The 58,411-nt window shown below is 50.3% G+C and overlaps 1 protein-coding gene across 3 annotated transcripts; it reads left to right on the top strand.

The window, feature by feature from the left end:
- Positions 1–3,250: 3,250 nt before the first annotated feature.
- USH1C (USH1 protein network component harmonin) lies at positions 3,251–55,749 on the top strand (the record flags this gene model as incomplete). Of its 3 annotated transcripts, XM_082476642.1 has the most annotated exons (26): positions 3,251–3,380; positions 14,423–14,490; positions 15,911–16,054; positions 16,192–16,330; positions 20,057–20,165; positions 20,292–20,316; positions 20,510–20,567; positions 20,866–20,960; positions 22,708–22,792; positions 23,741–23,800; positions 23,961–24,017; positions 24,323–24,465; positions 25,526–25,591; positions 25,967–26,091; positions 30,377–30,426; positions 33,421–33,573; positions 34,912–35,028; positions 35,591–36,073; positions 39,351–39,470; positions 40,490–40,540; positions 47,669–47,710; positions 48,247–48,300; positions 48,632–48,731; positions 51,533–51,639; positions 52,998–53,053; positions 54,161–55,393. In XM_082476642.1, the coding sequence occupies exons 1-26, from the start codon at positions 3,345–3,347 to the stop codon at positions 54,285–54,287; spliced, it is 2,670 nt and encodes an 889-aa protein (XP_082332768.1). In that variant the 5' UTR covers positions 3,251–3,344. The 3 variants fall into 3 exon arrangements, with proteins under 3 accessions (XP_082332768.1, XP_082332766.1, XP_082332767.1); XM_082476640.1 differs by lacking the exons at positions 30,377–30,426; positions 33,421–33,573; positions 34,912–35,028; ... (2 more) ...; positions 40,490–40,540; positions 54,161–55,393 and adding exons at positions 29,202–29,275; positions 55,407–55,749; XM_082476641.1 differs by lacking the exons at positions 30,377–30,426; positions 33,421–33,573; positions 34,912–35,028; ... (2 more) ...; positions 40,490–40,540; positions 54,161–55,393 and adding an exon at positions 29,202–29,275 and having other exon boundaries at positions 52,998–53,057.
- Between the last annotated feature and the right edge of the window lie 2,662 nt (positions 55,750–58,411).

Below are 58,411 nucleotides of genomic sequence, written 5' to 3'. Positions count from 1 at the left end.
AAAGGCCCGGGGACATGCTACTCTGTGGTCAGTGGCAGACCAGGGCTCAGGCCTGTGGAGTCGTAGCCTGTGCTCCCACCACTCTCCACTACAGCCTCCTGAGTCCCCAAGTCCCCACCCTACCCCCGGTTTTGAACACCTCTAGAGAATGCATCATGCCTTAATCCTCTGTATGTCCAGCACTAGCTCAGGCCCCAGCTTGGGGAATGTTGACTGAGTGACAGAAGTGCCTCACACTCCCATATCATTGCTCCCATCAAGGCCATACCTTGACAAAACAACTTTAATTTTGTGAACAAGATACCCTCTCTGTCCAGGGGGAATTTTAAAATAGTAGAAATGTGGGCCTCTGAGAGCCTTGGGAAACTTTGTATCATTCACTTGGCCAACTAAGTGTTAGAACACCAACTAGATGCCAGGTCTTACAGATAATGATGATGATGATGATAATGACGATAGTGTTGGCCCTCATAGGCCCCTGGGCAGGGGTATACATTTGGGATGTATTCATTCATTCATTCATTCAATCAATTTGTTGAGCATCTACTCCTCGCCACACATTGTTCTGGGAATAAAGTGGTAAATAAAGCACACATAGCTATCCCTGTTGTGGTCCATGCACAGGTTGGAAGAAGAATTTCCAGACACCAAGTATTTTAGAAAACAGTGAGTTTATGGAGAACAAAGAGCAGAGTTAGTGAGGGGCGCTGCAAGTACAGCCGGCCGACTTCCTGATGGACCAGGGAGAGGTGACCCCATTTGTGGGCTAGTAGCCTAAATTTGTAGCCTGAAGACAAAGAAAATTCCTGCTGGCAGGATGGCATTAGTTGATTGGTCAGGGTGCTACAAGGTTGCTACCTGATGAATATTTTACCTAATATGGAGTTGGGCGGGGGGTGGGGGTGAGGCTGTCCGGTTTAGGAGAGCCCATGTCAACAGTTGCTATGGGGGCTTGGTTAATTCCGGAGTTTTTAATCCTATGTCCTTGATGTAGGGCTCCACAAGCCCCACACGGGGTATTTGAAGCCATGGGGTTAGATGGGAAGATGAAGAGGAAAGAGCAAAGGATGGAGCCTTAAAGAACACTGGTTAAGGAATGGCTGAAGGCAGGGCTGTCTTAGTGGAAGCTTGAAAAGGAACATTCATGATGTAATAGGGAAGGACAAATCTGACTCCATATTGAAGCTGTTTCTTTTACTTTAACCTTTGTATTCTATTGCTTTTGCTACAAGTTAAGAATGTTGCCAATTGCCTGAAATATACAGGATAGCCCATTCTCAAGGCTCTGACCTTTAAAGGTATAACACTTTCCCATTCATAAAGAAATAAAAAGTTTCAGAACAGAGAATAACATTTGTCTTGTTGGACCTTTATAGGAACATTGTGACCCAGACCTACCTGGACAGCTATATGAACAAAGAATTCCGGCACCAAGAAGTTTGCAACCTCACCCCTTCCCCTTTCAGTATAAAAGAAGCCTGAATTCTAACTCAGGGAAGATGGTTCTTTGGGACACTAGTGCACCATGTTCTTGGTCTGCTGGCTTTAAAAATAAAGTTGCTGGGGAGGGGGAAGGGTAAGCTGGGAGGAAGTGAGAGAGCAGCATGGACATATATACACTACCAAATGTAAAATAAATAGCTAGTGGGAAGCAGCTGCATAGCCCAGGGAGATCAGCTCGGTGCTTTGTGTCCACCTAGAGGGGTGGGATAGGGAGGGTGGGAGGGAGGCGCAAGAGGGAGGGGATATGGGGATATATGTATGCATATAGCTTATTCACTTTGTTATACAGCAGAAACTAACACAACACTGTAAAGCAATTATACTCCAATAAAGATGTTAAAAAAAATAAAAAATAAAAATAAAAAATAAAGTTGCTGTTCCTTGCCCCAACAACTCGCCTCTCAATTTATTGGTCTGTTGTGCAGTGAGCAGTTCAAACTTGGACTCAGTAACAATGAGAAAGGAGAACCAGGACTCAGTTTTGTCCCTAAAACCAAGAGGGAAGCATTTAAAGAAGAGTCTGCAGGGGGCAGTGGTCATGTAAAAGAAGGATTGGGGTGCCAGTGGATGGCATTCCCCTCACAAGGGCATTTGCTGCTCTGCCTGGATTCTATATACGAAATAAACAGCCATATGACATAGTTACGAAATGCAGAAAATCAACAAAGTAAATTGGAGGGGAATATATTTTGTGTGTCTTTCCTGGGCCTCTGAAAATCTCACAATTCTTTTATCTCTGACTTAACTAGTTAATACGAAGGGGAGAACATGGATGATATTTTAAGGTTCTTCTCCAGGAAGGATTTATATCTTAAACTAGGCAATAATTTAGCCCAAATAAAAATAGTCTGCTGACAACACTTCAGCTATTGGTGGTGGGCTGCAAAGGAGGGGGTCTTTAGGTGCCTCTGAAGTTACAGTTGTTCACTGATTTGGGCTGCTGTACACCTCCTGTCCCCTGTCCCTTGACATGGTGCAAACAGGGCAGGCCCTCACCCTGAGTTAAATCCAAGAACAAGCCCCATAATTAAAAGTGCCCACTCTTTCCATTCACGTCTGTTTTTATCACCCCTCTCCTGGCCCCCTCTTTCCTCTCAGTCTGTCCCAGGCTTGGTTCATCATTATCTTTGCACCCCAGCACTAGACCTAGGAGTCAAGCAAACTTTGGTTGAATTGAATCAAATGAATCAGATGGGGCCTGGGCCCTGGGTAAAGGTCAGCTGTAAATCAGGATGTCATTGCCAGGGCCTTCTATGCTTCAGTGTGTGTGTGTGTGTGTGTGTGTGTGTTTGTGTGTGTGTGTGTGATTGGAGGGGAGCTAGGGAACGTGGGAGGGGAAATCAGTTAAGAAGGGGCACTCCCACCCACTGGTTCAGGCTCCTGTGGGCCACAATAAGACCCAGCCCCAAGGAATTCACAAAGAGAAGATTTCTTCCAAGTGGGAAAAACCCACGGAGGCATGCACACTGAAGGTGAGATGCCTGGCAAAGGGTGACAGACAGCTTCCTGAGATCCTTTCCCTCAACTGCGTGTGTCTGGGAGCCATTCCAAGAGCAGCGCCAGCCTCAAGTCCAACCACCGCTGCCACCATCACTGACACACACTCCAGCCCATTTGCTCCAGGGCGTCAGTGAGAGGCGACGCGATTCAGGACTTGGGCCTCCCGCCTCCCCGCGGCCCCGCCCCGCCCATCCCAGGCCCCGCCCCGCCCATCCCAGGCCCCGCCCCCTCCCTCCCAGGCCCCGCCTGTCAGGGTCGCCGCCTCTGCTGGCTCGGGGCAACCAAGCACTCCGCACCCGAAGGAGCTAGTTGTGTAGCAAGCGGTTCGATCTGGCCCAGCCATGGACCGGAAGGTGGCCCGAGAATTCCGGCACAAGGTCAGAGCTGCTAGGGGCCCCTCAAGCGCCCCGGACCTCGGAGTCGGGGGCGGAGTGGGTGGGAAGTGGACACCCTCGGCACCACCCTCGCTTTCCCAGCAGGGCCTGGGGCTTTGGGCGGGCTGGGACCCCGAGGGTCATTTGGTGGCCAGCAGGGATCCCCAGTAAAATGAGGGAGGTGCAGTGGGACTCTAGGTATAGGAACCACTAAACTGATCTCCTTAAAGTGTCCTTTCTCTTTCTGCGCTCCAGGTTTGGGACTTCTCTGGGGTTAGAATTCCTTCCAGGCTTGGTCTGAGACAGGCTATTTCTCTGAGATAGCCCATAGCGGGCAAACCCCCTCCCTGCTGATGCTCCCAGCTCTGGGCTGTTGGAACGTGTGGAGAGGGTTTGGGGTAGTGTCTGAGAGGTGACGACTGGTAGAGAGGGGAAGTGGATGCTTCCTTCCGTCTTTTGACCTCAAAATTCCAGTTCGAAGCACTCCAGGCAGCCCCCTCCCCACTTAAGGGCATTTCTGACGGCCTGAGAAGTAGCTGCGGAACTGGGGCTGGCCAGGGGGCAGTGGGAGGAAGGGAGGAGGCCCAGGCAGTCAGCCAGAGCCTTCGGGCTCTCCCCTGGTGTGTCCCAGTGAGGGGCCTCATTGGTGGCCCGGAATCCTCAGAGACCATCACGGAAAGCTATTAGATTTCACCCAGGCTTTCCAGAACTGTTTCCAGAGCTGTGCAGGAGTCACTGAGACCCTAAGGTCAAAGAGGACCATTTGAAGAGACCCAGTGGACCACCCCACCAGGCCTGAGGATGCCTCAGAGCCCAAGGATAAAGGCAGGGGTGTCTGGAGCTACCCACAGGCCCTGCCTGAGGGACGGGTGACAGTACCTTGAAGCCTGCCCAGAGGGGCAGTGTCTTTAGACCAAGCCAACCCCCTTCCCAGGCCTGAGGGGGCAGAGGTCAGGTAGGCAAGGTCAGGATGCTTAGCCCCTCTCTTGCCACACAGAGGCCCAGGGGAGCCCAAGAAGCCAGCCAGTGCGGAGGCCACAGGGGCTAAAAGCCAGGGACTTGGGGCTAGGGGCCGACGGTCAGTTGTCCATTTAAGAAACATGTTTTGAGCACCCACCCTGTGCCAGACCCAGCCTGTGCCCTCAAATTGCTGGTCATGTGGGTGGGAGGCAGACCCTACACTAATAACTACCCACAACTGGGTGCTGAGTGTTGGAATCAAGGTTTGGTGGGGGGACAGAGAGAGCAGCTCATACTGGTGGAAGTCTTCTGAAAATGAGGCCTTGGGATCCCAGGGGTGAGAGATAACCGGAAGTTCACGCAGGAGTTTGGGGGCTGGCAGATAGCAAGGGGAGTGTGAGACAGTGTTCACCAGCTCATCCTGTTGCAAAGGGACCTGAGGGGAGAAATTTCAGCCGCTGAGGCCGTTTGGTGAGTGTAGATTTCAGGCAACCCACGTTGAAAGAGCACAACTGCCCGTCCCCCACCCCAAGATGACTCAGGCTTAAATTTCAGTTTCCTGCCCCTGGGCTGAAAATAATGTCGGGTCCTCTTTTGTCTTCTCCTCATGGGGTACTTTTCTCTGCCTCTTTGAGGGAATTATATCTGGGGTCCCTGGTGTCTGACTCAGCCCCTGGGTTAGCCCCTATTCCTCTTCCACAGGCCCCATGGGCTCCAAAGGGCCTCAAGCCTCTGTGTTTCCACTGCCCTCCTCTTCCGCATCACAAAAGTCATTACCTATTAATGCCCCTGTGCGAGCAGGCAGGGCATGCTGGGCAAGGCTGGGGCTGGACTTTGTGCCCTGTTGCTTCGGAGGCAGCAGCAACCTTCCCCTCCCAGGGTGGAGATCATCTAGGAACTGTGGAGAGAAGATGAAGCAGCAGAGGAGAGACCTTGCCTGTTGATTGCTTTCTAAGATGTCCCTTCCCTAGCGTTTCAGAGCAAATTTACCCCTTGGGAATGGTTTGTAATCTAAATAAATTCTTAGTCATTGGAGGTAACATTTTAAAGGTAGTGTGTTGTCATGGAAAGTGCTGTGTGACCTGGAGCAAGTTATTAACCTCTCTGTGCCTCAGTTCTCCAATTTGTTAAATAGGGATAACAATAATATTTAACTAGTAAGTTTGTTGTGAGTACTAGATGAGATCTACACATGTGTAGGAAGCTTAAATAGACCCTTTTACTTAGTGAAGCCTCAACAAATGTCCACTGTTGTCTATTGTCTGGAGTTAGGTAGAACTGGGGTCAAATCTCAATCCTGTCACTCACTGCCACTGAGACCTTGGGCAAGCCACTTAATCTTGCCGAGCTTTAGTTTCCTTAGCTTTGCGATGAGGTTCGTAGTGCTTACCCCACAGGACAGTTAGGATTAAATAGGAATTCAAATACTGGCTGCTCTGGTCATTTGGTAACCATTTGGTAAATGACCACACTGTTCCCAGCTGATACCTGCAGAGCATCCTGTTGGATGAGCCAACAGTCTCCAGGCCATTGAGCAGGGACTGTTGGGCTTGTGCAGTTTCCCCAAGGCCACCAGCAGACCAGCAGTACTTGCATGCCCTTCCCGGTCACAGCCTTGGAGTCAGGATACCAAGGTGAGGGGAGGGGGTATCAGAGACTAAGACTTCTACCCCAGAGAACCAGCTTTTCAAAAGAAGGCTGCCCCTATGCTCACTGCATCTGCATGTTGCAGGAACTCGGTTACTCATTTGCTCAAAAAGTATTTATTGACTGTTCAGCAATCATGCATTTATGGGCATCTATACTGTGACCTGCCCAAAGCTAGGCATCTGGCAGAAGAGGTTGGGGGGATAAATAAGAAGGTCAGAAAAAGCCTCTACATTCTAGGGATTTGCTAATCATTCATTCAGTCATTCATTCATGCATGCAATAAATATTGACTGAGCTACTAATATATGCTGGGCAGTACTCTAACCATTGAATAACAAAACAAAGTCTCTGCCCTCTTAGAGAGCACTTTCTAGTGGGGAAGACAGACAGTTAACAAGTAAACCAAAGTATCATATATGAAAGTATCATATAATGCCAAGTAGTAATGAATGCTATGAAAAAAATAAACTGAGGTGAGGGGATAAAGAGTGACGAGATAGTACTTTTTATAGGATAGTCAGGAAAACCTCTCTGAAGAAGTGATATTTGAGCAAAGACATAAAAGAAATGAGGGAAGGAGCCATGGGGATATATGTAGAAGAGCATTCCAGGAAGAGGGAACAGCAAGTCCAAAGGCCCTGAGGCAAGCATTTGCTTGCCTTCTTTAGAAACAGCAAGTAGGATGGTGTTTCTGAGAATTACGGAATGAAGAGTGGTAGGGGGTGGATCAGAGGGGTGGTGGAGCCCTGATAGGCCATACTCAGGATTTTGGGTTTTGTTCTAAGTGAGAGAAGCCAGCTGGGGAGTGACATGACTGAATTACAGTTTAAAAGAATTGCTCTGACTGCTGGTAGAGAACAGACTGAGAGGGCCAAGGATAGAAAAGGGACCCTCACTTAGGAGGCTTCTGAAGTAGCCCAGGGCACAGGGAGGGGAGCGGGGGTTGGACCAGGTGGAGTGGCCAGACAGAGGATACATGTTCAAGGTAGACCTGACAGCCTTTGCTGATGGGATTGGCTGTGGGTGTGGAGAAAAAGGTAACAAGGGTGAGACTATGTGTTGGGAGGAGGAGCAGGTTGGTGGGGACAGAGCGGGAGGTGGTGGAAACCAAGAGTTCCATTTTGAATGTTTTATGTTTGAGATGTCTTTTAGATCTCCAAGTACAGAGGTGACTAAGAATGCCCTCTTGCACTGTTGGTGGGAATGTAAATTGATACAGCCACTATGGAGAACAGTATGGAGGTTCCTTAAAAAACTAAAAATAGAACTTCCATACGACCCAGCAATCCCACTCCTGGGCATATACCCTGAGAAAACCATAATTCAAAAAGAGTCATGTACCACAATGTTCATTGCAGCTCTATTTACAATAGCCAGGACATGGAAGCAACCTAAGTGTCCATCGACAGATGAATGGATAAAGATGAGTGGCACATATATACAATGGAATATTACTCAGCCATAGAAAGAAACGAAATTGAGTTATTTGTAGTGAGGTGGATGGACCTAGAGTCTGTCATACAGAGTGAAGTAAGTCAGAAAGAGAAAAATAAATACCATATGCTAACACATATATACGGAATCTAAAAAAAAAAAAAGATGGTTCTGAAGAACCTAAGGGCAGGACATGAATAAAGACGCAGATGTAGAGAATGGACTTGAGGACATGGGGAGGGGGAAGGGTAAGCTGGGACGAAGTGAGAGTGGCATGGACTTATATATACTACCAAATGTAAAATAGATAGCTAGTGGGAAGCAGCCGCATAGCACAGGGAGATCAGCTCGGTGCTTTGTGACCACCTCTATAGAGGGGTGGGATAGGGAGGGTGGGAGGGAGACGCAAGAGGGAGGAGATATGGGGATATATGTATATGTATAGCTGATTCACTTTGTTATAAAGCAGAAACTAACACACCATTGTGAAGCAATTATACTCTAATAAAGATGTTTAAAAATATATATATATTAAAAAAAAAGAAGGCCAGTAGCTGTAGGAGTGTGAAAATCAGGGGAGAGGTCTGTGCTAGGATAAGCCTCAGTGAATCCTTGGGGAATAGATGGTATTTAAACCCCAGAGACTGATGAGGTCACTTAGGGACACAGGGCAGATGGAAAGAAGACCCAGAACAGAGCCCGGAGCACCGCAATCTGTAGAGGAGAGGAAGAGGAGAAGAAACAGCAAGGAAGGCAGGAGAACCAGCAGAAGAAGGGCGTGATCGTCTGTGCCCAGCACTGGGTCAAATGCTACCAACTAGGTAGCATGACACGAGTCTCTTGAAAAGATGAAGGACAATAAAACATGAGCCAGATAAATCCAGTACTATCTGGGATGCACAACGTGAAGGCCTGGGCAGAAGTGGAGCTAGATCCATTCATCCCAGCGACATTTATGGAGGGTCCTCTCTCTGCCAGCTGCTGAGAACATGGAATTTGTATTCATTTATTCTTACTCAGTTTAATTAACAAACACTTAGAACTTGCTACTTTCCAGGCACTGTTCTAAGTATTTAACAACTATTAACTCAATGAATAATTAAAAAAACAATTTTTAATCTCTCATAGAAGGATGAAGTCCTATGAGATACTTTTATCCCCATTTTACAGATGAGGAAACTGAAGCACAGAGACGTGCAAACTCAGATGGGGAAGGGGCTTGTGGCCTCACTCCCCACCTTCCCCTAGATCTGTGTCGGGACTAGATACAGATTAGTGAGAGACAGGCAGGTGAAGAAAGAAAGTCCGACACAGCTTGGTGAGTCCCATGGCAGAGGTGGGGACAAAGTGCCATCCCGTGCACAGAGAATGACAGGACAGGCTTTGTGGGGGAGCCTGAGGAAAGACTTGACCAAGGAGAGCTGGTATTTGAGGAGACTTGCAGGTGGAGGAAAAGCTCCAGAGAAGAAGTACTGCTGGTACCACCAGTACTAATAGCTAAGGTTGCACACCAGCCAGGGTCGCAGCAGGAAGCAGGTGGCTCATCCAAATGGGAAACTGAAGAGTTTTATGAAGGGACTGCATAAAGGGAAGGGCAGGGATGGCTGAGCTGACAAGGCGTGGTAACACAGTCTGGGAGGAGCAGCAGCTGGAGGCCAGGGGCTCCTGAAGGGGCAACGGAAGGGGGTTCCAGAACAAGGGAGAGCATGGCTGCAAGAGAGACGCCCAGTCAGACGCTGCAGCCTCAGCTGGGGGCACCTGCCTCGTGGTGGTCCAGCATGGAGGGAGCCGGGGAATCAGAACCCCACTCCCTTTCTCCCCAGGCCCTCTCACCACCCCCTGGCTGAACACAGCAGGGAGCAGAGGGCAAGGGGCCCATGCAAAGCTTCCTGGGACATAAAACCAGGTGGAGGAGGCTGGGTTGTGGGTCTGGAGGCAAAAAGGAAGAGATCCAGCACACATTTTAGAGCCCTTGAAATTTTGGAGCCCTGGGCACTGTCCTAAGTACTTTATATACATTCATTCATTTAATCCCCAGCACAGCCCCAGGAGGGCAAATGTCACCCAGTGGAACAACATGCATTATTTAATTTGCTTCTTGCTCTCTTTCTCCATCTTTGGCTGGGTGCATGCCTGGAGTTGAATTTGCATAAGCTGAAGGTTGTGTGCTTCCCCTGTGCGGCTGTTCTGAAAGGCCAGTCCATATGCAGGAAGGCGGGGAGATGAGGCTGGAGAGGGCTCAAGGCCAAAGCCAGAATTTGCCTCCACTGCCCCAGACACGGGGCCTGAACCTTATGAGGGGGGAGATGCACCTCCCCCGCTCACCATGCAGGCCAATAACACTGAGCCAGCTGAGCATCTGTCAGAGAATGCCCATGCTGGATGAAGCGGACCAGACACAAGGTGGGTGGGAATGGGGGATTGATGTGATAAAGAGACCCCCACACAGTTTTTTGTAGATGGTGGCCTCCTTAGGGCTTCTGTGCCCATCATAAAGGGGGATCCAAGAAAAGGAAAAGCTTTCTAAATCTAGCTGTAGAAAGAAGACACGGTCTTGCACACAGTAGGTGCTCAGTAAACGTGTATTGGACAAATGCAAACAAGAAAGTTCTATCTGTAAGTGGATATCATGTGGTAGTTAGAAAACAAACAGGGGTTTTGGAGCCAGCAGGCATCTCATCTCTCCCACTTCTCTGAGCCTCGATTTCCTCATCTGTCTAATGGGGATAATAATATCCATCCACTTACAGGGTTGTTGGGAGGTTAAAGATAATGCAAGTAAAGTTTTTCAGACTTGGTGGCCAGTCTGTAAGCAGAGTCTGTACTGAATGAGGGAGCCGGGCAAGAAGGGCCTCGGGCTGGGAGGCCCGTGAGGAGGCTCTGGGCTGGACACGGTCAGGAAAGACTCTAGAAGAGGGGGCTTGGACTCCCCTTATATGAAGGCAGGGGTCAGGTGGGAGGAGGGAGGGCAATCCCTCTTGCTTGGTCTGGGACCTACTCATTGTGAGCAGTGGGAACTGAGCTGAGAGGAGACAGATCCAGGAGGCTGTGTACTGAGGAGCGATGGGAAGGTGACTCGACTGGGCGGAGAGGAAGGAAGGAAGGCTCCAGTCTAAGGCAGAAGGAGTTCATTCGTCATTCAGCAGACACACTGAGCACTGTGCACCTGTGTGCATGGCACGGTGCTGTTGAAGACCTACTTTGTGCCAGGTGGGTTACAGGTACCTGAGCTCAAGGTTTCGGGAGAATGGTACAAAGGGCCCAAGGGCAGGGCTCCCTGAAGCTGATTCTTGGACTGGTGCTGGGCAGACCCTCCTGGGGAGTTTGCTTGAACCCAGATTACAGGAGGAGGGGATACCATATACGTTTTTTAAATATTTGAAAAGTGAAATTTGAATTACAGTGGTGAGGTTACAGCACGTTTGGGCTTCTAGAGAAAGTTCCATGCTTCTCAGTTGTCTTTCTCGGTGCCTTTTAAAGCCCAGAGACTGAGGTGTGACTGTGTGTTTTCACTCGGGTGTGGTCAGAGAACAAAGCAGTGCTGTTATCCCTGAGCCTCTCTGGAGACATTCCCAGGTGGAGACTGGTCAGGGTCACGAGCGTACCACCATTTTGATTTATCACTTACATTGTACTTAAAGAGCATTCTACGTAAACCGGATATGTTTTCCCAGATATAATGGTATGTGGATAATTTTTTAAATGGACGAGTTGAATTTCTGGGGGTCGATGAAACATTCTGAGTGAGGATGGGAAGGTTCCAATATGTTGGGGGAAGGGTCTGTTCAGCTGCAGCCTGAGTCCCACTTGGGGAATGATGGAGATGACCCTGGACGAGCAGGTAAGGGCAGAACTGAAGGTCAGGACTGGAGTGACCTAAGCGGTGAGAGTGGATGGACATCAGGCTAAAGAGCTGAACTTTGCGGGCTGCCTCAGAAGGAGACTGGTAGGATGTGGTTTCTCAGTGGGGCCTCTGGATGCAGTGATCAGCATTGGAGGGCTGCCCACAAGGACCGGGAGCCTGGGACCCCCGGGAATAGGCTGTTTCCACAAAGAGCATCTCCAGGCGTTCTATGCTTGGCCCAGGAGGGCAGAAAAGCAGAACTCTAGACTCTAACATTGGAAATTGCCCTTGTCTTCCATTCCCACTCTCCACCCAGTGCCTAAACGCTGTCTACCGAGGACAGTGCCTCACTTCTTACATTTAATGATGCAGCAGGAGGCATTTCTGCAAGGAGGGGTGGGAGAGAGCTTCAGTCTTAAGGCCTCAGTCAATAAGAGATTTCCCTCTCCTCTACTTTGTCTTATGTCACCACCCATGGCTGGAATTGAGCTAGAAGCCCTTTGGTTGGGCTCTCCTCACTGCAATCAGAGCAGATGGGATTTTTATGCTTCCTTAGAGAACAGAACATCTGCGGTTCCAAGAGTCATCCAAAAGATGTTGTGTTTTCTTTCTTGTTATGAACCAAACCCAAAGGGTTTTCTTAATAGTACAGAGGAGAGTGGTGGGGATTAGAGATAAGGGAGATCTTCTTGAGAGCAAAACGTTTCAAATTTTGGCCTAAAGAGGCCCTGGAGTTTTTTTCTCTGGAAGGTCTGACTCACCCACGCAGTGGTGCCAGCGGGAAGAGCATAGGCTTTGGAATCAGATAGACCAAGGTTCAAATCTTAGTTCTGTCTCTTATTAGCTGTGGGACCTTGAGTGAGATGGCTTAACCTCTCTGGTCTTCAGTTTCCTCACCTGCAAAATGGTGTGAGAACATTGGCCTTGTAGGGCTGGTGAGATAAACAAATGGAATAAAGCCCAGAAAAGCTCCTGGTGCCATCCCATGATGCAAATATTATTTCCCTTCCCCTTCTGTTCCAATGATTCCCTTTTTCCCATCTGATTGTGGATGTACCAAGAGGCAGGGGGATGGACAAATCCATTTGATGCTTGTTTATTGACCACTTACTATGCATTAGGTACAAGAGATTTGGAACAAACAGACCTCATCTCTCCCTCATGGGGTTTTCTGTCTGATGAAGGAAACAGACCAATTCACAAAAAAGCAAGCCTTTAATTACAAATTGTGACTCTTACGGAGAAGGAATTGAAGCATCTCTAGGGTGTGGGAGTGGGTTCTGTTTAGGTAGGTGAGCAGGGAGACCTCCCTGGGGAGGAGGCCAGCCATGCAGGGAAGAGGGGAAGCAGTCCAGGCAGAGAGAACAGCACATGCGATGGCCCTGAGGCTAGAGCGAGTGGGGCCTTTGGGAAGCACTGAAAGGAGGCCCATGCAGCCAGTCAGGAGCTGAAGTTGGGCTTTGATAAGTTAAGGTAAGGAATTTGGATTTGAATTTTGTTTTGAGTACAATGAGAAGCTATTAAGTACTCAAGTGATATGATCCAATTTATTTAAATATTTCTGGCCCCTGATCCTAGGGAAATTCAGAATTTTTCTCTGCTCAGACTCCTTTTCCACAGCCACATGTGGGCAGCCCAGGCCTATCTTGGTGCTGTTCCCCACCCCTCTCTTGCAGGCCCAGGCAGAGTAGGGAGAGAGAGTCCAGGCTGGGCCCTCATAGAGATGAGCTTTTGGAGGTACCCACTTCTGTGGTGTGTGTAAAAGCCTGGGCTACCACCTAAGATTCAGTACCACCCACTGTAGCTGATGCTTCTGTCCCCCATCTTCTGGCTAGCTGGGAGCCCCTGGCCTGGAGGAGAGGGGCAGTGAAGTAGGAGAAAGCAGCAGTGCCCTTCTTGGAGCAGGTGGGATAGACTTCTGTAGCTGCTGAAGCCCAGCTGTGAGTCAGTGAGTGCAGGGCAAGCCTCCTAGGTTATTCTCATCTTTAATGAAATGCTCAGCCTAATTCTAGAGGGAAGGGGGTACAGCTAGGTGGAGACAAGAAATCTGTATTCTGTACCCCTCCTGTTCAGCCCAGAAATCCCAAGGGCTGGGCCCAGTACATCCTCTCTGTGTTGGGACAGACAGATTTCCCCCAACCTTCCAGAATCCTTAAGATACCCATAGAAAAAGGCAAAGATGCCCTGGCCCTCCTCTGAGGACCAGTCAGGTGGGAGCTTGCAGCTTCCAGCAGCAGCTTCTCCCTCTGTGGGCTGAGGCCCTGGACCATGCTGTTGGGCCTGGAGGCTGGAGGAGGGAGGGACCCAAGGACCCCTCGAGCCTCCACCCTGCCCTCTTACTCAGTCCTGGGCTGAAGAGAGAGCTAAGGATATAGTGCACAGAGATTCACACTGAGCTGTCCCAGGGAGTGGAATCTGGGGCTCCTGGCCCACCAGCTCCCCAGGGATTGAGGTGCTAATGAAACAGCTCTTGACCCTGACCTTGGACTCCCAGCCATTGACGTCAGTGAAGTTGAAATAATGTAACCCGATTCTCCCCTTGGGGTGGCGGGGGAGGCATACAGGGGCCTGGGAAGGGGAAGGAGTGACCAGAAGTCAGGGCCGACCCAGCTTAGGCCAGGACTGGACAAGGAGGAATTCAGTGGTCGGGTGCTCCCGGCGGGTGGGATGTGCTATCTGAGCGAGTGGCCTAAATCCTTTCTGAAAGCAGTTATCCGGCACTACAGCCACCATCAGGTAAGACAGTGGGCTTCTTCCAGAGCGGGGAGCTGACGTTGGTGTTGCCACACTGGACACAGGTGACACAGCCATGGACGTGATCGGCAGCACGGCTGCCATGGGGGTGCATCGCTGTCACATGGGGGTTCACGTGTATGATATCCGTGTGCATGCCCGTGTGCACACACATCACTCCACCTGGGGACAAGGCTCAGCCTGACCACATCGGATGTTTAGAGGTACTCCTGGGACCACATCGGGGGGGTCTGCACAGTCTGATGTGTTGGAGTCAGGGGGCCACCCTGGCTCTGGCTTCCTTCCTCTTCTCACAGCCCTGAGGAGATGTGGAGGAGGTCCCCCAGCAGGGGCCTCCCCTTCCCTGGGATCTGCTATCAGGGTGCTGGGCCTGGAGCTGTAATTCTGCCTTTGGGTTTTCCAGGTGGATTTTCTGATTGAAAATGATGCAGAAAAGGACTATCTCTACGATGTGTTGCGGATGTACCACCAGTAAGTGTACTGGGTCCAGCTCCTGTGGGCCACCCCGGGTACCTCTGTCTTCAGGGAATCCTGGGATGGATTGTTCTGAGACAGGAGGACCTCCCCCTCCTATCCTGGGGGGCTCAGGGAGGCTGATGCTCGGTGTTCGTGGGAATCAAATAGACACGCCATTCACTTGTCTCAGCAAATATTCACACAAATACACTGTGCATGCCTCTGTGCTAGGGGATAGGGGTACACGGATAAGCAAGACAGGCTGGTTGCTGCCATCGAGTTGCTTACAGTCTGATGGGGGAGGCTGTCAAGTAGCCAGATGGGTTCAACAGAGTGTGATTGCTGGGATAGGACAGGAAATGCCAGCTGGTCCCAGTGCCAGCGTCAGATGTCTGTTATCGCTCACCCGCTTTTTGATTCATTCAGCAACATTTATAAGCTCCTGCCACTGGCCGGGCACCATGCAGAGTCTGGAAATGAATATCTACTTCCTTTCCTCAACTAACTTGTGGCTTAGTTGGGGGAGATGGACAGACACTAGCAACTAATACAAGTTCCAGTAAAATAACTGCTGAGTAGAGGTAAAAGCAGGAATGTAAAGAAAGGAGTTCTCAGTTCTCACTGTGGAGGGAGGATCAAGAAGGCTTGAGCTAGGTTTTTGAAGGGTAAGAAGGATTTTGCTGGGTGGAAATATCAGGGAAGGACATTCCAGGATGAGAGATCAACATTAGCAACGGTTTAGAGATGTGAAAGCACAGGTTGTGACTGGGAGGTGATGAGTGATCTGGGGGAGTAGAACTGGGACACACAGAGACCATAAGAGCCACCAGCCTGGGCAGTTCCACAGAAACAGGTCATGGAGGCCCTGAGTCTACTAGGAAGGATGGACTGTGTCCTCTGGGCAGTGGGGAGCCATCGAAGGGTTTTGAGAAGGGGAGCAATTTACATTTTAAAAAAAGATGGGCTGAGAGTGAGCCAGTCAGCTGGCAGCTGGAGAAGTGCTGGCCCCAGACGTTGAGGGTCTGAACGGTCTGAGGTGGAGGCTTGTGAGAGATAGTATGAGGCTGCAGCTCAGAGCAGGAAACAAGGGGATGAGAGGGCTCACCGCCATCTCAGAGAGGTTTCCTGTCTGGAAGGATGCTGGGCTTCAGAACTAGGCAGAGCTGACTTTGAATCCTGGCTTGATTTCATCCGCAGGATGGGTTAACAACCCCTACTTCGATGGTTTCCTTGAGGTACTTACATGGGAGAACAAACTCTTCTGAGGCACCCGACCCATCGTTAGGGGCTCTGGGCTTTTCAGGAGCGTTCTCCTCAATTCCAAGGCCTGGGCCCAGTGGGTGGGGACCCAGCCCAGGGCTGCTTCCTCTGGGAATCCTTGGGTCTCAGAGGTCATGGCTAAGGGGGAGGCTTCAGGGTCCCTGTGTCTCTGCAGAACCATGGACGTGGCCGTGCTTGTGGGAGACCTGAAGCTGGTCATCAACGAGCCCAGCCGCCTGCCCCTGTTTGACGCCATCAGGCCTCTGATCCCACTGAAGCACCAGGTGGAGTACGACCAACTAACCCCCCGGCGCTCCAGGTGCGGAGGGAGCCACAGGCTGGAGGCAGGGGTGGGAGAGGTCACCCTGGGATGGACAGGGTCGCTCACGAGTGGATGGGGCAGCGCTGGCCATCAGGCCAGAGCTGGGCCGTCACCGGCCCCTCCTCCCATGGCAGGAAGCTGAAGGAGGTGCGTCTGGACCGGCTGCACCCCGAAGGCCTCGGCCTTAGCGTGCGTGGCGGCCTCGAGTTCGGCTGCGGGCTCTTCATCTCCCACCTCATCAAAGGCGGCCAGGCAGACAGCGTCGGGCTCCAGGTGAGTGAGCAGAGCTTGGGGGATGTGGGGACCAAGCCCTCAGGCGTCCTGCCTCTCCCTCATTCACTCACTAGGCTGTGTGGTGTAACGTGGTCACCTCGCCCTTCTGAGCCTTTGGGAGAGGAAAAGGTGACATATCCTGACAGATTGTCCTCGGGCCTATAGAAGTCTGGCTGCAGGCACTTGCCTGTTTTCTTTTTTCAATTTTTATTGGAGTATAGTTGATTTACAATGTTATCTTAGTTTCAGGTGTACAGCAAAGTGAATCAGTTACACATATACATATATCCACTCTTTTTTAGGTTCTTTTCCCATATAGGCCATTATAGAGTATTGGGTAGAGTTCCCTGTGCTGTACAGTATGTCCTTATCTATTTTGTATATAGTAGTGTGTTGCCTGTTTTCTTGAGTGGAGCTGAGAACCTGGCTCCCAGCTGCTGCTGCCCCTGCTGCACTGCACCCCACCTCCCTTATGTCTGAAGGAAGAGCATAATTATGTCCTGACACCTGAAGTTCTGGACACATAGCCTTCTCCCTGGAAGGGAAAAGGAAATACTGGCATAGTGCAGTGCTTCAGAGCATAGACTCTGGAGCTGGAATGTCCTGGCTTTGCTATTCATTAGCTGTGTGACTTTGGTGAAATTACTTAACCCCCTGCCTCAGTTTCCTCATCTGTAAAATGGGATGATGATAATACTACTTACCTCATCAGGTTGTTACACCGGAATAAATGAATTCATATTACAAAGTACTTGTATCAGTATCTGGCACATAAATGCTGTGTGTTAGTTTGCAGAAAACAACATGTATTTTACACTCCCAGAATATATATGATTTCTGTTTGTGTTTGCTTAAGGAAACACACACACACACACACACACAATGAAAAGCAGTTACTTGTTGGAGGGGGAACTAGAGTGGATGGGGGATAAGGTGAGATTGAGTCTTTTAAGGCTACGTCTTTTAATATTATTTGGCTTTTGAATCATATGAATGTATTATTTTTTTCTAAATGTATTCTTTTTATTGAAGTATAGTTGATTTACAATGTTGTGTTAATTACTGCTGTACAGCAGAGTGACTCAGTTATAAACATATATACATTCTTTTTCATATTCTTTTCCATTATGGTTTATCACTGGATACTGAATATAGTTCCCTGTGCTATACCATAGGACCTTGTTGTTTATCCATTCTATATATACCAGTTATAGAATGCTGTGTGTTTGTTAAGCAAGCAGAGAGGGAGATTTAATAAACACCTATAATGTGCCAGGTAACATGCTGACAACCAGTTCTCACTGTATGCCTTGGCTTTATCATCCCCATTTTACAGAGTTGATAGAAGATCAGAGACTTGACTAGAGTCACACAACCAGTAAGTGACAAAGCCAGGATTTGAACCTGGGTCTCCTGACTGCCAAGTCCAGGGATCTCTCTTCAGCACCCCAGGGGCCCCTCCCTTGGGGTCGCCACACCTCAGTGTCTGGGCAGAGATGGGCAGACCTCCAGGTCTCGCTCCTGCCAGAGCCCAGAGCTGTGTTTTTATACGTCCAGACAGAAGAGGCCCTCCCACCCCCGCCCAGAGCTTCTAGCGTGTTTGTTACCAGCATCCCAATCTGGGCTGCCAAGCCAGGGGCTTCAGGGCCCCTGAAGGCTAATGGTACAAGACACTGTGGAGTGGGAGGTGGAAACTGGGAGCTGACAGACATTGCTTTGTTCTAAATCCCTGTCTCACGGCTCACTGGTAGCGTCTGAAATTTCAGCCCCTTCATTATTCCTCTCCTGTGCCGCACATTTTCCAGCCCAGAAACACAGCCAGAGAAAAAACATAATGAGCTCTTCTCTTGGCGTCAGCTGAGCCCTCTTTTTTTTCCAGGGTGAGGTCTCCTCCTAGGACGAGCATTTCTCAACGATTCCTCCATGATTGGGGGCATCAGGGCATTTTAATGAAACTTAGACTTTTACCTTCCTGCCTGTTTCTCAGGCTTATGAATTATCAACCCTTTCTCGGGTTAACGGTCTCATCTCTCCTTTGTGCCGCTGTCCCTCAGATCGTCATTTCACTGTGGCCCTTGCACAAAGGGCCTTTTGCAGGGCTCCACGCGGGAGCAAGAGGGAGAGGAAAGCCAATCCTGCAAGCTGAGCTGGGGGTTGTGTGGGAATCATTCCACTGGGGCCCCGGGCAGGTTCCCTTTAGGAACAACACAGGGAGCTTCACTCAGAGCAGCTTGGGGAAAACATCTGCATCCATTCACCTGTCGGGGGGTGGTTCATGTTTCTGGGGAGATCGCATGTCTGAGGGCGGGGGAGGGGCACGTTCAGATACAGCCTGGCTCAACTGAAGGCCCTGCTGATTTGACCTGTGAGGCTGGGCCCCGAGTGGGGGGCTTGGACCCAGCCCTGGGACTCCTCCATCTCTGCACTTGTCCCCCTACTGGAGTTATTTTAGATTTTTGTCCAAGTGTATCCTGTCTGAACCTACATCCTCTGCCCTGCACAACTTGCTGTATAGTCCAGGGCTAGAGAATAATTCTGTGTGCCTTGGTTGTCCCAGCTGTAAAATGGACAGAGTTATCCCTGCCTTTCGTATGGGACTTGAGGGCTCTGTCAGGTGGCAAGGATCCAGAGAGGACAGGACACAGGGAACTGCAGCCAAGCTTGGCCAGATTCCCTTCTTTTCTGCTTCCAGACACCCAAGAGACAACACTTGTCTGTCAGGGAGCCCTGATGTCAAATCTCAGCAACACTGTTTACTAGCTGGATGACCTTGAGCAAGTCACCTCACCTCTCTGAGCCTCAGTTTCCTCATCTGATTAACAGACACACAGAGTTGTTGTGAAGAACTGATGCAAGGAGGCAGTCCAGCCATTCTCCTTCCATGAGAAGTCCCCAGAAACCTAGAGGGGTCTTTAGTGACCACCCCCCGCCCACCCCCATGTCACCTCTTTGAGCCCCTTGCCAGACCGCTGAGAAGACTGGGGTCTGGGTCCAGGTGTGGAAGGGAAGTGTTCGGGTGACAATAGGGAGAAGGTGACTCTGGGGGGTGTTGTAAAGGGTAGGTCTGGTGAGGACCCCTCAGAGGCTATGTGCCCACCCAGCCCCCAGACCTCGCTGAGAGTCAAGATGCGTCCCCTACACAGAGACCAACAAGTCTCTTTAGAGACCAACAAGTTGGTCTTTAGAGACCAACAAATCTCTAAAGGGTCAGCATGTGTGGTGTGAGGTAGGCCGCCAGCTGACCTGCACTGGCCTCAGGCTGGAGAAGGTCGTCCACGGTCCAGTCCCTGCTCTGTAGCTAATGACTGTGACTGTGGACAAAACATCACCTCCTGGGCCTCAGTTTCAACTGATGCCTGAGGATCCTTCCAGCCCTGTAGTTATTTAATGGGGAGCTTCAGGACTGATCCCCAGGGCCAAGGTGCTCAGAGGACAAAGGCCAGGGAAGAGCTGCTTGAATCTTGTTGGAGGGTCGCCCTTCGCCTGAATTCCAGAACCTGATGGTGCCCCAGTGGGTGGAAGGGACAGAGTGAGGGTACAGAATCCTGACTTCTCCTCCCAGCTCTGCTACTCACTCTCTGTGCCCCTCGCCCCCATCTTGGTTCCCCCATCTGTAAAATGGGCAGAAAGACTCCTGGAGAGCAGGCCAGGAGTATCTGGCCACGAGCCTGCCCAGCTGCCCAATCTTCCTCACCCTGGTGCGTCTCCTCTCTGTCTGTGGTTAAGGTAGGGGACGAGATCGTCCGGATCAATGGGTATTCCATCTCCTCCTGCACCCATGAGGAGGTCATCAACCTCATCCGCACCAAGAAGACTGTGTCCATCAAAGTGAGACGTGAGTGAGGCCAGAGCACGGGGGTGCTGACGGTGGGGCAGGGTGGGGCCCCTGGTGGTACCCAGCTCCTAGGGGAGGAAGGGAGGGCAGAGGAGCCATCCTAACCCCCATGCCTTTCTCCCGCAGACATCGGCCTGATCCCTGTGAAGAGGTGAGCAAGACCCTCCTCTGCAGGCAGACTCCTCCCTATGGGCTCAGGGTCCTGGGATCAGCCTGGGGTCTGGCCAGCACTGCCCCTGGGCCAGTGATGGTGGAGGCTTCACATGGGGAAGATTTGGATTTGGGGCCTGGTGCCTCAAATATCTCTCCCTAATGACCCCCCTTCTACTTTCCCCTCCCATCAGCTCTCCCGATGAGCCCCTCAAATGGCAGTATGTGGATCAGTTTGTGTCGGAATCTGGGGTAAGGGTCAGGACCGCCGGTGATGGGGGCTGGATGGGGTGGTCTTCAAGGAGGGGTAGCTGGTCCTGAAGGAAGGCCTGCTCTAGGGATGTGTTCTCAGGGGCTTCATATAGGCCCCCAGCACATCCAGAATGCCCCTGTGGGTGGTGGCCCAGCTGGTATAGACACACACTCCCAGGGACAAAACGGCAGTCGGGCTCATGTGGGGACAGCAATGCTCGCCCTGAAGGCCTTATGAGCACAAGAGGCCCCTTGCACAGTGCGGACACCCGGTGACCTTATCTTCTCCCTCCCTCAGGGTGGGCGGACCAGCCTGGGCTCCCCCAGCAGTCAGGAAAACAAGGAGAAGAAGGTCTTCATCAGCCTGGTGGGCTCCCGGGGCCTTGGCTGCAGGTGGGTGGCAGGTACGCCCTGGGGCTCACTTATGACCAGCAGACCCCAGTAGGTCCCTCACACCACTCCCCTTTCTCACTGCTGCTTCTGAGGAGACTTTTGTCCACTAGTGATGACACTTCTTGGTGCTTGATTTCCCCTCTGAGCTTCACAACAGCCCTGTAGGGCCAGAGGGACAGCTCTAACAGGCCCATTTTACAGAGGAGGAAACTGAGGCCCAAAGGCAGAGCCATGTTCCTTTGGTGGGCCCTCGAGTCATGCAAAAGGAGCCGGTCAAGCTGGTCATCTCTGTCACAGTTCCCTTCTCACTAATTACCTTGTGGCTTCCTTAGGAGGCAGCCAGGGAGTTGCAAACAGGCATTGGGTCTTATGGGGCATTCTTGTTAAGCACACAGGTACTGCAGTTAGAGATCTAGGTTCCAGGCCCTGCTGTGCCACCTATGAGCTCTAGAACCTTGGACTAGTTACTTAACCACCCTGACCCTCAGTTTCTTTTATTTATTTATTTGTTTGTTGGTTTTGGTTGCATCAGGTCTTAGTTGCGGCAGGTGGGCTCCTTAGTTGCAGCTCGCCAGCTCCTTAGTTGCGGCACGTGGGCTCCTTAGTTGTGGCATGCGAATTCTTAGTTGCGGCATGCATGTGGGATCTAGTTCCCTGACCAGGGATCAAACCCGCGCTCCCTGCGTTGGGAGCACAGAGTCTTAACCACTGTGCCACCAGGGAAGTCCCCTCAGTTTCTTTCTCTATAAATCAGCAGTAATAGTCCCCATATCACAAGGCTGTTGTGAGGAAGAGTGAGATGACAGAATGAAGTACCAAGCTTAGTGCCTGGCAGGTAGTAAGCAGTTCGTAAATATTAGCTATTATTATTTGTCTTTTTTTTTTTTTTTTGACCGCACCACGAGGCTTATGCGATCCTAGTTCCCCGACCAGAGATTGAATCTGGGCCCTCGGCAGTGAAAGCGCAGAGTCCTAACCACTGGACCTCCAGGGAATTCCCTAAGTTATTCTTCTTATTTCCATTCCATCACATTTATTCAACACTTTTCTGACAAGCATAAGTGATAAAAAAAAAAAAGTCCCTCCTTTCTAAGACATTATAGCTTAATATAGAAGCCAACCACATAAATAGTTACAGTATTGAGGGACTCTGTCATGGAGCTGCATTCTGGGTCAGGCATGGCAAATAAGTTTTCTATCCTGTGCTGTCTCTGATCAATTAGTGGTGGCTGCCCTGGAGTACTATTTTGAAAAGAGCTTTAATGCTGTATCTAGGCGCAGGTGGGAAAGAGTGTTGTGATTGATTAGCGATATCTGCCACAGATCTGAGAGGGGAGATTAACAAACAGTACAAGTGCCGTCTTTGCTGTAGGTGTTTTAGGAGCACTGGGAAGGGAGCAACCAGCTTAGTCAGGGGATAGAATAAGGAGTTTGGTTAAAACCTTGTAGAGGAGATAACATTTGAGTGTTGAGGAATGCATAGGAAAATGCTAGAAAGAGAGAAGAAACAGCATATGCAATATGTTGGATGAGAGGTTGGGTAGGAGGAATTAGAAGTAGCTTTCTGTGGTTATTGCCACAGGGAAATGAGGCTGGACAGGTAGACAGAGGCTGAACAGGTAGATGACAGAGGGCTTGGGTACGGAGCTCATGCATGACCTGGACACACAGGCATAGGGGGCCGGTCATTGAAAATGAGCAAGCACTGAAGAGCAGAGGCTCACCTGATCTCCCGTCTCTCCCACAGCATTTCCAGCGGCCCCATCCAGAAACCCGGCATCTTCATCAGCCACGTGAAGCCTGGCTCCCTGTCTGCTGAGGTGGGGTTGGAGGTGAGTGACCCTGGGCCTGCCCCAGTGGGGCCCCTGTGGGGTGCAGGGTCAGACTGTGATCACACAGGGATGGAGCACGTGCTTTCCCACACAGCCCTCTCTCAACACTCACTGGCTGATGATTCCTACTAACCCCCAAAGGGAAGGCTTCACAGAGGGGGTGACATTTGAGCCTTTCTACAGCCCTTCTCCAGCTCTGAGAGCCTTTGGTCCTGAGCTTGGGATGTAGTAATAATAATCAGAATTGACATTCATTGAACGTTAACTGGATTGGACACTGTTCTAAGCCCTTTAAAATGTATGAGAACTCTGAAAATTAGGTACTATCGTTAGCCTCATTTTACAGATGAGGAAACTGAGAGCCAGAGAAAGATCTTTCCAAGATCATGTACCTAGTATGGCAGGGCTGGGATTCAAACCTAGGTGGTCTGATTCCAGAGCTAGAACTCTTAACCTCTTCTTTGGACAAGTTATTTCCTCTTTCTGTGCTTCAGTTTCCTATCCTGTAAAACGGGGGTACTAGCCTTCCTTCTGGGGTCATTGTGTAGATTAAATGTATTAATACATATGCTTAGAACTGTGTCTGGTACAAACTGAGGGATCGATTAATGTTAGCTACTATACTAATTATTATTATGCCTCCACACAGAATCTACTATATGAGAAGCTTAAAGGCTCCTCTGTCTACAAACTGAGTTTTTAAAGCAAATGTCATAAATTCAGCCCAAGTAATGAACTTCTAAAGGTGTAATATTTGACAACTGATAAAAGAGATATGGGGTGGAGAAGCCCTGGGAGGACCCCACTGGAACTCTGCTCTTTCGGAAGAGTTGAGGTACGGCTACTTGAAGACCCAACTTCTGATGCTGGCCTCCAGGGGGAGCTCTTCCAACAGACTGAGTGTACAGATAATACAAACATGCCGATCCCTCTCCATTTCTCCACCAGACAGGGGACCAGATTGTCGAAGTCAATGGCATCGACTTCTCCAACCTGGACCACAAGGAGGTGAGATGTGGGTTTTTCACCTTCTGGCTGTGATCCTCTCTGCTGTCCTCGTCTCACCTACCTCCCCCTTGCCGCAGTGTCTGAAACCTTCTGTGCTCTCCAGAGGCCTCAACTACTCTGATCTGTCAGGTCTCAGCTGACTATCTGCCTGTCCCCACAGGCCGTGAACGTGCTGAAGAGTAGCCGCAGCCTGACCATCTCCATCGTAGCTGGAGCGGTAAGTCCAGAACGAGCTGGTGGGGGCCCCATGACCCCTGACCTGCAGCCCAGCTGCTCAGACCCCTGATCTCTGCCACACACTCCTGGGAAAGGCCAAGGGCTCTCCTTCCCTGAAGCTCTGATAGCAGCTGGGGAGGATTTCTGCCCAGCCAGAAGCTTGGGTCAGACAGAGCAGGAGGCACAATGCCTGACATGGGGGGCCACGGAGATGAGAAGGCAACCCAAATCTTGGCCCTCAAACTCTGGCAGTGGACTCCTAGGTTCCCAGGGGACTGAGCAAGCCGCCCATTTTCTCCCCATGAGGGCCGGGAGCTGTTCATGACAGACCGGGAGCGGCTGGCAGAGGTCCGGCAGCGCGAGCTGCAGCGACAGGAGCTTCTGATGCAGAAGCGGCTGGCGATGGAATCCAACAAGATCCTCCAGGAGCAGCAGGAGATGGAGCGGCAGTGAGTGTGGCCAGCCAGGATGCCCCTGCCCTGCCCCCCCAGACCACTGTACCATCCCACCCGCCTTTCTTCCTGCCCACTGCATCCTGAGCTGACTTAATGCTCTCCCCCGAGGCCTGTCTTCAGACCAGATGGGCTCAGTGATGCTCAGTGGAAGCATCCCCTGCCTCCAGACCACGAGGCTCCTCCCTCCTTGCCAAGGAAAGCCCTTGATTTCCAAGACCCAGGAATATGGAAAATGAGGGTGCTACTAGCAATAACTAACATTTGTCAAGTACCAACCACGTGGCTGGCATTGTATTAGGGCCTTGTTTATGTTCCTCAACTGAATTCCCATAAGAGCCCTGGGAGATAGATGGTATTAACCCATTTTATAGGTGAGGAGACTGAGACTCAGAGAGGTTACACCACTTGTGTACAAAGTCAGACACGGCTAAGCTGTGGAATTCATACCCGGGCAGTTTGGCTGCCCCATCTATGGTAATAAGAACTACCCCCCCACCAACCCCAGAGTGGCTGGGATGATGACTGAGAGAATTCACAAGTCAAAAACTATTGTCAAAATCCCAATCCAGATACATTCTATGAGCATAATAAGAATTTGGGAAAGGAAAGTGGACAGGATCTTTCCATCTCTCGCATCACAGAATTTGCCTGAAGAACCACCCTAGGTGGTACCTCTGCCCATTACCCTGGCCTTGCTTAGCAGCCCCGGCTTTGCCCCTGGGGTCTGGGGCCCTCCTCTGGGAGGACCTCACTCAGTCAGTCACTTTATGCTGGTGTTTAGAGGTGGCTGCATGGCATGTGGGCTGCACTGAACTGCCTCCAGTCTCCTGCAGTGCAGAATCTCTGCTCAGCAGTGCCAGACGAAACCACACAAGAGCACAAGATCCAGACTTTTTTGGACCCTCTTTCCCAGCATCCAAATTTGGTCCAGGCGTCCTTGGAAAGGAGCCTGGAAGAAATATTTAAAACTTTTCTCAAATCAGAGATTAGCTGCAAGGAAGAGTTAACTTCTCTTACATAGACTCCAACATGCCAACTTGCATTTGTGTTTCAGAAGGAAAAAGGAAATTGCCCAGAAGGCAGCAGAGGAAAATGAAAGATACCGGAAGGAGATGGAACAGTGAGTGCCTTGGCCCCATGTGTCTGCACACACATGTCTGTGCGTGGACGTGAGTGTACTCGCAGGAGTGCGGCCCCAGAGGCCACCTCCAGGCCCAGTTTACCTGGCCCTCTTGTCCCCTGGTGGACCGTCCTTTATTTGTAGTCATTCCATAATCCTAGTAAAACCCATCCTGTTAGGGTAACTGGAACACAGTCTTGTAACTGCCAGGGTGGCATTCACACCTGATTTAGAATACAAGTACCAGGGACTCGTTTTCCTCACAGCTAGAACCACGTGGCTTCTCCCCAGGCTGGTTGGCATTCCCCAATAGGCAGAAGGCAGGCCTGTGAAGGTTCTGACTCCAGTCACAGGCGTGGGGGGGTCTTATTTCAGGATCGTGGAGGAGGAAGAGAAGTTTAAGAAGCAGTGGGAAGAAGACTGGGGCTCAAAGGAACAGCTCCTGTCGCCTAAAACCATCACCGCCGAGGTGCACCCAGTAACCCTTCGCAAGCCAAAGTGTATGTATCATGTGTCGGGGGGGAGGGGGCTTCCTTCTGGGGCCTGGGGGTGTCTAGACAAAGACAGAGGTCTCCCTCCACTCACCACCACCTGCCCAGGTGAATAGGCCATGGCTCTGTCTTCATGGAGGGGCAACCAAGTGCCAGGTGCTGTCTGCCAGGGCATTGGGATGGGTGGGATCTGCCTGCCCTCCTTGTCCTGGGGGCCTGCTGCCAGGCTCTCCCCCATGACACAGACTCAGGCATGTGCCCTTGGACTTCTGAAGAGGGACTGGAGAGCTGTGGCAAAAGCGAACTGCTGATGGGATTATCATCCTAGTATGTCAGGTGTTGTGTCCTCCTCTTGCCCGGTTCTGAATTGAGGCTGGGGTAAAACAGCAGCAAGAAAGAGGGGAAGGGGCTCACGTGAGAGAAGGACTCTGGTGGTCCAAGGCTGATGAGCAACTGTGGGAGGAGCTTACCGAAGTGCCCCTACCACCTGCATCCCTGACTGTGGACTGCAGTCACGCCACTCCGAGGATGGAGTCGGGGAGAGAACTGTGTGACCCTCCCAGGCACCAAACTGCGGCCATCCTTGGGCCTCAGCAACCTCTGCCCTTCCCATCTCCTTTCTTCCTCTGTCCTGCGTTCCCACGTCCACTTGCAGTCCAGACCCCCACCACCTGCTCCCCCGTCCACCTGCTCTCCATGCCAACTCCCAGGATGTCATGTCTCTTCAAGGGGCAGCTCACACCACCAGGGCAGAGTGGGGGGCTCAGTCTCAGTGCTTCTTCAGTGGGGTAGTGGTGGGGAGCCAGGAGCCAGGCAGCCTGGGGGCCGTGGCAATCACAGGTCCAGGATGCCTGGTTGGGCCTTTACTCTGACTTTACAGCTGTTTCGATTTGTACTTGACACAAGGCAGATTCTACTCCAGCTGACTGTGCTCAGCCGACCTGGGACCCTCCAGATATGAGGCAAATCTGCACCCAAGAACCAAGGTTCCCCCACTTCCCCTGTGCAGCAGCCATTTGGGATCCTGTGATGGGGTCTGGACAGCTTTGGCCCCAACTTTGAATCATACTCGAGCCCTAGAGGGACATCAACTTGCCAACCCAGGCCACTTGGGTCAACAAGAGGCGCAGGGCATCTGGATGGTTCCATGTCACCCCTCCCTGGTGCAGGGCAAGCATCTCCCAGCACATTTCTTGCTGGCACCGGGGCAGTGTCATCTCGGGTCCTCTCCCAAGGACAAAGCACTCTCTCATCAGCTGCCCCCATGACATTCGGTATGAGTTGAGGATGTGGCCAGAGCTAAATTCCCGGCGAATAATCTGTGCTTTAGACAGGTAGCTAATTTGCTCTTTGGAGTGAAATAGGAGCTTCCAAAGGAGAGAAATCGATTTTAATTGCTTCTCATGAAAGTAATCCTAGTCAATTTAGTACCTTCCTAGAAATTCGGTCTTGGCTTCAAAGCAAACACACCCTCTCAGGAACTGTAAAAAATAAAAACCCGTTCTCTAGCTATTTATTCAGTGCTTTTAGACCAAATCAAGCTTCTTGAATAAAAGGAGCAAAAACTTTCCCTTTGCTCGAGATATAAAAGTTTTCTAAGGGAACAGGAGGAAGCAAGTGATTGAGGACCAGGCTCTGCCGGCCTGAGCTGAGGCAGCCAGGCCACCTCCATCCATTTCCATTTGCATCGGCAGTTTAATTTTACTTTGGAGATTAGTCAGGAAGTGCAGGAAGGCCTCTGAGCCAGCTCAATTCCCACCTTTTCCCCGTTCCTGGGAGGCTGGAATGGTCTCTGCCCTTTAGGACCGACAGGACCAGGCTGCAGCCAGCCCCTCCCTGACCACTCTTCAATTTGGGGGTCCAGTCAGCTGACAGGGTCTACCCGACTCAGGTGTCTGTGCCTGTGTGGAGCCAGCATTTTTGAACAGACAGGAAAAGAATGTGAAGCATCTCTTGCCTGGAAAATGAAGCCACTCATCCTAATGATCAGGGTGGGACTGACTGCTCCTCTCCCCACCCACTTCCCAGGGGCTCCGCCTGCCTACCCATGACCGACCTAGCAGAACCCCAACATTGCACTGAGCCCTCAAAGCCAGGACGTACGTCACAGGGGCCCCAGAATAGCTTTCCTTAGCAAAAGCAAAAGGGGGCAGAGGGGTAATTAATGTTCCCAGAGCTGGAAGGAGGCTTGAAAGATAAGAGGTTTAAATAAGAGCTTTCCAGCCTTCTCATCAAGGACCCCATCTATTAGCCCCCAATCCCATTAGACCCCATGGTTTGGAAGTTGAGTTTTTTCCTACCACACTATTAAGTAATCATTTGTATTCACTGTTTGATTAAGTAGTCCCTCTTGTTAGCAAGAAAGCATCAGTGTTCCATTGTTGAGTAAATATAAACTGAGCCAAAAGCAAAGGAACTTACGTATAGCCTTTTCATAGGTTAATAGGCCAGCTCTTCTAATTAATATTTTGAAATATTGATAAGCAGCTTGTAGGAGACTCAAACACTACTTTCCAGGGCCCCAGGGAGGCCAGAGTCCAGGTTAGAAATCACTGGAAAGGACAGTTTGCTATTCTCCACATTAGGTCAGAATTCATGTCTTTCTAAGCACACGTGTCCCTTTTACCCCTTGGGATCTCCTCATCTCCTCAGGATCCCAAACTTCCATCTGCTACCCACACACACAGTTCTGACATCCCCTGGGGACCCAGAGCTCCAAGGGTGATGAGAAGAAGCTAGGAGGATCTGTTTCCCATTGCAAGCCCTTGGCATCAAACGTGTATAATACTCAGATATTCCCGTCATCAGTACTGCACCTCCTGTTTCAATCAAACACCCTGCAAAATGGTTCTCATGCTGCTGTCAGATCAGAGGCCCCTGTTGTGAGCCCATTTTACAGATGGAGAAATGAGAACTACCAAGGTTGAAAGCACTGCAGGCACCATCCTAGAGCAAGAAACCTTTGCTCTGGGTTCCTGAGCCCTGTTCTTGCCCCTGACCTCCCAGCTCTCCCATGGAGTAAGCTGGTCACAGGCCCCCAGGCACCCCCAAGCACCTCTGGCCTCTTGATCTCCCAAGTCTTTCTTGGTTCACCAGCTTCCTCCTCTTTTCCCGGGTAGATGATCTGGGAGTGGACCCCGAGTTTGACCCGGCAGATGACCTGGACGGAGGCACGGAAAAGCAGGGAGAGCAGGTTTGCGGCCCCCGCTTCGCTCCCTGGCCTTGCTGCTCTGTTTGCCCTGCCCGCCTCCTCCTGCCAGCCCTGCAGATACCCAGCTCTGAGGGGCCAATATGTGGTAGGGACTCCTGGAGTCCGGGAAGCTCCTCCAAGCCCCGGCTTGGTCCAAGCACTGCCTACAATACCTTAAGGACGAGACTCACGGCCAGGCTGCAATGTCAGCTGGAACTGCTGGCTCAAATATTTAATACTACCCATGCCTAAGTTCTTCCTCTGCTGCTCTGGCCTCTCCCCCAAGACTCCCTAGACCTCCCCATCATCCAGCAACTAAGAGGGTAGTGCCGGGTCTAGCAGGGGGCTTTCTAGATCCTGTTCCAGAGCTCAGGCTGGTCAAGGGTGGGTAATTAAGCCATCACTTCTGGCCAGGGAGCTTCAACCTTGAGGTATTAGCCCATCCGTCATGCTGTTGCCTGGGAAAGGCAGGGGGCTGGTGATCTGGCCTGGGTGGGGATATGCTTTTCTGTGGGCAGATCTCCTGCCCACTGCTGCCTGAGTGTCCTTCCCTGAGCTGACCCTGCCAGGGCCTTCTCTTTCGACGTTGAAAGCAGAGGACGTGGCCTGCTCTGTGAGACAAGGCAGTTTTGTTCTGTCTGACAGTCGTTCTAGGCAGAGACCCAGGCTCCCTTTTGTTTCGGGTTGTTTCTTGGATGGAGGAACCTGACGCCAGTCAGGAGAGGCCTTGTTCAATGGGGCTTTGTGTTTGCAGACTGTGGCTGTGATGGGGAAAAGCTCATCCTTCTACAAGGGGCTTTCTCTTTGACTTTCTGGCACTGACTTCTGAAGCCAGTGTCCTGGGGGAGGCAGCTGACAGTGGCCCGGGGCCTGGGAATCGGGCCCTTTCTCAGGTGGTCTTGGGCCTGCTTTACAACCCAGGTGAGGCCAGGTAAGTGGAGAGTCAGACAGAGGGTGCGGTTCTGCTGTTGAATTTGCTGAGGCTGCTCTTCATCTCACAAAGCCGCAAGTTCCTTGGGAACCCAACTCCTCCTGGCTGCTGCCCATGGACGCTCTGGCTGAGCTGAACTGCATCTCATCGCTTTGTTCTCTGTGTTCTTATAGCCTTTGGATGGTTTTATCGCTACGATGGCAAATTCCCAACCATCCGGAAGGTAGGCCAGGACTGAGTGCTGTTTGCTGCTGAGTTTGCCGTTGGTTTTGACCTTTTCCAAACATTGTTTCTTCTCCTGTCGCCTCTCAACAGTGTGACCGCCTGTTCACTGGGGGGGGCTAACCCTGTCTGTGCCTCTCTGTCAGACTGATGGCAGATGGCAGGGCGCTGTCACAGTGGCATCGTGAGGGAGGCATTCACGGGCTGAGACCTGCCTAGGTACCATCAGGCACTGCTGGGTCGGCATCAGCTCCACTGGGCACAGGACAGGGCAAAGCCATGGCAGGAAACTTCTGCTTTGTTTCTCTGTCAAGTAGAACCAGAGGCCAAGACCAGAAGCCAAGGTCAGACAGAGTGAAAAATCAAGTTGGGTGCAGGTTATGAGACACGCACATGTACACACACACACAGAGGATTTTATTTGAAAAAATAATAAAAGGAGATGTACAGGTAAATTCTTTTCCAGGCACTAATAACTAGATAAATGTAAAAGAACTAGCGTCTCCTCCACACACACCTCCCATCAGAAATCATGTCACTCGAAAATCGCTGTTGGTGAAGAGGAAAGCTTATTTTCCTCTATTCATTAGTCCAGTCATTCCAGAAATAGCTGGTATTTTGGTTTTCATTTCATTTCCAAAAGAGAGAAAAATTGCATCTAGGTAGAAGCAAGAGCACATCCACCCCATCTGCCTCTCCTCTCAGTCTGGCCCAGAAGGAATATTTGCCATGAATTTAACTGGCAGCTAAAGGACAACAGAATCATGTCCCTCATTCTGGCTCTGAAAATCCATTGACATTTTTTCTAGAGTCATGTGAGATGCTTTGTCTCCCAGCAGCTGGAACGAAGTCCCCAGATAATACAAGTGGCCCTCTATGGCCTTGATCAGCAATGCACAAAATTCCCCTTATTTGAAAAGATAACTATTCAGTGACTTCTTGAGCCCTGTGGGTCTCAAGGTGCCCAGGCCTGTGACCTCACAAAATCTATTTCAGCGCCTGAAGAATTCATGGTTCTGACTGAATCCTTTCCCCAGGACTTCTTGAGTAAATAACGCAGACCAACCCTACTTGTAGGAGCCCGCCATCTGGCAGGGCAAGCAGATTCACACACAGCTAAGTAACGTGTATGGAAAAGGCTAGTGTGCGATCAGTAGGCAATGCTACGGGGCAGCTTGCCTTTCTGCATCAGTAAGCAGGTGCTCTTTTCTTGGAGATGGGACAGAAACTGTCATATCTGCCTGCCCCACCCAGGAGCCCTTGCTCTAAAATCTTTAACACTGGTGGTTTTTTTTAAACCAGTAGAATGGCCATGCGTATTATGATGGTCCCTGTGAGAGGCCATGCCCTTAGTCTAGCAAGCTGCCATTGGGTAGAATGTTTCTGGCTCCTCTTGGGGAATTGTCTGAATTGATAATATGATAGTAGGGATTCATCTGTCAACTGAGCTGAGAGTCTAGTGAACAGGATAGGAAGGAATCCAGCAGAACTCTGAAGTAGTGAAAACCATTTTCTCAAGTGGCTCACAGACTACTCTGGGGGTGAGTCCCCATATCCTAGATGGGGGACCATCTCCAAAGCACCTGCGCACAGAGGTGGGGGTAGTCTTTAGAGGGGAGGCAGAATGACTCGGTCACGTGTCCATAATGACCCATCATGCCCCTCCAGCTGTGGACAAAGTTGTGTGTCCATTGCTGGGAAACTCAATTCCTCCTTCCTGGCCTTGGACGCTGGGATGATTCAGGAATTCTGAGAGCAGAGGCCCCAGGAAGGCTTGTGGGTTTGGGGGTGAGCTCAGTGAACGTGCAGGCTTCCTCCTTCCCCAGGGTGTTGACTCTCTCTGCTGGCCCCTGTCCTCCATGCTGTGTGATGGGGTCTGACGCTCCCTCCTGCCATGCTCCATTGCCCCCAGCTCATCAGAGCACCGTGGGGAAACTTAGGTCCAAACTCTGGCACCACCACTTACTAGATGTTTGACGTCCAGCAAGGGACTTCACCGCTCTGAAACTCGGCTCTTTCATCAGAGGGGGGATGATACCTACTTATGAGATAATCAACTTTTAATACCTTGGCACATAGGCAGTCCGTAAATCTTAATTCTCTTCATTCCTTACTCCTTGGCTTCCCTGCAAGCCCATGGGAGAAGCAACCAGGAAAGCAGACGTTGTGGTCTAATTCAAACAGGAAAAAGAAGTCTGTTTGCCCTGCATCTCCTTCCCCCAGTCCTCTTCAACCCTGATGGCCAGTGAAGAGCAGTTAGGCCATCCTCCCTACCTTCTCCTGCCCACCATCTCCCAGTCCTGTAATTTCTGTCTAGTCCTCAGTTCAGGAGCCTAGTTCAGAGGGAACAGTGGATTTGGACTCTCCAGGATGAAGTGGTCTGGAGTTTAAACATCAGGACAAAATCTGATGTCCCTGGCTCTGGGCTCCCAGGTCGGAGGCTGACACCCTTCTCCTCTAGCTCAGGACAGGGGATCTGTCCCAGATTTTCTCTAGAATCTACCAGGATGCACCTGTGGTGTCTGAACATCCAGTTGTTGGAGAAGGCATATGCCCAGATACTAAGAAGTAAATACAATGCTTTTTAAAATACAGCACTTTGAAGCTCACAAAGCTCTTTCATAGATGTTATTTCATTGGCTCTGAATGGCAAACCTGTGGGGTAGGTATTTCCCCCATTTTGGAGATGAGATAAACCAGGCCCAGAGAGGTTAAGGAACTTAACCAAGGTCACACAGCTTGTTAGTGAACTAGTAAGCCAGTTCTTCTGGCTGGCACAGGGAAATGTGTCTCACTCTGTGATGGGTAGAAGCGTCCTGCCTGTCCTAAACCTTAAGTCCAATGCCCAGTGTGGTGGGGCAGAGCTAGGGGAGGGGCTCACCGTGGGGTGGTTGCCTGCTGTTGTCTGAAGACTGAATGCCCTGTTTGCTGTGCTGTGCCAGTGTCAACACTACCTTGTAACCCTTGTCATATAAACAATGCCACATCTGCTCAGAAAGGAAAGGATAAGAAGAAAGCCAAGTATGATAGCCTTCAGGAGTTGAGAAAGAATAAGAAGGAACTGGAATTTGAGCAAAAGCTTTACAAAGAGAAAGAGGAAATGCTAGAGAAGGAAAAGCAACTGAAGATCAACCGGCTGGCCCAGGAGGTATGTGTCCTTCTCCCAGGCCAGGTGAGCATCCCTGGGACAGTTCGGTTGGTCCCCACCACGCTCTCAGGGAACCAGATGGAGTTGCTCTTCCCAAATGCAGTCCAAGGATGGAGTGAGCCTGGCCCCTTCCCCAGGCTGGAGAGTGACATCTTCCTACCTACCCAGAGTCGTCTGAGACTAGCCCCTGGCTTAGTGTATGTTTGGGATCGAGACGGGCCCCCTTGCTCAGGGGCTGGCCTCTCTGCCCAGATTGTAGGTCTCGGGTTAGCCTCTACACATGTGGCTAGAGATTTGAGTCTGTCCTCTACTCCCACCACCCCCAACCAGAGTATGAGCCCAAGGCTAGGCCGCTCCACCCTCCGTGTGGCTGTGAGGCTGCCCTCCCTGCTCAGGGTTTGAGTCGGAGGCTAACCCTCTGTTCAGCTGTAGATCTGAAGTTAGCCTTCTACCCACCTGTCATTAGATCTGGGTCAGTTTGACACCCCCCTCCCCAACCCAGGTTATGAATCCAAGACCCGTTTTCCCCAATCTGCCTTGTGTCTGAGGGTATGGGTCTGAAGCTAACCCCTTTAGGCAGGTGGGGTGTCTGAGGTTATCCCCCAATTAATCAGGCCATGAGTTTGAGGCTGCTCACATCAACATGAAATGTGTCTGAGGCTAGACCTCTTCAACCCAGGAATATATCTAAGGCTGTCCCCTTCAAGACATGTCAAAAGTAGTCTTCCAGCATAAGTAATTCCTATCTCCTAGGTAACTGCCTAGCTGTTGGAGATATTACTGGTTTTGCTTCTCTTTAATGCTTCCATGAATCAGAATGCCAAACTGATTAGATTACAAATCCAGAGAAGTCCTGAAAAATGTGAAGTGCATTAGATCTCTCATTAGGAGCAAATTAGCTAAAAAATTAAAGATAAAATTGAGCTTGTGCTCCTGAGGACAAGGCGGCCTGGAGGGGGGATGAAAAAGAGTACAATTGAACTCTTGGAAGGTGCTGAGAGCCTATAAAAGGACCATACTTGGAGAATCATAAGAGCCTCAGGGTTGGTGGGGATCCTGGGGGCCAGCTAATCCCACGCAATGCACGAGCCCCTTCTTGGATTTTACCTACACCTGCCATTAGCTAGCCCAACACCCTAACACCCCCTCCCCCTTATTTCCACCACCTCTGGGGCCAGGTGGAACAAGCCCGGGGCTTTTTCTAGGTAATTGACACACCCAACAGTACTCTGGGTTTTTTTAAGAAGTGCTTCTGTTCTACTGATTTGAGTGTGCCGCCCACATGTGACTCAAGTGTGCCCTCTGTCCTTTCCATTTTGCGCCGGCCTTGGGTCCCAGGTATCGGAGACAGAGCGGGAAGACCTTGAGGAATCGGAAAAGATTCAGTATTGGGTGGAAAGGCTCTGTCAGACGCGCCTTGAGCAGATTTCCTCTGCTGATACTGAGATTTCAGAGGTAACAGAGCCCTTCTTTCCACATAGACCCTCCTGCTGCCTTCAGGACCACCCACCCTGGGGACAGCGGCAGGCAAGATGGCCACTGGCAAGCTTCACTGTGCAGGGCCGCCGACCAGCCCACTCCCCCTTCCTCTCTTGAGGAGGGGGGCATATCTGTATTTCTGGGATTATCTCCAGAGTGACCACTAAGTCCCAGCTCATCTGAGATGATCCCGGTTAGGCCTGTTGTCCTGGCATAATTACTCAGATGTCCTTTTCACTGTCAAGTGTGTTCCAGTTGAGATGACTATTGGTCATCTAATTGGTCATCTAATGGATTATATGGTTGCCTTCTTACCACCCACATAACTTGGGGCTCCTCCTGCATTTGGGCACTCCCTACTGGCCACCTCGTATGGGATCAGCTGGGCACCCAGGTGGCAGAGAAGTGACACCCCCGTGGTTCTGGTTTGAGGGTGGTGGGTCTTCAGCAGCAAGAGAAATAAATAGATGAGCATTATACTCGATGTATTGTGAAGTGGGGCACTAAGCAGTTACAGAACTTCCTTGCAACCCCCCAGATGACCACAGGGCCCCCGCCTCCCCCGCCTTCTGTGTCTCCCCTGGCCCCACCCCTGAGACGCTTCGCAGGTGGGCTGCACCTCCACACCACTGACCTGGATGACATCCCCTTGGACATGTTCTACTATCCCCCCAAGACTGCTTCTGCCTTGCCTGTGATGCCCCACCCTCCAGCCTCCAACCCACCCCCCAAGGTCCCCGCGCCCCCTGTCCTTCCCTCATCGGGCCGCCTGAGTGCCTCATCCTCACCCTGGGTGCAACGCACTCCACCCCCCATTCCCATCCCTCCCCCACCATCCATTCCTACCCAAGACCTCACTCCTACCCGCCCGCTGCCCTCGGCACTGGAAGAGGCACTAGGCAACCACCCCTTCCGCGCTGGGGAGACAGGCAATCCAGCAGAGGACTGGGAGGCAAAGAACCACAGTGGGAAGCCGGCCAACTCTCCTGTCCCTGAACGGAGCTTCCCACCCACTGCAAAGGTACTACCTCTGTTCTGCATGCTATGCTGGGAGGCAGGAAGAGTGGGCCGGGCTGCTCTTTCCCAAGTCCTCCTCTGTTCCTGTGAGTGGAGACGGGAAGAAGCATCCCCCCACCCCATTTTCCAAGAACGAGCTCCCCAGACTGCCTGTTGTGGATGTTCTGCATGTGTGTGGTTTCTGCTGATTTTGAAGTGCTGTATTGTATGGTGAATTGCCTGTGATACTTGGGATGAACAACATTGTATCAGTGTTGATTGCTCTCTCTTTGCTCTGCTTGGCTAATATGGGCTGGTAACATTCAATGTAGTATTTGCAAGGCTGTGTTAATGAAGAGCCAGAGCTCTATTTATATGACAGCCAGTTGTTTCTCGATGTTAGCTCAGAAAGCCTTGAATATGGGAAATGAATTCTCTGTTTAACAGGGGAAAAGGGGGGTGGGAAGCAGGGGAGCAGTATTAGGCTCTGTAAGTGAGGTGATAACACTGTCCAGTTATTAGGACATTACTGTGCCATTTTCTATGGTACTAGCCAACTACGTTAGCTTGAAGCATAATGCCCATAAATTTCTGGCCAACTTCCAGCTACAGAAAAAATGAAAATGGATAGTTCCTAGAAAGCTCCAAATTTACTACTAAAAGATTAGGGATCTTTTTCTTGGATGTCAGCAGGGAGAACAGTGATCTTTCTCAAAAAGACATGTTTCTCATTAATTGTTCTTAACCCAAAGGCTAAGAGGCGATCCTCAAGGAAGAGATGGAGCTTTGATCCTTTGGAGGGAAAAACAAAATATTTCTCTGCTCCAGTAGCTGTGAGGCTAAGACTCCAGTCAGAACTACAGCAGCTCATGTCAGCTAAGAGTGGGGGTTTGGGGGGAGGGTAGTCAGTAGTACCTGATCAGTTGTTTTTATTAACCTTTCCTGCATGGATTTGAGTTCCTGCATGAAGTGCAGAATAAGCATCTCAGAGCATTCAGGAGCGCTTGAGGGAAGGGATGTGGGAATGAAGAAAGTGCCAGATGCTGATGAGGCTGCAGCTGCCAGCAGGGCACTCTCAGAGGGACTCCCGGTGGGGTCCTGAGCCCTGAGCTCTGACAGAGAGAAGTCTGTCTGTTCCAAGGATGTCTTGCCCCAGAGCCCAGGCAGCGCATTTTGCGGGGGCTGAGTTAGCCTGGCAAAGAGGCCCACATCCTTCTTGTGAGTGGCCCCCACCAAGAGGGGCAGCAGCTTTCCCTCAACAAATTCGGCTCAGTAATCAATTGAGCACCTTCCTTGTGCTTACGTGTGTGGGAGTGGGGAGCTGTGCTGAAGTGGACGCAGAGGCCATTGGCACACCTGTGCTCTCCAGGACTTTGCTGTCTGAAGGATTAGCAGCTGACCAGGCAGGATTCAGCTATAAAATTGGCACAGGTTAGGTGCTGTGGGAGGGATTCATTCTAATGGGAAGTTGAAGGCACCTCTGTAGAGCTGAGCCTTGAGGGATGGTGATAAATGGAGGATGGGAGAAGGGCATTGCAAGTGCAGGGGACATAACGATGACAAGAAGGAACTACCCAGGTTTGAATCCTGGCTCAGTCACTGGCTAGATGACTTTGGGCATGCGTTATTTCATCTATCTGAACCTAGGTATCCTTGTCCAGAAAATGGGAATGCTGACGGCACCTACTTATTATGAGGATCAAATGAGTTAATACATGAATTCATTCTAAGTTAATACTTGGGAGAGTGGCAGGCACATAGGAGGTGCTCAATAGACATTACCTATGCTCAGTGACAGATCAAGGTACAAGACAATTTGGGTGAAGCTGCAAACTTGAGATCGGAGGTAAACTGCGACCTTTTGAGTCAGGGTCAAGATTCAGAAACAGGGTCCAACTTTCTTGGATTTCTCCAGGCATCACGAAGTTCCCACTGTTAGTTCCTGATCAGAGCAGAGAGAAGGTTAAAAGCTCTCCCCACACAAGGAGCCTCTGAAGAACTGGACCCTAAATCTCTTAAGTGCCATCAAAGCCAGTGTTGTCCCTGACGTGGAGGCCAGGGGTCAGCTGTTTTGGTTAGCTTCATCCTGCTCACGTCAGCACTTTGGCTCATGCACCGCTGACCCTGCCCAGCCTTCTCCTCCCTGCATGCTACTGGCGAGTGTCATCAGTGCTGCAGTAGGACGTGTGGACCATCACACATCTGCACAGTCAGCCCCGCCACCAGCAGGTCTCAGGTGGTGGAAACAAACACCTGTGTCAGGTCGGCACCTGTGCCTGCCACACAGGCACCTGCCAGGGGAAGGTTTTCAGAGCCGCGTGTACTCCCAGGCACTGCCCCATGCACCCACCATAATACTGAGTCATTCGTTTACTCATGTATCATGTTTAGTGAGCACCTACTATATGCCAGACACCGTGCTGGGCACCAGAGAACCACCACAAAATAGGCAGCCCAGTCCCTGTCTGAGACTGTCTGGTGGGAGGACAGACAAGTAAGCAGGAAACTCCTACACTACCAGGGCAGATGAGGGAAGCACAGGTGCTATGTTGAGGGGAGGGGGTGGAGAGAAAAAGCTCAAGGAACGGTCCCCAAAGGTGGTGATACCCAAGCTAACACCTGGGCAAGTAAAAAACCCTCAAGGCAAGAAAACCGGGCATTTTGGAGGCTCAAGTTAGGCAGTGTGAGAAGGGCGAGGAGTGAGGGATGAGGCTGCCAAGGAAAGTAGAGAAGCTCATGGGGGTCGAGCCAAGGAGTTTAGTAGTCAGTGGGGACCCATGAAGGGTTTGGGGCAGGGCTGTGACCCGATTTGTCTTGCCCAAGATGATCAAGTGGGTTAGAACAAAGCAGACGTGTTGCATCAGCTCTCCTGGATGCTGTGCTTACTGGTCCTCCCTCCCAAACCCCCACCTCTGTGCCCACCCACCAGGAACAGCAGGTGCTGCATGCGCAGTCCGGGAACTGCAACGGTCTCCTTTGGGAGAGAGGAAGCTGGATGGCACCCGTGGCCACTGAGAGAGAGCTTGAAAGTATCCTCTGACTGACAGTGCCCGCTGGTGCCCCCATAGCAGGCTCTGGCTCAAGTCCCTGATTCCTCAGAACCACCCAATAGTTTCTGTGGCCTCAGGACACACTGTGGCCAGTGGACTCCTTGTCCCTGTCCCTAGGACATCCGGCAGGGTGAACGGACCAGGCTGGCTCAGTGCATGGTGTGAATTTGCCTGTGTGTCAAAGTGCCGTGGTTGGCCTGGGCCACCCGGGCCATGACCTCACATGGGTCTCTCTTTAAACTAACCCCGTAGACATTTTGCCCAAGCCCACAGCCTCCACGAGGCCCTGGCGTGTCCACCATCTCCAAACCTGTCATGGTCCACCAGGAGTCCAACTTCATCTACAGGCCAGCTGTGAAATCCGAGGTCCTGGTAAGCCCCTTGGGTCCCCTCCAGGGCATCTCCGGAGGAGCAGACATGGACTGTCTCCCCTAGCTGCTACTGCCTCTAGAGCGAGGTGGGATACAAACTCACATCAGATGCCATCTCGTCACCTTCTCATTAGCCAAGAGGTGAATCCACATAGGTATAAGTGGATGTTGCCACAGCCAGAGAAATGCCTGTTTCTCACTTGACCAAACAGCTTAGAGCGCCACCTAGAAGTAATAATATGGTTCCTATTGTTAGCCCTGTTTAACACTTGAGGAAACTGAGCTTAGAGAGGTTAAGTAGGTTGTCCAAGGCAGAGCCAGGACCGACAATTTACTCCAGTCTTTCAGACTCCAAAGTCCAGACTCCTACCTACTTGCCATTTTGCCAAAACCTGCAGTGATTCCAGTTGCCCTGGCCTGCGCCCCTAAGGCCTGTCGAGGATCATCCTGAGATGCGGAACTGGCCAAAGCAGATCCACTTCCCTTCTCCACTTCCTGTCTCACTCCTCACTGCGGCTGGGAATGTGGGGTGTGGACCTGGGAGGGGGGAGGGTCTGCCCACCCCCAGTCACCCACGGCTGAGCAAGCTGGGACTCAGGTGCACCCCCTGCAAGGGTGCTGGCCCCTGACAGGCCTCCCACCCACAGTGGGAGGAGTCATGCCACAGTTTATATTCCCCTTTCAAGGAAACCCTATGCAAATGTTAGGGTGGAGTTGCTCAGATACTTATTTTGAGCTTTAGCTCTCCAAAAAGCAAAGTTCACGCTCCTCTGACAGCCTGCTGATGTCTCCGCATTGTGTTTTCAGGCTGATGACAAGGGGTGGTGTCTTCTTGACTAGGACTAGGTAGCTGCTGCATCTGGGGGCATTGAGGGGCCCCTCACATAAATCAGGCTGCGTCTGTCTGGGGAGGGATGCTGGCCAAGCAACCCCAGGCTGGCAGGCCCAGGGTTTGGCACCAGGGGGCAGACGAGACCTATTGGTTAATATCCAGCGTGGAACTTTTTTTTTTTCTGGCAGCCACAGGAGATGTTGAAGAGGATGGTGGTTTATCAGACAGCATTCCGACAAGTAAAATGATACCCGTCGTGTGTCTGTGGTTCTCCCCACCACCCTCTGCCCCTCCCACTCTGACCTCTCTGGGAGTGCCTGTCAGCTTGGAGGTGGCCCCAAGCGCCATCTTCCAGGAGCCTCAGGCCCAAAACTGTGTCCTATTACCTGTGGCCAGGGGTTTGGGGTGTGTGTGTGTGCGTATGTGTGTGTGTCTCATATCAAGTGGGGATCCTGGGCTTGTGAGACCCCATGGCCAAGCTGAGAAAGCAGCAGTGTCCCTGGGGGCTGGCTTCTTTTGCTGCTATTTGTTCATAGAGGAGCAGCAGAGGGACCCCTCAGAGAGTCACAGAGGCCAAGATAGGTGCTTGCTGCAGCTCTAGAGAGAAAAAGGGGCTGCCTGAGGTGTTTCCCTGCCCCCTCCCATGTCTTGCCTCCTCAAGGCAGATCACAGCTTCACCAAACCCCACTTGGCCCCAAACCACCATCAGGGAGGAAGTGGTGGCCCAGGTCCTCCACCTGCAGGGGGCGCTCCTGTGCACAGGGCCCCACAGAAGTCCTTGCTGGTCCATGAGTGGATTCAGGCAGGCAGCCACTTATCCTCCCACCTCCTGCGGCTTACATCCTCAGAGCCAGCCATTGGATTGGCTGTCTCATTGCTGATGAAAGAGACCCCAAGATGGAGATCTTGCAGCCAACATCCTCACCAATAACCGAATATCTGACTACAGGCTGATTTGACTGCAGGCAGGGAACAAAGGGGAGGTGTCAGCTGTACAGTGAGATGGGGGGGGTCTGCAAAGGAAGCTGCCCCCAATGCAGGACTGAGCAGTGACAGGTGACAGCTGACACTTAGCTGTGGTGTGCCAAGCACTGTTTCTTTTTTTTTAAAGTGTTTCTTTTATTTTTGAATCTAAAATTTCAAGCTAATTTTTAAATTTTATTTACTTATTTTTAATTTTTAAATTTTATTTTATTTATTTTTTTATACAGCAGGTTCTTATTAGTCATCAATTTTATACACATCAGTGTATACATGTCAATCCCAATCACCCAATTCAGCACACCACCATCCCCACCCCACCGTGGCTTTCCCCCCTTGGTGTCCGTACATTTGTTCTCTACATCTGTGTCTCAACTTCTGCCCTGCAAACCGGTTCATCTGTACCATTTTTCTAGGTTCCACATACAGGTGTTAGTATACGATATTTGTTTTTCTTTTTGTGACTTACTTCACTCTGTATGACAGTCTCTAGATCCATCCACATCTCAACAATGACTTAATTTCGTTCCTTTTTATGGCTGAGTAATATTCCATTGTATATATGTACCCCAACTTCTTTATCCATTCGTCTGTTGATGGGCATTTAGATTGCTTCCATGACCTGGCTATTGTAAATAGTGCTGCAGTGAACATTGGGGTGCATGTGTCTTTCTGAATTACGGTTTTCTCTGGGTATATGCCCAGGAGTGGGATTGCTGGATCATATGGTAATTCTATTTTTAGGTTTTTAAGGAACCTCCATACTGTTCTCCATAGTGGCTGTATCAATTTACATTCCCACCAACAGTGCAAGAGGGTTCCCTTTTCTCCACACCCTCTCCAGCATTTGTTGTTTGTAGATTTTCTGATGATGCCCATTCTAACTGGTGTGAGGTGATACCTCATTGTAGTTTTGATTTGCATTTCTCTAATAATTAGTGATGTTGAGCAGCTTTTCATGTGCTTCCTGGCCATCTGTATGTCTTCTTTGGAGAAATGTCTATTTAGGTCTTCTGCCCATTTTTGGATTGGGTTGTTTCTTTAATATTGAGCTGCATGAGCTGTTTATATATTTTGGAGATTAATCCTTTGTCCGTTGATTCACTTGCAAATATTTTCTCCCATTCTGAGGGTTGTCTTTTCGTCTTATTTATGGTTTCCTTTGCTGTGCAAAAGCTTTTAAGTTTCATTAGGTCCCATTTGTTTATTTTTGTTCTTATTTCCATTACTCTAGGAGGTGGATCAAAAAAGATCTTGCTGTGATTTATGTCAAAGAGTGTTCTTCCGATGTTTTCCTCTAAGAGTTTTATAGTGTCCGGTCTTACATTTAGGTCTCGAATCCATTTTGAGTTTATTTTTTTTTATGGTGTTAGGGAGTGTTCTAACTTCATTCTTTTACATGTAGCTGTCCAGTTTTCCCAGCACCACTTATTGAAGAGACTGTCTTTTCTCCATTGTATATCCTTGCCTCCTGTGTCATAGATTAGTTGACCATAGGTGCGTGGGTTTATCTCTGGGCTTTCTATCTTGTTCCATTGATCTATATTTCTGTTTTTGTGCCAGTACCATATTGTCTTGATTACTGTAGCTTTGTAGTATAGTCTGAAGTCAGGGAGTCTGACTCCTCCAGCTCCGTTTTTTTCCCTCAAGACTGCTTTGGCTATTCGGGGTCTTTTGTGTCTCCACACAAATTTTAAGATTTTTTGTTCTAGTTCCATAAAAAATGCCATTGGTAATTTGATAGGGATTGCACTGAATCTGTAGATTGCTTTAGGTAGTATAGTCATTTTCACAATATTGATTCTTCCAATCCAAGAACATGGTATATCTCTCCATCTGCTGGTATCATCTTTAATTTCTTTCATCAGTCTCTTATAGTTTTCTGCATACAGGTCTTTTGTCTCCCTAGGTAGGTTTATTCCTAGGTATTTTATTCTTTTTGTTGCAATGGTAAATGGGAGTGTTTCCTTAATTTCTCTTTCAGATTTTTCATCATTAGTGTATAGGAATGCAAGAGATTTCTGTGCATTAATTTTGTATCCTGCAACTTTACCAAATTCATTGATTAGCCCTAGTAGTTTTCTGGTGGCATCTTTAGGATTCTCTATGTATAGTATCATGTCATCTGCAAACAGTGACAGTTTTACTTCTTCTTTTCCAATTTGTATTCCTTTTATTTCTTTTTCTTCTCTGATTGCCGTGGCTAGGACTTCCAAAACTATGTTGAATAATAGTGGTCAGAGTGGACATCCCTGTCTTGTTCCTGATCTTAGAGGAAATGCTTTCAGTTTTTCACCATTGAGAATGATGTTTGCTGTGGGTTTGTCATATATGGCCTTTATTATGTTGAGGTAGGTTCCCTCTATGCCCACTTTCTGGAGAGTTTTTATCAGAAATGGGTGTTGAATTTTGTCAAAAGCTTTTTCTGCATCTATTGAGATGATCATATGGTTTTTATTCTTCAATTTGTCAATATGGTGTATCACATTGATTGATTTGCATATATTGAAGAATCCTTGCATCCCTGGGATAAATCCCACTTGATCATGGTGTATGATCCTTTTAATGTGTTGTTGGATTCTGTTTGCTAGTATTTTGTTGAGGATTTTTGCATCTATATTCATCAGTGATATTGGTCTGTAATTTTCTTTTTTTGTAGTATCTTTGTCTGGTTTTGGTATCAGGGTGATGGTGGCCTCATAGAATGAGTTTGGGAGTGTTCTTTCCTCTGCAGTTTTGGGAAGAGTTTGAGAAGGATGGGTGTCAGCTCTTCTCTAAATGTTTGATAGAATTCACCTGTGAAGCCATCTGGTCCTGGACTTTTGTTTGTTGGAAGATTTTTATTCACAGTTTCAATTTCATTACTTGTGATTGGTCTGTTCGTATTTTCTATTTCTTCCTGGTTCAGTCTTGGAAGGTTATACCTTTCTAAGAATTTGTCCATTTCTTCCAGGTTGTCCATTTTGTTGGCATAGAGTTGCTTGTAGTAGTCTCTTAGGATGCTTTGTATTTCTGCGGTGTCTGTTGTAACTTCTCCTTTTTCATTTCTAATTTTATTGATTTGAGTCCCCTCCCTCTTTTTCGTGATGAGTCTGGCTAATGGTTTATCAATTTTGTTTATCTTCTCAAAGAACCAGCTTTTAGTTTTATTGATCTTTGCTATTGTTTTCTTTGTTTCTATTTCATTTATTTCTGCTCTGATCTTGATGATTTCTTTCCTTCTGCTAACTTTGGGTTTTGTTTGTTCTTCTTTCTCTAGTTCCTTTAGGTGTAAGTTTAGATTGTTTATTTGAGATTTTTCTTGTTTCTTGAGGTAGGCTTGTATAGCTATAAACTTCCCTCTTAGAACTGCTTTTGCTGCATCCCATAGGTTTTGGATCGTCGTGTTTTCATTGTCATTTGTCTCTAAGTATTTTTTGATTTCCTCTTTGATTTCTTCAGTGATCTCTTGGTTATTTAGTAACGTACTGTTTAGCTTCCATGTGTTTGTGTTTTTTACGTTTTTTTCCCTGTAATTCATTTCTAATCTCAGAGCGTTGTGGCCAGAAAAGATGCTTGATATGATTTCAATTTTCTTAAATTTACTGAGGCTTGATTTGTGACCCAAGATGTGATCAATCCCGGAGAATGTTCCATGAGCACTTGAGAAGAAAGTGTAATCTGCTGTTTTTGGATGGAATGTCCTATAAATATCAATTAAATTTATCTGGTCTGTTGTGTCATTTAAAGCTTCTGTTTCCTTATTTATTTTCATTTTGGATGATCTGTCCATTGGTGTAAGTGAGGTGTTAAAGTCCCCCACTATTATTGTGTTACTGTCGATTTCCTCTTTTATAGCTATTAGCAGTTGCCTTATGTATTGAGGTGCTCCTATGTTGGGTGCATATATATTTATAATTGTTATATCTTCTTCTTGGATTGATCCCTTGATCATTATGTAGTGTCCTTCCTTGTCTCTTGTAACATTCTTTATTTTAAAGTCTATTTTATCTGATATGAGTATTGCTATTCCAGCTTTCTTTTGATTTCCATTAGCATGGAATATCTTTTTCCATCCCCTCCCTTTCAGTCTGTATGTGTCCCTAGGTCTGTAGTGGGTCTCTTGTAGACAGCATATATATGGGTCTTGTTTTTGTATCCACTCAGCAAGCCTGTGTCTTTTGATTGGAGCATTTAATCCATTCACGTTTAAGGTAATTATCGATATGTATGTTCCTATGACCATTTTCTTAATTGTTTTGGGTTTGTTTTTGTAGGTCCTTTTCTTCTCTTGTGTTTCCCACTTAGAGAAGTTCCTTTAGCATTTGTTGTAGAGCTGGTTTGGTGGTGCTGAATTCTCTTAGCTTTTGCTTGTCTGTAAAGCTTTTGATTTCTCCATCGAATCTGAATGAGATCCTTGCCAGGTAGAGTAATCTTGGTTGTAGGTTCTTCCCTTTCATCACTTTAAGTATATCATGCCACTCCCTTCTGGACAAGCACTGTTTCTAAATACTTTATGTACTTTAACTCTTTTAATCTTTACCAGAACCTAGGAGGTAAGTGCTTTTATCATCCCCATTTTATAGATGAGAAACCAGTGCAGAGAGATTATGAATCATGCCCTTGATGGCACAGCTAGTGTCAGACCCTGGATTTGAATTTGACCCAGGAGGTCAGCCTTCATAGTTGGGCTCCTAAATCCTACACCATCCTGCCTCTCAGGATGAAATAGACATTTAAGGGTTTTGTTATTCAAGGCACAAATAGGTCTCGAGGAGAGAGAGGCAGGAAGGTGACGAATCCAAGGGCCCAGACTGGGAGTCAGACCTTCACCTCACTGCCCACTGACGGGGTGACTTGAGCATGAATGTCACCCCTCTGGGTCCCAGTGTCTCCATCTGTTGGACGAAGGGCTGGACTCCCTCTTCAAGGGCCGACCCGCGATAGTGGCTTATAGGTCTCTAATCTAAATTCACATAAGACACAAGTCCTTGCCATTCGGCCTGTCGCTGAGAGCAGATTCTCAGAGGGAAGCAGAGAGGGAGGCCCATAGCCAGCCCTGCTCACTTTTCCAGAAGAAACAGCCAGGGGTAGGCAGAGTTCTCTCCATGAAAGAGAATTGACTCCACATCCTGCCTAATGACTCCCCTTGCCCGTGGATTTGCTGCATCCCTTCCTCTGTCTGCTGCCCTGACACCCACACACCGACCTGGGGGTGGCCTCAGAGCTGGGCCAGGCTGGAGACCCCCAGGCTTTTCGGGGTTGAGCCCGGGAGATGAAGGCGAGTGAAGAGGCAGGGCAGGCAGATGCCCAGGGATCCGTCTGCTGATATCTGGCCCCTGTCTTGAGCCCAGAGCTTGGTTGCTGCATGCTGGGCATAGAGGAGGATGTGACCTCCCAGTGATGCCAACCACAGGCCCCAGGGGACACTTGGTGTGGCCCAGGTGACTGTATGCTGGGGGGTGACTCCACTCAGTCCAGCAAGGCTGCATGGGCACCTGTCACAGGGCTTCTCCTTTGCTTCCACCTTCCCATGGGGACTAACTGAGGCTTTGCTGCCCTCAGGCTTAGCATGCCTGGCCCCTCAATCCATGGACCCCGGGCTCCTGCTCTCTGTGTGTGACTCCTGGGAAGACTGTGCTTTTCCGACTCTGCTCCCCCTTCTCCCTTCTCACCACCTTGCTTGGTGAGAAGGGCATATTGTTGGGGATATAGTTCCCATAGCTCCCACCAAGCCAGGTCCCCGGAGCTGAGCGTCCCCCTCCTCCTCCCCTGGCTAGGTTCTGGGGGGAGCCTTACCTTCTAGATAAGCATTACGTTAAGAACAGTGCAGGCGCTGGGCAAGCACAGACAGCCCTCCTTTTCCTCTGGGTGCCTGATGTCCCTTCCCCACGCCCATCATGTTGTGACTGATTTCCCCAGGGAGTCTCTTGAGCAGTATTGTCCTTCTTTGGGGTCAGAGCACTGGGTGGAGAAAAGCTGGGCTTCACCCCCAGAGCCTGGACCTGGCCTCAGGTGGGCACTTGGAGGAACTGAGAAAGAGCCTAAAAGACCTGAAAGTGTGGGCAATGAGACCTTCAGCAAGGTTTCCCAGACCACCTAGATGTCAGCAGGTGCCCCTGCCAGCCGCAGATGCCCACCCCTCTGGAACAGTGCAGGGTCCAGGGCCAGGGTCCTTCAAATGCTTCCCGTAGCTTCCTGCTTCTCCCGGGCAGGGGTGCTCTGGCTGTCAGGGCTGCCAGCCTCCTCCCCGAATCCCCCATGCAGTCCACAACTGGCCCCTCACCCCGCCACTCTCTCCCCTACCTCCTAGCCATTCACCGTCTTCCTCTGCCCTAAGCTTCTTTCCTGCAGTGACTCTCAAGGGCCTCTGCTCTGAAGCCCTAACACCCTCCCTTTGCTTCCAGGATTTCCGGAAATACGAGGAAGGCTTTGACCCCTACTCCATGGTGAGAGATAGCTCTCCTCCCCTGGGGAGTAACCCCAGGAGTGGGGGGTTTGGGGATTACGGTGTGTTTGGTGCTGGTGCATTGTGGGCTCTGAGGGCCCTGGGGATGAGGCAGGGCGTGTGAACAGCCCCAAGGAGGCCCCAGCTGCTCTTCCCTGTGTGGGCTCCTTTCAAACAGCATTCCGTTGTGAACTCTGTGTGTGTGTGTGTGTGTGTGTGGTTTACAACAACAGTTACACTTGCTGAGCACTAACTACGTACCAGACACTGTGCTGTGTGTTTACAAGGCATGCTCTCGCCCAGTCCTCACAATAATCCCAGGGAAAAACGATCTCTGTGTGTGCGTGTCCATGGGGCCCCCATGGGGCCTGGGACCTCCAGCTGAAGACTGATGGGGATGAGGCTGTGCAAGGTCCCCTTGACCATGTGTTCTGTGGGGCCCGATGTCCCACAGGTGCCTGGCTTTCCCTCCCACCCCTGCCCCCGCCTGCATCCTTCAGGCAGGCATCCTTCATCCCCACTGTCTTTTCCCTCTAGTTCACCCCGGAGCAGATCGTAGGAAAGGATGTCCGGCTCCTGCGCATTAAGAAGGTACCCGGGCACATGGAGGTCAGGCGGGGACCACGCTTCTTTGTCCCTGCCCCCTCCCATCTTAGTCCCTTGTTTCTCCTCTCAAGGTGACTCCTGGGGGACCCCTCAGATCCCCACTCTCCTCTTTCCCCTTGGGAACACCCCTTCCTATTGCAGGACCACACCCCCAGGCCCCGCTTGGCATCCATGCCCCATTTTCTCCCTGACGGCACTGCCATTGCCCCATGGCTTCTCCCGCCCTGTCTGTGGCCCCGACAAGAGGCTCCTGGGTGCCCAGGTGCCTACAACTTGTTGTCTCCTTGTCTCCAAAGGCCTGTTTTCTTCTCACCAGGAGGGAGCCTTAGACCTGGCCCTGGAAGGCGGTGTGGACTCCCCGATCGGGAAGGTGGTCATCTCGGCTGTTTACGAGGGCGGAGCTGCTGAGCGGCACGGTGAGTGGGGACCAGACATGCCCCGGTTTGGGGATGGTGTGATGGTTATACAGGACCCTCCAGGAAAGCAAACAGCAGCCTTCTGGGAGTGGGCACACCATTCTCAGGAATGCCCTCCCACCTGGATCCGCCCACTCATGCATCAGTGTCCCACATGTGACCTGCAGGCATATGACAGTGCCAGGATCTGCAGGCACACAGCAAACCAGACACCACTTTGCCCTCCGGGGGCTCCCCATCTAGTGGTGAAAACATCCTCAGAATTGCCAGGTGCTGACGATAACAGTGTGGTCTGCTGTGGGCTGGCAGAGGACTGAGAGGGTGGAGGGACGCTATGGGAACCCTGAGGCCCCTAACCTATCAAGGGCGAGAGGGCTGCAGGGAGGGCTCCCTACAAGGGTGATACTGAGCTGAGCCTTTAAAAATAAGTTGATGCTAGCCTTGCAAAGGAGGGAAAGAGCTTTCCAGGCAGAGAGGACAGCACAAGTAAAGGCAAGAGAGAAACCATCAAAACGTTACCCGTCCTTTTCATAATGATAAGAGCCAACATCTGTCAAGAACTAACCTCGTGCCAGGTGTTATTCTAAGTACCTGCACATAACCTGTGTCTGGGTAATCATGTGTATTAACTCATTTAATTCTTACAATAGATACCGTTATCACTCTCATTTCACATCTTAGGAAACTGAGGCACAGAAAGGTTAAGTACAATACTTGTTCAGGACCCACAGCCAGTAAGGGATGGAGGCAGGACTTGAACCCAAGCAGTTTGGTCATTCGCTTTACTGCCCAGCACAAGTGCCACCCCTGCTTGGGACCTTCTGCAGCCCTGCCCCCTCCCAGCGGGGCAGGGGCCCTCTCCCACCCTGTGTCTCTCCTGTGGCATGATCTTCTTGCTTTGCCTTGATCCCCTTACCAACAAAAACACCCCTGCTGATGAGTGAAGCCTTTGTGGACCCAGCACAGACTTGTGCCTCAAACGATCAACCCATTCACCTGACAATGTCTGAAACTCCACCTTCTTCCAAGTCTGGGCAGCTTTTCAGTACTCCTGAGTCCCTTGTGGAGGAATAGGTGCCCTTGAAGAAGGAGCCCCTCACCTTTGCAGGCCAGAGCAGGGAATCCAAGAGTCAGATCCCTTCTCTGCAGCGCTAGGCTGGAGTCTCTCCCACAAGCCAAGGTGGTAGAATGGAGGGTGGGTGTGGGCCTGAGGCAGGAGGTGGAGTGATGGCAGTCACCTGGGCACACTGGCAGCCAGGCTTCTGTGGGTTGCTAGGGCGAGTCCAGCTCTGCCACCCGGGGCCTTGGTGACCTCGGCCCCTCACAGCCGCACTTGAGCCTTCATTTCCGCTATAGAAGGGGGGCCTGCTCAGCTAGGCAGCTGCCATGGCCCACCGCTGCCCACCTGGCCAATGCGCTCCACCTCTGTCCTCATTTCCTGTGCCAGCTGAGGGAAGGGTTGATGCTGGCCCCACCTGTCTGCCGTGTCTAGCAGGGAAAGAGGACCAGGATGGGTGGGTGGCTTCCTGGGCCCTCCCCACCTTACAAAGCCCCAGCCCAACCACTGCCTTATTGGCCCTGAGGCTGCATCTTGGGTTTGTACAAAGTGAAAATGTGGAAGCTACCTCTCCCCAGGCCCACTGTCCAGAGGAAACTGCTGTCTACAGTTTGGTTCCACACTACTTTGGACATACAAGCAGCTGGTGAAAGTTCCTCAGGAGCACATGTGTTTTAAGCCACCATAGCCACCATCTTTAGCAACACACATCGTAATCCTGTGGACCTTCATGCCTGCAAGGCTCCTGAGTAAACTATTTCAGCATAGCACAGAATGTTCTCTGGACACCAGAACTGGGAGAAATTGCTCAAAAAAAAAAAAAAAAAGGAAGAAAGGGTTCTGAAGTTGAAGATGTGTGTTAGATCTACTTCTCGGAGAGCCACAAGGCATATTAGCATATTCAAGGTTCTGACAAGTCCTGCAGTGAGTAGCTCTGTTTAAGCTTATAACGTCAGCTTTTCTCAAACTACTTATTAGATCACATGTCCGCTTATCCAGGAACACCTTCAACATCACTCATTTATTCAAGAAATATCTATTGAATTCCTATTTTGTGCTAGGTGTTTTGTTAAGTGCTGGAAATATAGTGGTGAACTAAAAAGACAACCCCTGCCCTTATGGAGCTGACAGTCTGGTAGGAGGGACCACCAGTCAATAAATAGATATATGGTTACAAATTGTGAAAACTGCTGTGCAGAAAAAGACCAGGATACTTTAATAGAATAATAGGAAAGTTCTACTTGAGATTGAGTGGGCAGTCAGAGAAGACCTCTCAGAGTTTTATCTCAGACTTGGAAGAAGAGGGAAAGAGAGCGAGGGCAAGTGCACCGGGTGGAACAGCATGTGAAAGCTCTGAGGCAGGAAAGAGCTCAGTCTGCTCAGGGACCTAAAGCCGGCCAGCACGGCTAGAGCACAGAGAGGGACGGCTCATAGAACTAGCTTGTGTTTCTGGTAACCTCCCTGGAAATGCAGGTCTGCTTCCCTCTGCAATCAGAAGCCCATACAAAAGCTGTGGTGGCAATAATTCATCACTGGTGTCCCGTTTCTACTGAGCTGGGGTGAGGGTGTGTGGATGAGGTGGGAAGGAAGTGCCCTTTGAGCAACCTGGTCGATTGTTTCCCCTTGTGCTTTCTGAGCCCATATGAGCTTTCAGAATCCAAGTCAGGCCCCTTCTGCAGCCCTACAGTCACTCCCCGTTTTCTATATGCAGCCCAGTTGGTCAGTCAGCCTTATCTTCCTGCAGGTGGCATTGTGAAAGGGGATGAGGTCATGGCCATCAATGGCAAGATCGTGACGGACTACACCCTGGCTGAGGCTGAGGCTGCCCTGCAGAAGGCCTGGAATCAGGGGGTAAGAACAATCCCCCTCCCTTTTTCCCTCCCTTGCCTGCCTGCCTCAAACCCTGGCCTCCTCAACCAGGCCTTACAGTCAGGGTGCCCCATCCCAGGACCGATATCCAAGGTCCAGGTAACTCCTGGGTGACACTCACATACCCTATCCAGCCAGTGGTCTTAATCTGACAAGATAGAATTCAGAAAGTCAGTTTCCAACCTTGAATCCAAAAAACAAGTGGCACAAATAGACACCAGAAGACCAGATGTGGCAACCCACCCAAGAAAAAAACTTAAGGTCTTCTCTAAGTACACACCAAACAGGAATCAAGAGAGTGCTTGAAAGCATTAACAGAAGTAGAGGGCCCAGAATGGCGGAGGGGCTGGTGGTAGTTTGCTCTGGCTCATTAGACACCCACCTGGGTCAGGGCCACCACATAAGGTCTCCCAGGCTGTGCCCTGCACAATCCGAGGGGGTGCCCTCCTACAGACTACAGTGTGAATGGTGCTCGCTCATGTTGTGCAATGCACAACCTGTGCAACTGTATGCAGGCAGCCAAGCCTGAGGTATTAAGTTCAGTGCCGAGGATGCTGACCAGATGGGCCTGGGACCCACATGAAGGGATGTGGAGAAGAGAAGACTCACGGGTAACATGATGACTGTCTTTAACTATCTCAAGTGCTGCATTAGGGTAGAGGGAGCGACAGTTTTCTGTGATCTTGAGGGCAGAGCTGGATTGGATGGAGGAAGGTCCTGAGGAGAGATTTCAGTTCAATATTAGGAGCTATTGCATGGTAGAGGGGCCTAGTGATATTTCACAAAATTTTTATTGGATACACCCAAGCCAAGGATGGACAATGATGGACAAGCTAAGGATGGCAGCGATGCCATTGAGGGGATTCAAATGTTAGGAGCAGAAAGCTAGGCCTGAAATTCCCCAATTGGCTGTGCATCAGAATGACCTAGGGACTTTGTTAAAAATACCATTTCCCAGGACCTAACCTCAGATTTCCAGGCACCAAGTCCATGAATCTAGAATTTTAAGGAATTCCCCAAGTGATTCTGAGGTTGATGCCCGGCCAGGGTCTGCAGATCAGCATTTGGGAACTTGGTGTCATTCAAGGACCTGGCAACCCTGGCTTCTATGGTTCTGAAACCTCAGAGTCTGGAAGCTTCCCGCAGACCATGGGATTGCACAGTGAGGCCCTTCCCCATCGGGAGGACCTCCAGCCCCACCTGGGCCCACCCTCCGTGGGAAGAAGGCCCCAGCCGGCTGATCCTGGGCCATGGTGCCCTGGCATGGGAATGGAGTATCAGGGGCAGACATGCCACTGACCGCTGAGCGTGCCTCAGAGTCACATGGCTTCTCCCCACAGGACTGGATCGACCTTGTCATTGCCGTCTGTCCCCCCAAGGAGTATGACGATGAGCTGTAAGTGTGTGCGGGTGCCTGGCCCCCTACCTCCTCTCCCTCCTCCTCTTCCTCCGGGATCTTGGCCACTTTCTCCCAGCCCAGCCCCAGTCCTCATCCAGCCTAACGGAATGGCCCAAGCGCACAAAGTCTAGTAGTAATTGATCCTGGAAAGCTCCCAGGCTAGAGCAAGCCTAGAACTAAGTCACTGTCCTCAAGCATTGCCAGAGCCGCCTTCAAGTCGGCCTTGTCCGGATTCTTCTTTCCATATGCAAAACTGAAGCCCAGAGAAATTCAAGGTCTCAGGCCAAGTAAACAGTGAAGCTGGGACAAAGCCTCAGATTTCTGATTCCCTACTCAGAACTTCGTCTCCTGCCCCATCACCAGCTAGTTTAAAGACTTCTGTGTCTTGCTCTCTGGAGGGTCTTCCTGCTACGTAGCTGCTTTCTCTTATGCAGCCAGGACCATAGGCTTTGGCCCCATCCTGCAGGCTTTCCTTGGCCCAGTCTCTGTCTTTCTCTGCAGTTCCCTGTATGGTCTGTCTCTCCCTATGTCTGTTTCATTCCTGTCTCTGTATCTGTGTGGGTCTCTCTATCTCATTCTCTCTCTCTCTCTCTCTGTGTCCTTCCCCTCCCTCCTGCTCCCCCTTCCTTCCTGTCAGTCTCTCTCCCATCCATCCCTCTCCCCTGCATCCTTCTTCCCTTCATCTCTCTCCCTCTTCTCTTACCTCTCCTTTTCTTGTCTCTCTCCACTCCTGGCTCTGAGTCCCTGCTTCTCCATCTTTGCCACCCTGCATCCATTTTCTCTCTCTCTGTCTCTCTGTCTCTGCCCCTGTCTCTCTCTGTGCCTCTGTGTGTGCCTCTTACTGTCCCCCACCCTCACTTCATCACATCACCTCTCCATCCCTGTGCTTGCCTGTCATGACGGTGCCTACCCACTCCCCCTCCCAGCAGAGGCTGAGTCCTGTGTACATCTTAGAGAAATCAAGGTCTTGTAGCAACTAATTCTGGAACCCAGGGCCTAGGCAGGACCTGAGGCAGGAGCCAAGTGAAGGGAGAGGTCCGGTGGAGCTCTGCCTGGAATAACCAAGCCCTGTTTTGTGTTTCCTGCTCCGCTCTGCATATGTAGCTCTTCTCTTCCCTCCTCTGCAGCCGAAAGCCCCCAGCTGGTCCGAAAGCTCCTTGGAGACAATGCTCCCATGCTTAGACACGGGTTCCTCCTGCAGCTGGAGCCTGGCAACCCCCGCGGTGAATAGGCAGGCGGGCTGCAGGGCCCCGTCTGTCCACGCTGCACGTCGTGGCTGTCTGCTGCCCATGCTGTCGGCAGGTTCTTTGGACTGGTGTCTGGGGATTCGCCATCCCTGAAGTGCCACCTGGGCCTGCTGTTGGTGACGCTGGAATTCTGTTGGACTCAAAGGCCCTCCCGCTCAGGGAAGCCAAGCAGAGCCCAGTGTGCGGCATGCTTGGGACCTGGGTGTCCTGACTCACCACAGCCCTTGGGATCTGCCCTGGGTCCCACATAGCACCCCAATGAGCAGGATAGAGCAGTGAGCGCCATTCTCGGCTGGGCACAGGCAGTGCCTCAAAGCAGGCACGATGGGCTGGGAGAACCCAAAGGAAGAGCAGCCTGGGTTTCCCCTTCCCTGCCAGCCCCACCCTCTGGGACCTCCACAAAGCCGCCATGCTTGGCCAGAGCCAGGGCAATTAAGAGGCAATTAACGCTGGTCCAGAGAGCCAGGATTGGCCTATCGGAGTTGTCCATGTCCTGTTGTGACCTGCTGTGGCTGAGCCCTGCTCAGACCAAACTGTCCTCTGTGCCTTCTGTCTCCCTTGACTCTGGACTCTATCTGTGGGACACTGTGGAGCCCAGCTTTGGGATGTATTTCCTGCCCTGTGACAGGGCTGTGCCCATGGACAGAGCTGGTAGGTGGCCGTGAAACTGGTGTTTGGTGTGGCCTAAAGCCCATAGCTGGCAGCATCTGGGGCAGACCCAAGCCTGGGCTTGTTGACTTTTCTGTTGCAAGTTTCTCATGCTGCCAAAACAGTTGGCCTCAACTGTGGCCGTGGCTTCTGGGATGGGCTCGTGGCCCTTTGTTTTCTATCACTTGTCATCTGCTCTGTGAGGGACCTCAGTGCCTTTGCCTTCTGGTCCCCTCCTACCTCATCCCAGGTGTCCCTTCTGCGCCCTCCCTGGCCTCCTGTGTGCCGTGGCTGGGGTGTGACTGCTGGGGGCCTCCACCAAGAGGGGCATCCAGAGGTCGGCAAGGCCTTGTGCCTCCAAGGGGCAGGGTGTGCTCCCTTTCGTTGGCCTTGCCCTCGGCTGAGTGCGCACCCACAAGACCTGCAGCCTCCTTATTTGTTCCTCTTCTCCACAGGACCTTCTTCTGAAGTTCAGAGGAGAAACCAAACCCACCCGTAGAAGCCAGTGAGCTGTGGACCCACCCTCCTGGACACCATGCTTGGAGCCAGCTGAGCCACCGCAGCCTGCAGGCACCTGGAAACCCACAGCCAGCACCCAGGGATTGCAGACTCCCTCTGGCCCTGAAGTAGGGCTGCATAGGAACACTTCGGGCCACCCCTCTGAAGGCCAGCATGGAGGGAGGGAGCAGCTAGCCGTTCTGAAGAGGCCCCTTTTGCAGGGTTACGGGGGAACCCAGCCTACACCCAGTGGATACCCAATAAATGTTTGTAGTCAATTGGCTAATTGCCTCAAATACAGATCTAGCACCCATTGACTGAGCCAAGTTATTTCTTCCAAGTAGGGGAGCAAGCAAACCTCAACACCCTCCCCCCCAACCCTCTCCCACCAGGGGGCTGGATCAGCAAAGGAATTTGATTTGATTCTCCAGCTCCAATGGAAAAGGTGATGCTTCTCTCCAAACCACCTGGCTCACTCTTCCTAACAAAACTTCTCCTTATGGTTACCGAGGGGAAGGGTGGGGGGAAGGGATAGTCAGGGGGGAAGGGATAGTCAGGGAGTTTGGGATTGGCATGTACACACTGCTATATTTAAAATGGATAACCAAAAATAAATAAATACATACATACATACATACATACATGAATACATGAGTAAAATGGATAACCAACAAGGACCTACTGTATAGCACAGGGAACTCTGCTCAATATTATGTAACAACCTAAATGGGAAAAGAATTTTAAAAAGAACAGATACATGTATATGTATAACTGAATCACTTTGCTGTACACCTGAAACTAACACAACATTTTTAATCAACTATACTCCAATATAAAATTAAAAGTAAGTAAATAAATACACTGGGGGAAAAAAAAAACTTCTCCAGGATCTGTCCTTTGCTCAAGCCCCAGAGCAACCACGTCATTAAATGACTGTCTTCTCAAGGGCACATTGGCTATTCAGAAAGCTTAAAATTAAATATATTCACCAATTTGAATTTTTAATGTACTATTTTTAGCTAAAAATAGATTTTGACTCTGTACAGGGCATGAGGGGGGAACGCTTCGGCAATGTTTCCTTCGAGCAGGTAAACATTAGGTAGTGGCTGTGGGCCTGTCTCAACACCTCTGTCTCTCTCACCCCCAACTCTCCTTCCCTCCCTCCCTTTCAGGTCTCTGCTTGCCTGAGTGAAGAGGTCATTCTTTGCCCAAGCACCAGAGAGAAGGGTCTTCTTCCCTCCTCCCCAACAGAATCACAATGGCAGGACTTCCCTGGTGGTGCAGTGGTTAAGAATCCGCCTGCCAATGCAGGGGACATGGGTTCGAGCCCTGGTTCAGGAAGATCCCACATGCCACGGAGCAACTAAGCCCGTGCGCCTAGAGCCCATGCTCCACAACAAGAGAAGCCACCGCAATGAGAAGCCCACATACTGCAACGAAGAGTAGCCCCCGTTCGCCCCAACTAGAGAAAGCCCGCGCACAGCAACGAAGACCCTACACAGCCTAATTAATTAATTAATTAATTTAATTTAAAAAAAAAAGAATCACAGTGGCAGGCATGCCCACACGTACCTCCATTTATACACCAAGTTTTCACCAGTGCACCAAGAAGTAGGCTGTGTACTTACATACAGGCCTGCACTCAAGCGGCCAAGTCTAAATAAGGACCGTGGTCTTGCTCTGCAGACACCACTTCCAAACAAGTCCCCATTACCTCCTCGCACCTCCTTCCAACTGGAAAGCTCCCACGCCCCTTTTGGCCTTCCTCATTTAGCCCACCCTTACCCCAGCCCACCCCTGTTTCTCAGCAGGATGTTCCAACCTGAGCTCTGCTACCTACTTTGCTGGGGGTCCTTGGGCCAGTGACTTTCCCTCTCTGCCTTATGCTCACCTGTGTAATGATGATTCTATCACCTGCTTTAAAGGGAGATGATGATCAAGCTAGATAATGCTATAAGGGGCTTGGCACTTTGTTCTTGCCCACTTAAGTTTTAGGTAGGAACTCAATCAATTATTAAAAGTCAGTAAGTGTTGCAGCATTATTTATAATAGGCAAGACATGGAAAACAACCTAAGTGTCCATCAATGCATGAATGGATAAAGAAAATGGATAATGGAATATTAGCCATAAAAAGAAGGAAATCCTGCCCCCTGCAACAAAATAGATGAATCTTGTGGGCATTATGCTAAGTTAAATACGTCAGAGAAAGACAGATACTGTATGACCTCACTTAATGTGTGGAATCTAAAAAAGCTGAACTCATAGAAACAGAGCAGATTGGTGGTTACCAGAGATGGAGGGTGGGGATGCGGGATAGGGAAAATGGATGAAGGTGGTCAAAAGGTACAAACCTCCAGTTATAGGATACATAAGTTCTGGGGATGTAATGTACAGCATGGAGACTATAGTGAACAATACTGAATTGTATATTTTAAAGTGGCTAAGAGAGTAGATCTTAAAAATTCTCATCACAAGAAAAAATATTATAGCTATGTAAGGAGATGGATGTTAACTAAACACAAGGATAATCATATACATATATTTAATCACTATGTCATACATCTTAAATTTATACAATGTTCTATGTCAATTACATTTAATAAAACTAGCAGGGGGAGGATCAGTGTCTTGATCAGTGTCTTATCTTTGGATAAGAAGCCCTCAGCTGATTTGAGAATTGGAAAGCTTGATATGAGGTCTATTGTTTGCCAGGCTTTCTCACACATTTGATCCATGAGAGAGGGCTTATTCTTCCTCTTTGAGGATCAGAGAGGCTGACTTGCCCAAGGTCACATGGCTGGTCAGGGTAGAGCTGGGACCTGAACTTCCTGAGCATAGAGCTGGCTCCAGGATCCTCTCCTCAGGTGACAGGAGCTGAGGTCCCTCTGGGGTGGGGGGGAGGGAAGAAGCTGAAGGGAAGACAGGTGTACCAGCAGCACCCCCCCACCCCACCCCTGCCTG

Source organism: Balaenoptera physalus (assembly GCF_965194825.1).
Source record: "Balaenoptera physalus genome assembly, chromosome: 10".
NCBI classification, from domain to species: domain Eukaryota; kingdom Metazoa; phylum Chordata; class Mammalia; order Artiodactyla; family Balaenopteridae; genus Balaenoptera; species Balaenoptera physalus.
The sequence above is the reverse complement of the archived record's forward strand: the minus strand, read 5'-3'. Positions and strand labels throughout refer to the sequence as shown.